Source organism: Cariama cristata, unplaced genomic scaffold (assembly GCF_000690535.1).
Source record: "Cariama cristata isolate BGI_N322 unplaced genomic scaffold, ASM69053v1 scaffold16855, whole genome shotgun sequence".
Taxonomy (NCBI): domain Eukaryota; kingdom Metazoa; phylum Chordata; class Aves; order Cariamiformes; family Cariamidae; genus Cariama; species Cariama cristata.
This window is the reverse complement of record NW_009619383.1, coordinates 4045-57787: the sequence shown is the minus strand read 5'-3', so window position 1 is coordinate 57787 and position 53743 is coordinate 4045. Positions and strand designations below refer to the sequence as shown.

Sequence of the window (53743 nt, the reverse complement as noted above, 5' to 3'; positions counted from 1 at the left end):
TAGATTGGATATTAGGAAATATTTCTTCAAAGAAAGCATTGTTAGGCATTGGAATGGCCTGCCCAGGGAGGTTGGTGGAGTCACCATCCCTGGAAGTGTTTAAGAAAAGACTGGACGTGGCAGTTAGTACCATGGTCTAGTTGACATGGTGGGTTAGGGCAAAGGTTGGACTCAATGATCCCAGAGGTCTCTTCCAACCTAATCGATTCTGTGATTCTTTGATTCTGTTTTCTTCCTGCAAGCCAGTGGATTGTCTCACGCACCCCCAGGGGCTGTATGCACCCCATTCTAGAGACCATTGGCTTAAAGAAGCATATATATATATATTCTGTGAGAAAACCAGTACTAAATAAAACGGTATTTTTTAACTGGAAGATGTTTAGAACTGATTCTGTGTCTTAGCTATTTCTCTAGGAATACAGAGAATACAGCTCTGGATACAGCACTGGAGTAAGATTCTCATGATCAGAGGAAGCTCCTTATGTCTCATCACTGGGGAATTACTAAGAAGGTAAGTTTGTCTCTGCTATAAGAGTTTTCAGTTTTAAGACAGTTGTGGTAATTAATACCATTACCATGTGGTAATTTTCCTGAGATTTAATTCAAAAGATTGTGTTGAAATGTGGAGTAACAAGAGGTCACTGAATGAAGTGCTTGTCAGGAACAGATATGTCAACAACATTAAAAAGAAAAGTCCCCAGATACATGTCTTGTTAGATGATAATACAATCTTCAGACAAGCTGATCAGAAATAGCAATGAATACACACTTTTGTTTAAATGCACTTTCTTGTGTTGAATTAATCACAAAAAAAGAAAAATTTGAATTAAGTTGAATAAAAATAAATATGAGTGTCTGATGTTAAAACATAATTTAATTCATATTGACAAAATATCTCAATGAAAAAATAAAAAATATAGTAAGAGATGCATAAATATCCCAACAATCTATGCATTTAAAAAGTCAAATAAAGATTTTCTTTGTCTTATCTCTAAAAAATACTAGTTTTCTAGTAATTTAGTCAGCAATCAGAAGTTTGCAGACAAGATGCTCAGGTGACTGTTGAAGAGTGGGAGATGGAGCCCCAGGAAACGGGGCTTCTCTTTTAGGGGAGAAGGGCCATGCTACCACTTCCTCAGGGAACACATAGGGTTAGTTTGATATTTGGCTGAAGGATCTGAGGTGCAGATAGCATAATTCCAGCTATGTGTTTTGTACCAGTGAGAATATGTAACCTAGTTCTTTTGGAAGACCTTGAGGTAAAAGTGTATGCTCTGAGCTTCAGGCATTGCTGGATCTTTTGATTCCTCAGTACTTTATCTTTTTTTACTTGACAGTTTAGGCAACTTGACGAAAAACTGCTATTCCAGTAAAAGGAGTCTTTTTCTCATAAATAATGGCCTACATCTTCAGCTGCCATGAGCTGGCATAACTCCTGATTTGATACCAGGATGTAAATCCATGGAGATTTACTTCCATTTCCTGTAGATCTACTTAGATGCGAGACCTTCTCTTCTGTTCTTAACATGGTATCTTAGTGGACCGTTTCTAGCCTGCAGTCCTATCTTTGGTACAAGTAACTGCCACCCATGTTAGGAAGTGGTCAGGGTTATATTAGAAATTTTGGATGTACTAAATTCCTGCTCTTTCTGCTTTGTTTGCTCTTGTTGGTCTCTCTGTTAGCTATCGCTCTCTTGTGAGATGGTCCAGAATCACTGATGGATCCTGTAGATGGTGATACACATAATTGAGTGGAAGCAGGTACATTTGTTGTGCAGTGTGCCAGATCACTTTTTTTAGTGCTATGTTACATGCCCTGTTTGTGTCCAGAAGTGCTCTCTGATGCATGCACTGCATGCCTAACTTAGCAGCACAGTCGTGCTCTGATCTGAACACTGCTTGGCTTAGCATCTCTTGTTTTTGAAGCCTAATGCTTCCCTTCAGCTGCAACCCATCTCTGTTGTGTGTATGTCTACTGCACATTGGGAATGAGGGGAAATAATTCGCAACTTGAGCAAATCCTCATTTACGTGACTCAAGTTCATCACTTACCTCTGTGACAGCAAAGCTTCTTTTCCCACATGGAACAACCTTGTACCATTTGTCATGCAGAACATCCATGAAACCGTGGGACTTGTACTGGCTTATCAGTTCAGAGATGTTTGAGGTGAGTGGAGAGTTGGGGGGAAGACCAATACCATATCCTAGAAGGAAAAACGGTACAATCATCTCTCTCTTACTTGTTTGCTTTTTGCTAAAGTATGTTCACTTCAGCTATCAACTACCAGTGTGGCAAATCAAGTCAGCATTGTGTTTCAGCAAGCCAGTTCAAACCTGGATGCTGGCTTACCGTGGACTGAGAATGCTGAGATGAGAATTTTTGCTGTGCAAAATAAAGTAGCCTGATACAAACAGGATATGCAAATTCAAAATTATGAAGGCCTCAAAAGTAATATGCAAAATTGGAGGCTCAAAAACTTAAGATGGAGGTACAGATAGGCGAATAAATCTGTCTTATCTCTAGAAACACAGCCTTTTGTATGTCCTTGCCATGGGTTCTTCTTTTTTACTTTGTTTTCATCAATGCAAAAGGGCCTTAATATCAAGTAAACATTTCTGTGATCCTTTTACATTGTTAGAGCAGTGGATGTGACTGTGGTATCAGATGTGATGTTTTCTTTTCTTCCTACATATTTACTGATGAGAAGCTGTGTGCATGTAAATTTAGATGAGAGAAGTCTATATTGTTGCCACATAGCAATTTAAAGCCCAAGGGTTACGCTTTCCGTTTGTGCAGTTCTGCTCTGGCAGTGACATGGACCTTCAGACAGTAATAAATCACTTTTTAGCCACTGTGTCATCTTTTACCATGTTAAAGTGCTGGTGAAGGACTTAGTGTAAGTGAAAATTAATTCAGTAACTCTAAATATGGTCTTTCAATTTGCAGAATCTGGGTTTTGACTTTAGAAAAAATAAATACAGTTCATGCTTGGAAGACAAGCAATTGCATGCAGAGAGGCCCTGCCAATTGCCTGCAGAGATTCCTTTCTAGTCCACTGTGGATTTTTGTTTTTCAGTTCAGAATTCAGCATTTCAGACTGTCTCCTTTAAAAAAAAAACACAACACAGGAAGAAAGAAAAAAAACCCCATAAATATACATAAGTGGTAAATTTGCCATCACAGTGTCTTGCTTTTCAATGGTGCAGAGTGATATGGTGATATGCGTACCTACAATGCAACAGTCTCTCTTGCTGCTGGTTTTTGTACATTGTGCCTATATTTCCACCTGAACACATTTGCTAACATTGAAGGAATGATTTCAGAGGCGGCCTAGCTAGGGTTTGTGAATACCACGTTTTCAGCATATTTAAATGTTTTGTAATTGGGTGATATGAAGTCCAGTTATGTCAAAACATATAGTTTTGGGTTTATTTGCTTTTTCTTGTATGACTTGATTCAAAGTTGTGGAAGCTGATGGTCTACTGACTGATGGTCAGTAAAGGTGACCTTTCTGAAATGGAAGATTTATCAGGTTGCACATGCATGGTGAAACATGCAGCTGCACACACACAAATCCTGCTACAGCCTGAAGAGCTCTCTGTGCATCTGTCCTCCCCAATAACAAAAAGAAAAGAAGAAAATTGATTGCTTTCAGGGCTTTGGTGTGAATTCAAATGGGAGACACTGATGAGGTACAGCAAAAAGGAGCATTCTACAAAATGCCTTGTGACTTGTAGCTGAAATTATTAAAATGCTCAGCTTCCTCTGGCCTTCATTTAGCATATTGCCTTCCTCAATCAGGTTTGAACATTTCTGAAAGAGGTTGTTTTAATGTGTGACAGGAGCAGCCAGAGTGATTGCCCTTGGAATGGAGGAAAGAGGGAGCTTCAGTCATCTTCATTGCCCATCTATCAGAAAAGTGATTCTGAAGTCTAATAGCTACTAATGTGCTCACCCGTGCTGGAGGCAGCTTCAGACAAGCCTTGCTTCCAGGCTACCTTCCAATCTGTCCTTGCTAATACACCAGTGCTGCAGGAGTCTACGTACCAGAACAGGCTCCCTTCTTTAGCTTCAATTAGCTACAGAATTGGCAGAAATCTTAAGCTGCCCTTTAAAATGGGAACAGTGTTTATCTGCTTCAGATGACAGTGAAACTGTAGAACAGCATTTTGAACATATTTCACTGAGCTTTGAACATGTGTAATGAAAGTGAGTCTACAAAAAGCAAGTCTCATTTCAGGAGCTATTTTATTTCACTGTGAGCAGTGAAATGGACTGTGCCTCCGACTTGTTTGGAGATGGATTGTCTGAGCACTTTGAGTAATTCCTCTGTAGATCATGGCAACAGATGGTACAAGTGATCTGAAAGCTCAAAAACCACAAAAAAAGGTGGAGGCTTTGTTCTGCTTAACCACTGAAAATTTTATAATAATCTTCAAGGGGTCCACAGTTTCACCTGCATGCTTCCATTGAGAATACCAAATCACAGTAAAACAAATGCAACACATGAGAAATACAGCAATATGCTATAAAACTGATTATTACCTTCAATGGCAAAGGGTTTTCCCACAGTTAGAAGCTTGCAGTCAGCATCTATTGACACTTCATAATCTAAGAGTGCTTTATCCATAATGAAGGCATCAAGTTTCTCTGGATCATGCCTGTATTCAACATCAAAGGCAGAAACAGAATCACTTTACAGTCTAAGACTCAATGATGCTCACTGAGTATTTATTTATGCAGTTCTCTGGAAGATTACTGAATGAAAACAAGAGACTAGGGACTGCTATTTAAAATGTAAAACTGATCTGTATTTTGAAGAAGGGAATTGTGCATGAAATACAAACTTTGTGCATCTAGAGCAGGACAGCGGGCGTAGGACTTATTTTGCTCCCATGAAATACTACTGATCTGAAAGATGGAAAATACTACAATATGTTAGACTTCAACTCATTTGAAAGGTAGCACAAAGCTTTATTGGAAAAGATCAAAAATTGCTAAAATACTAGCGCTGTCTTGGTTTCTTCATGATATTAAAGTCACAATCATTAGAGCAAAAATGCATTTCTCCTTGAATATGAGGTAAATTGATTTCCTTCACCCAGATCAGCTTTCCTCTATGTTCAGTCTTCATGAACACAAAGGACTGGATTTTACTAACATAATCATTTATGAATAGCACGCTTGCATAAAGTGATGATACAAAAGAACAGTTGCAGTGCCTGTTCTCATCTGCTTCACAGACTGGACTGCAGCCTTCACTATGGTCACCTTAAAGGTCTGGATGTTCTCCTGATGTGAAGTTACATTACCTCATTGATTTTGATGGATTGATTCCAGTTTAACCTGAAGGAACTGCCACGTATGTTAATTATTGTTAGGATGGGTCTGGGAAAAATACATAAATAGGAAACAACTTCTGGTGAAACATTCTGAGGCCATCTGTTAAGCAACCTCTATGTGTAAAACGAATGAATTATTTCAGGCTTATTATCACCTCTTCTGTTTCCTGGCAGAGTGAATCAATTATGTGACCCCAGATTGTTAGGCACAAATGTCTCTGAAACACACTGATACCATGATTCCCTAAAGCAAGAAGATTTGCTGTTTATTACTTTCTACCAGCCTAATGCTTCTTTTATTCATTTTACTGATAAATGCTTTAAGGCTTCTCTCTTAGAACCTCTCTCCTCCCAGCATGCTGAAGATGCCGAGGAACCTCATCTCCAGCTTTTGCTTGGACTATGATGTTTTTTCCTGAATGTTTCTCACTGCTGAACAAGGGCTCCCAAGCACAGAAACCTGCCAGGATTTATATGTTCCCCATGCTTGATGGCACGCTATCAGTTAGTGCAAACCACAGGTTTCCCTGGAAACACTCCAGCTGGTGCTACGCTAGCTTGCTCTCCCAGTATCACTCCCTCCAGGTGATTATGTGCTTTCTTCTCTATCTGCCACACTCCCTTCAATGACTGCTTTGTGGGTGACAATGAAAGTGGGAAACCCATCATCATCTCACTGCTGTGCATTCTGGTCAAGGGACCAGATCTGCTGTTGCATGCAGAGGCTCACTTTAGATATGCCACTCCATCCGGGGTTGCAGGGACATTGTACCGTCGCATGTACTCATGCATTTCTGGGAAACTTTGCCTCACATAGTCTTCTGCACTGCTTTCTCGCACGGTTCCAAACCGAAACCCTTGGGATGGGTGGTGGAGCTGAAAAAATGAAATTACAGATTAGCAGAGTCATTTGCCTCCTTCACATCTGGTATCTTGGTCTTAAGTGTGAACAGTTTGTCAGAAATTCTCAGCATTCACAGACCTGCCTCTGATGTTTTCCTGCAGTCAGCTTTCCGTATCACAGAAAACGTATAAAAAGACTTACCAGATGACTAATTAGCCTGTTCATCTACTCTCAGGATTTTCTTCAAATGTGAAAAACACTTCCCTTGAGACACCCTGAACCCCCAAATCCAGGTATTTAGTTGGATTATTTGTCTTTAAACCAGTAAACGTTTCAGGAAGTGTCACGAGAAGCCTCCAGGCTTGTAGGATCCACTTTCTGGGCCTCCGGGTAGCCAGTGAAGGACCCACAGTCTGGATTTATTTTGGCAGAATGTTTTTTATTGACTCCTTAAGGATGACATTTAGTCTTCTGCAGAAAGGTAGCATGACCATTTCATTTCTAGAAGCCTAGACACCATACTGCAGACCACTGCTGTCTTTGCCACCAGTCTCCACAGAGAAACTAAGGACTGAAGTGTTGTGGACACCAAAAGGTCTCCCCTGGCAGTGAGAAGAATACCCCTCAGCATAGCCCAGGCTGTAAGCCTGATTAACGGGCTATACACATACAGACAATTTTTGCAGTTCTGAGTCCTTTCCTTTTCACAACCGGCTCCACCTTCTGTATTAAAGCCCTGAGTAGTTTGGATGTTCACAAGTTTGTTCACAAGTTTGTATGTTCACAACAGACCTCTGTTTCTAAAGTACCCTGTTTGTCTTCGGAGCGTTTAGTGACTCATGGGGAAATTCTCAAATTGCAGTGGAGGTGTCAGGCAGTGTCCTCTACTATGCCAAGCACTTCCTTCAGATGGCTGAGTGTTGCCAAGATCATACAAACTAGGAAGCCTTCAGCAATGTACCAGCCTCTTGAAGGTCAGACTTGCAGAGCACAGCAAGCCAAATAAAGCTAAAGCTGAAGTAGTCATGCTGTATTTGCTTCCCAGGAAGCTCATGGTCTTCACAGCAGCTTGCAAAGATGATCTCCCCATCGCCATGCTCTGTTTTGCAAAGACCAAGCGAAGAGGTGTTCTGGTGGTCCATCTGGCTCTCTGCGTTATCATCTATGTAAAACAGAGTGTAGGGCAATAAAAAGCCATACAAAAGACCCTTCCCGCTCTTCTCTTCAATGATGCCATGGATAAAAGAGTATTCCTAGCTTTTTTAAGAATAACAGAGGTAGGATGTAAACACACAGTCATCTAGTTCAGTCTGAAAAGGAACAGAAAAAGGTCTTTTGCATGGTATTTTGATGTCCTGGAAGCTATGAATATACTGTACTTCTGGTAATTTTTATCTAGAAAGTGGGCAGGTGCTTTCGACATTGTGCTTTGCTGATCTGGTCCCTGTGTTACAACCCAGGAATGAGACCTTCAGGTAAATACATGTGGTCATGGAGGGACTGTTGGCTTGTTTTTTGAGGTGTTCTGGTCTGGATGACCATGGGACAAGCAATGCAGGGCATGCCTGCATCCAGAGCTGGCCATAGTGCATGCTGTGCCAGAAGGACTGCGGGTGCAGAGGGAAATGCTCTTGCCTGGAAGTGTGGGAGCAGCATTCAAGTGCCAGAAGACATAAATAACAGAGAGTTGTGCTGTGACAATACATCACGAAGACTTCCAGCACAATCATCAACCCAAATCTAGGTCTAGTCTCAAGACATTGAAGATGACCTGCTTAAAGAATGAGCTTGGAGTGAGCTCCATGCACTCCATGTCTCAAGAAGCTCGTCGCCACAGTAAGTACTATTTTTTTAGGTTTTATTTCTTGGCAGTTTCAGTGAAGAGACCGAAAAAACCACTGAGTCTCAACATACTCAACCATATTGCCACCTTTCAAGTTAACTTAGGTGTTTGTTGTGATATTTGTGGTCCACCTAGTGATGTCAATTGCAGTAAAACATCTGATCTGCAGATAAAGACCGCTGATGCCTAACTTCACTGGAAAGTATCCCTCACTCAGCCTGTCACCAATGTCTACCTGCAATTGTCTGTCCCAAACACTTTATTGAGGACTGTCCATGCTTTGCTTTGTGTTGGGTACATTGTAAAATTTCACTACAAATGATGACAGTATTGGAATATGTATCAGATCAAAAGTCCATCTGGCTTAATATCCTGTCTCTAGCAACAACATATGTCTGGTGGGAGGTCCTGGAATGTCTATGTAAGGAAGTTATGTAGCGATCCTTTGAATCCCATGCTCTATCTGCTTCTGGTAATCTATGCTTTTCCTTAAGCATAAATATGTGTCTGCAACTTTGTACTTGATGACCCTTGACTCCTTTTATGAAGGATAAATCTTAATAGTGTTTTAATCCTTTATGTCTTTTGGGATGTCTGTTTTCTTCTTACTGCTGCTTATCCACATGAGCTTGCAGCTACATGAATAGTGGATTAACAGCACAGAACGCTGCCAAAGCAGATAATGGACTACCTGCACTACCTTCACTGCTCATCTGCTAAGACTGCTAAGGGTTACTTGCTTCAACAGAAGATAAAAGCTTCCAGATGGAAACAAGATTCATCAGTTGTCACTGCTGCTTTCTTACTTTCTGTAGTCCTCTCCTGGGAAGATTCTTTGAAAAGATGGAAACCACAAATATCTGTGTCCTGACAGGATAGGTAACTGTCAGAGTCTTTCTGTGAGTCTTGCCTTATCAGTTGTCTCTTTTTTTATTTAGTTTTTCTGTTTCTCATGCTCTGTTTTTGTTGTGTTTCTTACATTTTAAGAGTTCTATATGGAAAGATTCTTTTTTCTGTAAACCAATGACAGAATGCTAATGCCTGGGGCCTCAGAGAAATCATGAGCTCTGAAAAATCAGCATTTGGAGAACCACAATTTAAAGAATCAGAATGGATTATATTGTTTTTTAACTGGTGATTTGCGGGATTTACTTGCTTTTTTATCAGTAATAGCAAATATAAAAGATATCTTATTAAGAAGAAATAGCTGTCCAAATTATAGGCATTTCTAGTATGTGGAGACTACACTTCTGTGTAGTCTATGGTATTTTTCTCATTCAAAGCTTAGTCAGTGTGAAAGGTGAATAACAATCACAAAGCAAGTAATGGGCACTAGGAACCGTTGACACTTTTTGTATCGATAGAGTACCTGGCAATTTTCTGGAGATTCAAGTATGATTAAAAATAAACGAATGCAATACCTGCAGATCTATCTCCAGACATGAGTTTTCTTGGCACTCAGCTTAGACAACCTTACAAGGTCCCTCCAAAATCAGACACCTATGGCTGTAAGAAATCAAAAGAACAAGGGTTGTCTTGACCTAGAGAGAGGTTTTCAGGGGACAGCGAAGTCCCAGCCTGACAATTCAGTGAACAAGATGTAAAGATAGCTATAGGTATAGATGAGATATCCCTTTTTATTTGTCTCTTTAACTGTCAGACCTCCCTTTTGAAGACCTGGGAGCAAAGGAAATCACTTGTTTTTTTAAAGAGCTCATTGCTCCTGAATATAATGGCTCCTCAGCCAGCAGGCTAACTCTGTACTCCCAAGCAGCCTGTCCCATGCAGCGCTCGGGAGCTAAGTACTGCTGCCACGTGTGGGACTCGTTAGTGTTAGCAAGTAACCAGCCCTTTGAATGTTAGCTAGCAAGGCCACCACAGCACCACAGCAAACTGCAAACTGTGCTGGCTGAACTGCCGAGTGGGAGAAGTAGGGGAATGCCAACGGCCTGGGCAATGTAACTGTGTATATGAATATATTAATGGAGTATTTAAAAGCCAATGTTTTTCAGGGGTTAAAAAGCTATTTAGTGTTGCAGGTTAGTGGCGCTCTCAAAAAAGGTGAAGGTTGTAGCAGCTAACAGTATCACTTTTGCAGCTCAGATACCGGAGATCAGGGATTTCATACTAGTAAACTGAGTTTTACATATCTGAAGCACTGACGTATACCAAGAATGGCCATACTACTTAGGTGTATCCCCAATTTTTAGAACCGTCTCCCCAGTCTACTGTGGGAAAGCTATTGCATATGAAGTTGTAAGACATATGGTGACCTCCCATTTGGATCTGGCTCAGTACGTGGGGCAAACTCAAGAGATGATCTTGAGAGCCCCCGCAGCAGAGGGATGCAGTGCCAGAGTGGGTTGTGCACTTGTCTTGAATCAGTACTCTGACTTCACAGGTTTAGGGCTGTGGAATGCCATGACCAGAGGATCTTGCTGCATAGGTCAGGGGCAGATGGTTCAGGAAGATGACCCACCTTCTGTCTAGACTGAGCTCTTGGGGGGGAGGACTAAGAAATGCTGCTGGGAAGTGCAGGATGAAGGTGCAGGAAAAAGGCTAAAGAGCTTTGGAAGTGAGTATGTTTTCTGGAACTGGGGTACCAATGCTGTCTCTGTGACCTCTAAGGACAGTATCTACTGTGGGATGCATGGGCTGTGCCAATATTTCTAGGAACAAGTCTCACTGTTTAAGAAAACATACCATGGGTAACAAAACAAACAAGGGCTAATGTTTTCTTACACTCTGTAAGAAAACAAGGGGTAATGTGAACGCCTGCAAGTGCTGCGGAGGTGAAATGGTTGTTGGGTCACTTGAGCACTGAGATAGGGAGGTCATGTAGTGTTAAGGAAACTCAAGAGCTTTACAGAACATCCAGCTTCTCTGACAGCCAGGAAAAGCTTTGGGACTTCTCAGAGTCTTCTGTGCTTTGTATAGCATTGTGCTACTAGACAAATGATGTTTGTGTTGCTTACCGCCTAAAGCAAATACTCCAGCTACCACTTCCCTTGGTTTGGCACCTTACTTCTAGATCTTCTTGGTTCCTGTCTTCTGTTGTTAAAACATCTGCTGAGTGGGAAGTGGAGAATTTGTTTTATTTCGGAAGGTGTTGAGAAGAATTGGGCATCTGCATACATCTCTGGCTTGGGGTGCCAATTATGCATGAAAATACCAATGTGATAAAACCACAGGAGCAGAAACAGAAAAATACAATCCCGAATGCCAGGGACTCTGCATTACTTGGCACATTCCAATTTATGTAATACAGTGCCATTGCATTCAGTGCCATCAGCTAGGCCAAGAACACCTAGACTCAGACTTGAAAGGACTCAGGCATAGAAATCTGCTATGCAGGTTGGCATTTAAAACTGAAAATGCACGAGATGCTGCCAGAAGTTAACCTTGACATACTGCAAAGTTGGGCTGCTGGGTTTTGAAGTCTTTCTAGCAGGTTCTGGCTTCTGTGTGACCTTTCAGTGCTGCAAAGCTAGAAGATTTGGCTCAAAGACTTTTGTCCCTTTGGTGTTCTGGTTGTTATGTCTGCTGTTTTGAGGTCTGCATCACACTTGGTTGTTGTGTATTTTTGTAGTGTGTAAGAACCTTAGGTGTTCAGAATATAAACACAGTGAAAAGATGGTCTCAGCTCTAAAAAAGCAGGCAATACAATATTGCCTTCTGATCCTGTGGAGTTTGAGCTTGCTGGGAGCTGTGAAAAGACAAGGAAGGTCTAAATACAGCAACTGCTATGAAATGAAATTATGGCTATTTTCTGTAAGCAATGAAATGACTGAAATCTAGGAAATGCCTTCCCAGTACTTGATCGATGGGGTGCACTAACTGCCTCACTGAATCTGATGCAGAACTATTCTGTGCATCTTGGTATCTGGCTGGAGGAAAAATGCTTCAGGAACTCAATTTCTAATCAGCATTTCAAATCATTAAAATGATTTCATCATTCATTGTTAGCCTCTGCTTTCTAAAATTTAACTCCATGAATTATTCTTTGAGCGAAATGCGAAAAGGGCAACCTAGTATACAGTGGAGTGCAGTGCCAGTGACTGCACGCTGCAGTGACAGATGCAGAGTTAATATGGATTCAGTTTTTACCACCACCTACAATACTGCTTTTTAATTTTAATAAGGCATAGAAAGGAGGAACACGGCTAAAAATACTTCCCTAACTTTTACAACAATTTCTGAGGAAAAATTAGTATGAAAAGGTTTCAGTAGCTCTGCCCTATAGTAGTGCTGGTTACCTGGACCAGTGTAGTGTTTAATGGACATACATCAGCAGAATTGCTGTTAGTGCCAGCATGATCTCTGCCAGGGAACTGCTGCAGAATCTTGAAAAACTGCAGCTGAAACTGGCTAATTGCTGGAGAGGGGTAGCATCAAGTGGTCTGCTCTGCTGTGAAGAACCGACATGCTTTTAGAGATCTGCTGTTTTGTGATGAGTCTTCTGTCTTTGGCATATGAAGCAATAGCATCTTCTCTTGCCTTATGTAACCAATGTATTTAAGTGGTCATCTAGCTGCTAATAGATTTCTCATGACCCACAGATAGAAGAAATGCAATTCGTAGTGCTAAGCAAAGTTTCAGGGAAAAAAAAACAAAACAAACAAAATTTTAAAAAACGCAACCAATGTAGAACTCTGTTCATGGGCTTTTCCCTACTTATCTGCAAGAGCTTTTGAAAATTAACTAGTGAATATTTATGGAGTGCAGAGGGAGATGAAAGAAAAGAAAATTATTCACAGTGAAGCACATAAATTTGAAATTTTAGCAGATGAAAATTCACAGCTGAACTTCTGGAAGTGGAGACTTTGTTCAGAAACTGTCCCATGTGTTCAGGCTTGGGAAGTGGAGATGTTCCCAGGACCTCCGGAAGACGGTGTATGCAGAAAACATTTGAAAACTCACTTTCCTTTCTGTGTTGCAAGAAGTGTCAATGGAGCTGATTCTTGGCTTGCCAGGATAATGTCAGATTTTGTTAAAATCCTGTCACTTTGATTCCAACTCAGCTAGGTCATTAGTTGGCATAAATCTTTACAGCTGCATTGAAGTAAATAAGCAGTTTCAATCTAGAAACAAATACACAGTCCAGTGCTGACAATTTATTTTCCTGCATTGCAACAAGAGCATACATGAAATGAAATTGTGACTTAGGTCTCTGTTTAAAAATATAAAGCCTCTGTATTGACGGTCCCTGTGTGAGTACTAATAATTAATTACAAGATCTGCTCTGCTCCTCTGTGTGCTGCAGAAGCTGTACAGCTAACGGAAGAGAGCGGGGATTCTAGTCTGTGGTAGGTAGGTAAATTTCTGAAGATTGCCCTACTGATTGAGTTGCTGCACAGTGCTTTAGTGGAAAAGGCTCCATAAAATCAGAACTCCAGTCAATATCAACTTAAAGCTGTGTTTATCTCTGTTTCTTAATAGCACTTAAAGAGTTTTCTGGACAGAGGGATCTTTGAGCTGGGATTTATTCTGGGAGACTTAACTACTATAGCAAGTGTAAATTATTGTAGGAAAAATGGATAGACTGAGGAAAAAACCAGGATGTAATTCCCAACAGGCTATAGATCACTGTTTCCAGTTGTACTTAACCAGCACAAAGCAGCTGTAAAAATGCTCCAGACTGAGTCACTTCATTGACCATGTTCTTCTGCTTCCTACCTGTAAAATAAGGCTAATGTAGCTCTAAGGCAGGTGAAGTCCTTTTCAAATCAGAAGCAAGTGAAGAGATGTTTGCCTGAATATATGCTCAATTTTTTGGTCCAAAAGCATCAAATGAAGGTAAAATCAGGAGTCCTTTGTTACCGACAGATTCAACACTGGAACTAAATGTTACTTTTTTCCTTCTTGGAATCAGTTTGGAACAGTGAGGCATGTGTTAAGCATGAAGTGTAAAAGAAAAATGATGGGCTCATTTGGATGCCTTGACCTCCTGCACAGTGAAATATGGATAACACTATCTGACTTTACCCGGTGTTCAGTCAAAGCTCATTGTACTGAATGAAACTGCTTTCTTTTTTAGAGGGCTTGACCCTTTGGCATCCCTGATATTCAGGGGATCTGTGCAGGAGCTGACTGAGGACTTCTATCATCAGGAACGTGAGCCAGGCTACCTAGGTCTCTGTTTATAGATCACAATGGCTGTGACTTTTGTGAACAATAATAAATATCCTCAGTGCTGCTAAGTCAGCTGTACAACGGTCTTCCATCTGCCAGGTGATAAGATCAAGCTTACGTATCTTCACTGTTCTCTGCTCCTCTTTGTCGATTTCTTCAGTAACATCTTCTCCTCATACTTCTCTGCTTGCAATATTTCTTGCAAAGGTCTGAGCCCCAACTATGATGCAGTTGCTATTTCTGCAGGCATACTGCAGCTTGAGAGTAAGAAACTGACGTGAATACACCTGGGAAAATGCTAAAACATTAATTCCTTCCGGTGCTGAAAGAACAACTTTCATGACCTGCACCACATGGAATGAAGACAGTAGGACTTCCTCCCTTCCACCCCTACCTCTACGTGCTTTGGAAAAAACAATTAGCATAGTGAGGTAAAGAATGGCCAAAACAGTAGGTGACAGTACAAGGCATTCTATGTAGGTGAAGACCTGGAGCAGTAGGGGTTAACATGCAAGGATATCAAAAAGATAATTGTCAGCAAGAAGTCATAAAAAAGCAGGTCTTGATGGGAAAGGAAACTTGATTTGGAGAACACTGCAGTGCATTGTCTGATAAACTGGATATCAAAACGATAAAAATCTGAACTAGACAGATTCTGAGCCTCCAAAGCCATAACATTACAAGAAAGCTTTAATGAGGTGATGGGGAAGCTAAACAAGTCAAGTGTTCACCACCATAAATTGCCTAAGGAAGCTAAAGAAGCCAAGATTTCACCTCCATAAATTGCAGGTGTCTTTCGTTCCTGTATGAGATTGCTCTGCAATGCCTATTCTTTATTCTGACTGGAGTTTGATACTTAATTTCTCCTTTGTCTGAGATTTTTTCACTATGGTCTCTGTGACACTTGAACTCCTCTTGAGTTCAAATCCTTCACTGACTCATTAATACTCAGAAAAGCACAATGTATTAATTAGCAGGTTGTGATGCTGTGAGTCATGACCTTCCTGTGCCCGATGACTTCCTGCACAGAAACATATGCTCTATAGATTTTGCAGCCAACTTCTTTTAATTGTAAAAAGGAAAGAATCCTGAAGTCCTGTACAGATACTAAACCCCATGGGAGCAGCAAGATTTCTGTTAACTCCACTGAGTTTGTTGCTTGGTTTTTTGCTACACAATCTAATGCATTTAATGCATATTTAAATACACGCTATTTCATTATATATTTAATACATAGCAGTGCAAGTGGCGCTTCTTATAATAATTCATCTTAGACTGCTGCAGTCAAAGACCATGGCAGTCTTTAAGAGCATTTTCTTCAGTGTAATTCTTACAAGACTTCCTTTTTTCAGGAAGAAAATTTATGAATAAACACACAACAGTTATGGCCTCACTCTAAAGCTTGCTGAACTTGAAGGAAAATATCATTACATGCAGGAGTATTTGAATCATGCCTCTAATGATGAAAAAGGTCCATGGCTGGACCTTTCCTCTTCTATGGTTTGGTATTGCTAAAGCTCATCTGCAGTTACTTGTCTGTTGGTATTTCTGGACTGTTTTAATACGTGTAACAGGAAGCTTTAAACTGATAATAATAGCCATAAGGCCTCTAAATTAACTGAGATTTTCATAAATCAGAAATGAGAGCTTGCACCCTCACATTTTATATTTTAAATCCTGAAACAAAAATCTGGGTGATTGTATATACTGAATTCCTGAGTAACAAAATCTCAGAGATATCTTCTCTGGATTACTCGAAGTGCTTAGTTTTGTAATAAAGAGATGGATGGCTCGTAAGAGCCATTTTTCAGACACTGCATTGGAAGAGAAACAGAGGTTTCTGAGAACTAATCCCAAAGCACACCTAGGCTACTGAAAGGACTTGCCGGATGGGTCTTGTCAGAGTGATTGTAGGAGTCTGCAGTGTATTCCTTGGGGCATCTACGTTTTTTGTGAGACAACAGTGCTGCCCGAGCTAGTACACCATCATGCATTACAGAGAGAAGTAGGCACTTTCAGGGAATGGTTTAAGTAATCTTGTCCTAAAGTAACTGTCTTCAACAGAAGACCAATATGCCTACCTCTCCCAACTAACCGTAAAAGTACATTACACTGAGCAAATCATACACAATGTCTCCGCTGCAGACATGTAAAGTTAGGTGAATGAAATGAACAATGAAATTGCTGATGGTGGGATTCACAGGTGTAGCCCTTTTTAGTTAAATGAATCTCAATAGGTTCAATATTTTCTGTCAAAATACAATGTGAAAAGGAATGTTGCCATTGTCAAAAGGGGTTTTGAAGGTAAAGTGATCCAGAGAAATAAAAATATAACCATAGTAAATTAACAGGCATAGCTACTCAATTGTATCCTAAAGATGGCAAAGAAATGCTGACAGCTGTCACAGAAGTGACAATGGTCGGCTATCACCTGAAAAGCTGATTATATTGTTGAAAGAATGACACTTTTAGCAGAAAGGTAGGCCAGGCATTGGGCCACCTTATAGAAAATCTGCCCAGCTCCTCGGCGTCTGCTGTTGTATGCTTTCTTGTCGGCATGTGTCTTCTGTCCTCTGGGCTTCCAAAATTATTTTGCCTCAGAAAATCTGAACTACTCAACATGCTCCTGACTTCTTGGTGCATCTCCAACATCCGCTCTTGCATTAGAGGCCTGAAAGTAAAGTCTCCTCTTCAAGTCCCCTTGCTACTAAAAAAAACCACTCCCTAGGGAGATCCTGGTTTTGGATTTGATAGCGAAGCCTTTTACTGGAACCAGGCCTTAGTTGCAGGCTCTCTGGGCAAAGGAAGGCACTGACACTGCTATGTACTTACAGATAACTCCTACTTTTCCCTGTCTGTGGCACTGAGACCCAGATTACTCACATGCATATAGTACTGCTTTACAGAAACCAGAGCGGAAAGTGAAACGTAAAATACCTGGATTTATCACAAGATTGTCTAAAAGAGACAACAGCCATAAAGATACATGCTTCTGAAGGAGGATGGTAACAAAATGTCTTTTTTGTACCCAGAGCCCCTTGCTTATCAATGTGCCTCTTCTCTGCTCAGCCCGTGCTTGCAAGGCTGCGCAGTCAGCTTCCTGGTGTAGACCTGTAATGCAATCACCTCCTGTCAATCAGGAAAAAGACGACAGTGGTCAGCTGTCCCAGACTTATCTGTCCCCATCTGCATACCTACATGGTCCTCTAACACCAGCTTGTGTTCTAAGAGGTTACCTATCGCAACCTAGTCTTGCCACTGTGAAAACGTGCATTGCCTCCAGCGAATGATAAAAACTTTGGGTGGTGGATTTTTTTCAACTATAGATGAGTATGATGTCATCACCAAGGGGTTAAGGAACTATGCAATAAACAAGGTGATAAGTCAGGAATAAAGCCAGCTGTCTCCAGGCCATTACAGTTAAGTAGGACAAATGATCTAGTTGAAGGTGTCCCTGCCCATGGCAGGGAGGTTAGAACTAGATGATCTTTAAGGTCCCTTCCAACCAAATCATTCTATGATTCTATGATACGGTATGATATGATCAGACCGGTCCAAAAGCAGGCTGCTGGTTTGCATGCCTGTAGGCTGAATAACTGACCTTGTAAACAAGTCAACTCATACAACAGTGTACCTGGTCTGCCAAGCACTCTGACAAAGAAGCATGTTGTGATTTTTTGTGCATTTAAAGATATGACATTAGGAGAAAAACTGAAATAAGCCTCTGTGATTCAGATGAGAGAAGGGATAAAAGCAATGTAAAATTATGCAAATACAATGTTTTTCCTCTCTCTCTCTCTCTCTAGCTGCCAACAAGCTTTTAAACTTCTTTGCCATGTACTGTAGAGAGCTTCCTAAGAGGGAATCAGGACACCGCTGCAACTTTCATCTGGGTAACCAGCATGTTCATCCTGTAGCTATCTTCTTGTGCTCAAACAGCAGACCGAACATGTTCAGGTGAGTTTCTTCCCCAAAAACCTGTGTTTGCCAGTTTCCACTGGCAAGAGATGATGGTCTAAAATGTGTAAGATTAGAAAATGGGGTGAGAGGGGGCAGCTGTGGCCCAAAATTGCCCATTCTCCTAGAAGAGTAAGATTTTAAGGTGGCAGGACATTGTTTTAATACTTCTGCAACTTACCGGCTATGTTGTAGCTCCTACTGTAAAAAGTCACCTGAAATGTGACCTAGTAAAGGGAGTAGCTAGCTTTGATGGCTAGTCCAGATGTTTGGTTTTAGTGACCCACCTTTGTTAAGATTCTTAGAGAAAATACACACCAAGTTCCCCATATTCAAGACATATTCCAGGAACTTAATTCTCCTGCCTCCCATGCTTGCCCTTCTGCTCTGGTTTGTCCTGCCTCACTGGCCGCTCCTCCTTTCAGTAGTGTGATGATACTTCTGTATTCCCTTACTTCCACTTCTACATTGTTAGTGCATTTAAAGGTCCAACTGAGATATCTTTAATACTGTATTTCACTTTGTGATTAGTTGTTGTACCACAACACATTTTCTTCTGATTTATGATGAAAATGTTGTACCTTCAAGACTTCAGCAACACAAGAGGACCATGTTTCCTTTGCTGAGCTGCAGTGAGCCACTGCTAAAACTCTGTACTGCTTGGTTAATTAAACATCACTGTTGCAACATGAATTTTTGTAGAAAGGCAGATGCTATTTATTCAGGCAATATCTAACCTTGTCTTTTTTTCACCAGAAGAGAGAGCATAAATATTCCTGCAATATTGACTTTAGATACCAGGTTTCTAATCTTAGAAAAAAACTTTTAATTTTTTCCAACTTGTCTTCCTTCCTGACTCTTTGCAATCTCAGATGAGATTTGCTGTTTGTGGCTGACAGCCTGCAAAAACTATATGTCTTACATCACCTCAAAAAGGTTGCTCCTCTATTTTGGGCTTTGTTTTTTAAAAACATTTCAAAGGACAGTACAAGGGCATACATATGCTGAGAGCAGCAGGAGAATGTTTAAAAGCATATTAAAATTAAAAAGATTATTTCTGCACCCTGCTGCCTTCTTTTTGAAATTAGTCTCCACCACTGAAAAGAAAGAGGTATGCAGATCTGGAAAAAAAAACATAAACTCTTTAAATCACGTAAAAAATGCCTGAAGTAACTAACCAAAAAGTGGTGCATGTACCTCTGCAACTGTTGTGCTCCAAATATTTTCTAAACCTAAGCTTTATGTCTTAGACAGAACTTTGAATGGGCACAGCTCAGGCTCTGTGTGAGAAAAGGTTACACCAGTGAAGTTTCTGTTTTATCTACCCTTATAGACTAAGACTTCAGAGGCAAATGCACAAATTAAATACATGGAACTATTTTGTAGTTCATGTAATGGCAGGCAATCCTCTTCCATAAAATCCACCTTGTCTTACTCCCACATTGGAAACTGGTAACTACTCAGAAGCTTAGATCTAGTCCATGAAGCAGAGAAGTGCCTGTCCAGGAAAGGCCAGTAAGGTCAGTGATTTAATGAGATCACTGAGGTTACTAGCCATGAGTCATTGCTGTTTCTGTTCAGGACTAAGACCTGTGTTTGCAGCACCTGACATGCTTCAATACTCTGCGCTCAATTTTGTAACTCAACAGCCAAGCTTTACAGTGCAGCTTTAGAATAATTTCATTTTCTTGCAGTTGCAGAAATTTCCCAATACTTGTCATAGGAAGTCCATGTGTGGTCACAATAATGGCACAGAAAAATAGTATGTAATCTGATGAGATTTGATTTGATGGATTAGGTGATGCCCATGCAAAGAGTAGAGGACTAACCTAATTTTCAAGTCAGTATGACGGCTCACACACCAACGACTGTAACAGAGATATGCCTGGAGTGGGGGAAATTCAGCCGAAAGCTCTCATTCTCTTATTCAGAATGCTTTGAATGAAACAAATACATGATTCCTGGACTTTTGTGGCTTAAATTGATGAAGTTACTGATGTAGTATTTATGGTATTTTTTCCAGAAGGGGAAGGGCAGATTATTAGTAGCAATTTTCTTTAAGTCATAATTCAATTTTAGAGTGCCTCAGGCCAACCATAAAAAATATTGTTCTTTGTTTAAAATATGTTTGTTAGAAACAATACGGATAACATTGGAGGAAGTGAGTCAGAAGTCGTACTCACAAAGTCAAAACTGTATGGTCATTAGTCTGATGCAAGGCTTTACTAACATAACAGATGGAGCTTGGCCTTTGCTGTCTGGAGGGACATATGTGACTTTTATTTACACAATTTACAAAAGCAAAGTAAGTGTTCAGTTCTTGAGTTCTTGAAATTACTTTTTCCAGTGGCACAATGTTGTATCAATTCAGTCACCTGAGACAAATTAATGGTAGATGGTTTCAAAGCTATGTACCAGCAGTTAGGCCACGAGCATAAAATTGCGGACAATACAATCACATCTTCACTGAAGAAAGTGCCAAACAAACAAGGGAAATTTGCTGTGGCCACTCTGTCCACTAGAGTGACTGTCAGGTGAAGAGGACGCCTGCTTTTGTGTCAGCTGCAGCTACGCATTCTCTCTACAAACCACTCTGCATGCATGTTTTCATGATTATTACTTAGTGGCAAATAAAATGAGTAGTCTTATAAAATGACTGGACTTAAATTCCAACTGAAGATCCCTTCACCCGCCCTTGGGAGTGCAGAAAGAGAGAGTTGAGGCAGTCCCGCTTCTACATTTTTCCTTGCCTTACCAAAAAGTACTAGGAAGTCTGAGCTATTTGCAGATGGGTTGTCTACAACATAATTCATCTCCTCCCATGAAGTTCCCAGCAGAAACAACACTGCAAATCAAATATCTGACTACTTGTAAAGTGAATTCCACTGTTTTGATGCAGAAGGTGGGATTTTTCAAAGGATTCCAGTTCTCCTCCATTTGATTTGGCATTCATGGGGAATTTTGCAAGTTAACACCTTTGTTAAGCACCGTTATGGCCTGTGAAATACTTGCAAAATCCTACCTAGAACATCTGTGGTTTTGCCTTCATGCTGTGTGGTTGTTTTGTTTGAGTAGATCTCAGGATGACCTAAATCGTCCAATTGATCAAAACAACTACAGCCAAAGAGACTCAGAACTGAAATCAAACACTTAATCTGCATGTAGAAGCCACTTTTCTTCTCTGCAGTGGGCAACACCAAAATTCTTCACCTTCCTTCTCACCCTCAATCTTTGAAATCTGCCCCCTACACTTCTGCGGATGTTTGAAGATCCTCTCTCACTGAACTTTCCTACTGAAGTGCCATCAGGTGGTAACTAATTGTAGTGCAACTGCTGTTTTGCACACAGATTGCTTTCTGTATTAGAGACCATAAATTATGCAGCAGTGAAATTTGACAGGGAAGAAGAAAAGACTGAGTTCATAACAACAGACATGCTTTACCTTTGGGTCATGTATTCCTGAGAGCTCTTCATAGATCTTCTCTCCTACCATCACGGCAGCTAGGTTGGCTGTGTACGTGGACAAACAAAAGAGACAGAAAATAGCCCACAGATTCATTAAAAACCTTCCAGTCCAGCACTTGGGAGGTTTGATGGCAGCTGTTCTTCCAAACAAGATCGCATAGCAGACATTCAGGGCAGAGGAGAAAGAGAAGACTTTTTTCCTATTCCTTCCCTTGGGTGTCATCCCAAAAGGGCTTTTCCACTCATACAAGGTGAGGAATATAGCTGTGATGTGGAGAGCAACAAATATCCCCAGCCACATAGTCCAGTGAAGTGGCCACATAAAGGCTCCAATTGGAGCTGCTGTGTCTCTGGTCCTCACCAAGATGCCCAAGCTGGTTGAAAAGAAAGGGCTGGTGAAATCAATCACTTGGCTGCGGGCAGTGTTAATGCTAAATGACGTCACTGCCATGTGAGCTGTGCCAGCAAGAAGGTCTCCCACCAGCCCTGTCCAGTGGCCATTCTTCCAGGCTCCATATTTCCCATCACCAACAATGTACAAGTCAAAATCAAAATTCATATCCTCAGCTAGCTTCTCCAGCAGGTCAATGCAGTAGCCATAGCAGCACTTCTTCAGCACAATGGGAACAGTGTCATTCCCTCCTTGAAGGGTTTCAAACAGGTTATCCAGCACGGCTGAATCGTTGGTCAAAGGATCCAGGCACAGCTGCCCTGCTGGGCAATGACCTTCATCATCTACATCTCTTGTAAAGACAAATGGATGCTCAATGAGAGTTACCACTCTGAGATGCAGCCGGGTGGGGTGTTGCATGTGATTTTTATGTCTCTGGGTCTGTTCTGGCCATATCCCATAGTCCATGATTATCTTTCCTTCTTGCCAGCTCCCCAGACGAGTCCATATTGGGTTCCCAACAGGGTCATGCTGCAAATTCCAGATGAAGAAGTTGTTTTCTGAGCTGACAATGGAGGAACCTTTCACCTTAATGTGGCCACTGAGACCGTGAAAAGTTGTGTTGGCTAAAAACCTGTCGGAGGGAGAAAGCAGAGTAATCAGAAACAGACAACTGAAGTCATCATGCTAAAGCATATGCAGACACCATGAATTTATGTTTAAGAGAATGGACTGAGGACATTGTTGAACACCTGGATCATTAACAGCTTTCCCACAGCACAATGAACAAGCCACCTAGTTTATGACTAAAGCACTTGGGAATAGTCAACTACATATCTTGTCTAATGTAAAAGAAAACTCTTCAGGAAAGATATTCTTTTTACTTACTAGAAAAAGTGAGTGAGAGAACACCAATTTTTTCAGTTACCTTTGCTTCATAAATTAATGAAACATAGTTTAGTTCTAAGCTGAACTCACCAGATCTGCAGTTAGTTTCCTACATAAAAATATGTATGAAAATGGAAGAGTGGAAATTATGTATGAAATGTCCTTCCAAGAAAAATCCAGTAAGATCTACCTTACATAACAGAGGCTACTGAAGTGCTGTCAACAGCTTTCAAGCACTGTGAAGTGAACCAATCTGGATTCAAAAATGCAAATTTGGTATTGGTAAATCACTGTTAGCCACTTCAAAATGAAGAAATGGACTCAGTGAAAGATGGTTGCTCTAGGACAGTGAGGTTTAATTCTTACTGAAAAAAAAAGAAATTTCTCAAAATATGTGCAAAAGTAACGCTCTTAAAAGCACAATTTTGACATTGTAGAAGATCTCATGAAGTGTGCCAGTTTGCACTGCACATTTTGCATAGAGATTTCTGGGCTTTCAGTATTCCAGATATTCACAATAAAGTTAAGTATTTCCTTTGTATTGGGTGGCAATGTTTGCTAGTAGTTATTCTCCCTGTATGTTGAATTCAGCTTCTGGTACGTCATTATCAAAGAGAGTAGGAATGACATGGATAAGGGAGCAGAGAACTGAGCAGGAAATAAGTGTTATAAGGAGGAAATCCTTTTTAGTGTAAACACCATGACCAGGTGAACTGCAGTCTTAATGAGAAAGCTGCTATGCATTTCACAGGGGCTCTGTAAGTCTTAGTACAGTGATTCCATTAAAAACAACTGAGTTAAATTGCTGCTAATGTGATGTAAGGTAAGTCAGGCACGTCTTTTTCAGTAAGAGGCATTCAGAAGTCAGACTATTTAGCTGTCATAGTAGAATGTAACACCTCACATTAGTTCTGGGAATTGGATGAAAGTAAGTATTGAAAGAAGTATAAAGCCTATAGATGTCATTCCAGCCTCAATAAGCAAGACATAAACTTTAAGTAGTGTTAATTGTTTATCAATAGTTAGAGTGGATAAAAAATAACTGTAAATCGATTTGAAATGGATAAATCCGCAGCAAGTGTGTGTGCATGCATACTTCTGCCTGGTCTCTACCCTTTGTTTTGATGACTTTTGATGATTTTTGATGGAGTTTGAGCAGTTAAAACTCTGGACTGTGTATGTCTCAAGATTGTATCAATTTTTGTCCTCAGCAAAGAGCAAATTTCATAGAATTACAGAATGCTTTGGTTGGAAGGGACCTTAAAGATCATCTAGTTCCAACCCCCTGCCATGGACAGGGACATCTTCCACCAGACCAGGTTGCTCAAAGTCCCATCCAACCCGGCCTTCAACACTTCCAAGGATGGGGCATCCACAGCTTCTCTGGGCAACCTCTCCCACTGCCTCACCACCCTCACTGGGAAGAATTTCTTCCCAGTATCTAATCTAACTCTTCCCTCTTCCAGTTTAAAGCCATTACCCCTTGCCCTATCACTCCATGCCCTTGTAAAAAGTCCCTCCCCAGCTTTCCTGTAGGCCCCTTTAGGTACTGGAAGGCTGCTCTAAAGTCTCCCCAGAGCCTTCTCTTCTCCAGGCTGAACAACCCCAACTCTCCCAGTCTTTCTTCATAGGAGAGGTGCTCCAGCCCTTGGATGATCCTCGTGGCCTCCTCTGGACTTGCTCCAACAGGTCCATGCCCTTCTACTGTTGGGGGCCAAAATTAAAAAATACAGTTTTAAGTGTGGTTGGGTATGTGACAGTGTCACCGTTCAAGGCTGGGCCGGCACTTAAAGCGGGTGGCAGATGCTCTCTGTTAACCCCGTCCCTTCCCAGAGGGGGAAGGAGAGGAGAAAAGGGAGAGAGACTGGCGGGGTGGAACTTAAAACAAACTTTAATAAAACAGTAACAGTGAAAAAACAGTATAATAATATTAAAGCTAATATTAATAGTAATATAAATAGAGATATACAAAACCCGATACAGCTCTCCCGATGACGACCGCGGGACCGCGTGCCGCGTCTCGCAGCGCTCACCGGACGGGACAGGCACCCGAACCTCACCGAGTTCGGCTGCACCGCGGGTGGGAAACAGAGTGGGGGGTGCGTGGTCAGGGTCAGAGGCAGGACAGCGAGCAGCGTCCGCCGAGATGTCGGCCACGAGGGAGAGAGAGAAGGAAGGGGGCGAAGAAGGGGCTGACGCTTGTGATGCCTAAGCTTTTATACCCCGAGTAATCACGTGGGTGGGATGGAATACCCCATCGGTCGGTCCGGGGTCACCTGAGCCCCTGCAGTTTCCTGTGGGTGAGACCCCTCCTCCGCCTTCCCCACGAGGAGCCCAGCGGAGACCAGGAGAACAAGCCCAGACATGCAGAAATAGTTCTGTTTCAGCCAAACCAGGACAGACAGTGTTCTCTGAGATGGCTTCAAAATTCTTCTCATGCAGTCTATTTGAGTAGGTTGAATTTGGAGAAAGATGATACAACCAATACTGTCAAAAGCAATTAATCTGTACATGTGTTAACTTGGGCCTGAAAATGATGCCTAAAAATGCACACAGGTGTTTATAAATGGGACAGGCACATAAATGTGGTTCTCATCTTTAAAATTCTTTACCACTTGGTCTAATGTTAGCTACATGATACCGTAACTTCATGAATCAGTGGTGTCTGCCACTCTTTGACTAGTCCTTTCCTCCTAACCTGTTTCATATTTGGTGGTGTACTTGCATGTTTGTGTATGTAAACACTATCAAGACAAAATTTACAGGGGAAGGCAATCTTAAGCACTAAAGAAAGGTTTATGTGCTCATAAACTTATTTGTTTTTTATCTCTCCTCCTCAGCCTTTGCAAAAAATTGTGCAACTTCTTCCTTAGAAGCCTTGCTGGGCTTATATGCTGAAGCCACCACTGTGACAGTAACAGTAAAGCCATTGCATGTGCAGATGGGTCTGTATGTAAAATTTTTAAAAAATTGTTTTAACTGTGAAAAACAGTGTTAACAATTCACAAAATGCCAAAATCAAGGGAGACAGGTTCTCAGGTGGAATAAGCTAGCAAAGTTCTGATGAATTTGGGCCCGTATTGGTACTACAGCACAACTTGGATATCAAAATGCCGCAGACCAGGTGCTTTGGGAGTAGATGGAGCTACGGAATAATGCATTAGATTTATTTTCTGCAGGTAGAATGAGAACAGTGGAATTTATGCACTGTGTTCTCTGACTTTCACTGTAGAAATAAGTGTGCCCATGAGAGTGAACTGAGCCCTCTGTACCTGTCCTGTGGTTGAATTGTGCTAGAAGCAGTTACCCGAGAGATTTAGTAGCATTTAAAAGTACGACTTTGCTACTTTATTGAGTTAGTGGCTTACTTTTGCAGATGATTTGCATGTTTTATGTTTTTGGTAGTGACAGGTCATGAATCAAAATAAATGAAGGGAACCATGTGGGAGACACATTTTAACAACACCTTGTTTTATATGCAAGTGGCTATGGCTGCTAATCATTCACATACACTGTATGCAGCACTAGTGAAACTCATGCCAGGGACTTCATGTAAAAACTCCCTTACTCAATAACTTTAGGAAATAGGTAAGAGGATCTGACTACATTATTTAAACTAGCAATCTCTAGCGTGAATCTTTGGGAATTACAAGTACTGAGTATTACATGGAGACATTGGCAATATCTGAGCAACATCTTTTCAGTAGGGCTACTGACAGATTTGTATGGAAAGACAATGTGTACAAATTTCAGAATGTGAAGGGCCAGATGCTCAAGTCTGACAGCTGAATGAATTTCCCTGATGCTATGTCAATATGTGTGAGCTGATGATCACACCAATAGGCTGTGATAGCTGTATCAAAGCTTTACTAGCATCACTTCAGTTTGACTAATGAGTCCAAAGTGTGTCATTTGCTCATTTCAGCTTGCTTTGTTTTTCATGTGCTTTGTTGTAAGAACTGCTCATTAGATCTTTAGCAATACTACCATACTCCAGCAGCAGTATCTTTGTAGTACCTTTAAGAATGATTTAATTAAATTATTTCATTTTCTTTCAAGCTTGATGGCTTGGTCATTCCACATCTTTCTTGGAAAGTTTACTGGAGGCAAGAATTAGAATGGGCAAGCAAATAGCAGGCTGCTGAAATTACTCAAGAAGCAAAGCTAAATCTGTAAGACTAGTTAAAGCTGTAAGACTAATTAAAGCTATAGAACAAGATAAGGCTTTGAAATTTTAATGCATTGTTCCATCAACAAGGATGCTCCCATAAGCAGGCAGGAATAGATCAGGGAATTGATCTCATCATAAAAGGAACGAAGGATGGAAACTTACAACAGTATCATCTTCATGGGTTTGTACATCTATATCCATATCCATGTAGATGTAAGCATGCTTTGCCATGGACCAGATCTTGGTCTTGTTCACAATCATTATTCTGCTCCTGGGTGGCATTTAAATGTTTGCATAGCCAATGTATGAGTGCAGTGTTGGCAATGAAAGCTCAGGTGTCAGCTGTGCCAGCTTGTTGGACTGCTGTTTAACTATACACTGCAGTTAAGGGAGGAGAAGGTCTCTGCTGTTGTGCCTTCTCCATCCCCGCCCACAGCAGCTCCAAAGCTATGTATCAAGACAGATGGGTTCATTCAGACAGAAGAATGCCCACATTAGTAAACACTCAATTAAGCACCAGATAAAATTTTCATCTTTGGAGGCGTACCACTTGCCTAAAAGCGCACTCATGCAACGGAGAAGGTTGGTCACAGTTAAGCCACTCATTGGTACTTCACACCTGAGAAATTATTGGTACCACTCAGAGTTAAAAGTTACGTGGCTATCTCAAACACATCAGTACTGGCAATCAGATATCTGTCTTACTTATAGACACAAAAACAGCTGCAGTGATTCAGGACAAGGGTTTACCTAACCTGTTATTTTGTCTTTAATAGGCTCCACAAGCAGATGCTTAGGGAAAAAAAGGCTAAGCATGTAATCCTTTTTCTCTTCCACAATACCTTTACTGAGACAAAGGGGCAAGAAATTTCACAGATGTCAAATTCATATTGTCTCCCAAAATATAACAAAGGTTACAGCAGTCACTGTTTATGAGAGAGCTAATAAGTTTCTGTGGAAAGCAATGCTGAAGAAATATTTTTCAGGAACACTTTTAAGAGCTTTAATTTTGCTTTCCTTTTGTTTGTCCCTTCTTTAACCCTCAAAAAGTGTGTTCGTACAACTACTGTCCTCAAATATTTGTTACTTTAAGAAGTCTCTTGCTGAGTTTTACGTTTAAGGGACCTAGGTATGATCTCGTTAAAATAGCCAGCATAATGAGACAAATCTAATATCACAAGTCAGTAGAGATATTGCAAGCCAGTGCAGTATCGCAGTATTTATTTCCAAGCCTTGTTCCACTCTTTGGAAACAGGGGGGTTTTGGCCCCTAAGCTACGGATGAATCCTGACTAAAGACTCAAATAGTTGTGTTTTGAGCACTGCTGTTACCACATTATTGTGAAGACACATCTCGGATATCATTTCAAAAAAAGTTGCAAAGATAGAAAAAGCTTCAAGAACTTTTATCCTAACTCTATCCAACAAAATCTGTAGGCTGAAAACCAGGTGTAATGGGGGGGAAAACATGCAACAGTCACTGGATGTATACTAGCTGATGAATTCAGATACTTACCAAAGACCTTTTTGTTTGTTTTCAAAATGAACCATGCAATTTTTCCTCTCATATGTTAAAATCCAGAATATTTGTAGACATGAATCCCCAAGCGGTTTTGGGAATAACTTCAGTATTGTGACATGCAGTGGTCTACACAAATAGTTTTAGAAGAAGCTGAAAGAGGAGCCTCCAACACCAAGCAACAGAGAGAGCACTTTGTAGTTTTGAGTGCTCTCACCGCAGCAGGGGCCTCTGAGGTGGTCAAGGTGCATCTTTTTTGTTTATTTTCCATGCAAGCATACTAAAAAGGGCTACACATCTTTTATACTCTCCAATTACTTTGGGAGAGCAAATATTCTGTGTTTTGTATTCTCCCAGGTATCTCAAACCTCAGAGACTCTGATACTAGCCCTGACTTTTCCTTCTTACACGCATAAACATAAATACAAGATACTCTTAGAGCACAGTCTGTAACCTAGCCTATGTTTACTATGTGATCTCTACTTCTGTGGAACTTCTGTACAACTGGCTTAATCTCCCTCTGTGGCTAAGTTTAAGTTTCATTATTTGCCCAGAAGTAATGAAGCAGGAGGAAATACTGAAACAAGTATGCGTATGAGGGAGGGTTAACAGCATGATAGCTAAGCCACTGAGAATGGTGGGGAGGAAAATAATTTTTCTTGTATACCACAAATATTAGCTACAAAAAAAGAAAAAAAGGAAAAACTTACTTTGACAAATATTGCCCTGAAGTGATATTCCTTTCATCTGTGTCCATGCAATTCATTGTACTTGGAATAAGAGCTAGTTCAGGTTGAATCATGCTGGCTGCTGCTACAGCTCTTGCTACCAGCTCCATTGCATCCTGTACGTAATGCTCAAAGACTGAGTGTGTTGTCTTGCCATGAGCAATGAGACCGAGAGGCAAACCTTCTGTCCTCAGTTCTTCCACATTCTGTGAATCCCCAATAATCCAGTGAAGTTCTGGAGGCATCACACCAAACTGGGTGGTTATTTCAAAAATCCTCCGTGTTTTTTCCATGTCACATCCAAACATCACCATGGTAGATGTTGTGTCTTTGATGCTCTCCATGTAAAACTGTAAGTAGTTCAGAAGGTCACTGGTTGAAGTGAGGTTTGCTGTGATGTTTATAATGGATCCTAGATGGAACTTGGAGCTCTGTTGTGTGAGGAAGAGAAAATCTGTGATGTTCCACTCCTCCTGGCATAGCATCAGGCTGAAATTGTACCAGTTGTTCATCGCAAGGATCGAGAAAGTGACATCAGCATCAGAACTCAGTGAGTTCTCTAAATTCATCTGTAGGTGAAGGGGATTCTGTAGTTAAAAACATGAAAGACAATTGATCAGAAATACGCTAGACCCAAAGTTAATGAGTTTGCTTAATTTTTATTCACTCATTTAGTTCAAAGTAATCACCTGTCAACCAAAAGAACTGTATGAGAAACAGGGGAACTTACACCCGCCCAGTCTAAATGGACTGTTGATTCTTGGGCTTCCTCGGCTAGCGTTTGAGTCAACCTCAGTAGACTCTATGGAGTATGTTTCCAAGAATCTGTATTTTTTTCAGTCCATTTGGACTTTGGGATTTCTTGGCATTCTCAAGCAAAGATTTCCCTGCTCTCCTGACAGAGGTATGAGAAGGTATGCCCTTACTGTTCAGGTTCCACCCTGGTGTTAACATTCAAATTCAATGGATGCTGACAAGTTCTTTGGTAAATAATAAGAAAAATACAGAAGATCTCTCAGTCGTTTTTATTATCTCTTTTTTTTTTTTTTTTGTAGTTTGGGGCTTTTTTTACACAAACACATGAGTAACCTAATTAAACAGATCACAGGCTACAACCAATGCACATCACGTACTGCCAATAAAACATGAGAAGATTGATTCTTTGGTAAAGGACAAGTTACCGAAGGCACAAATGCTAAGATATGCTGCCTGTGATTTCTGAGCTGGAAAATATTTGATAAATGAGTATTCCGTACTCTTTTTTTCCACATCATTGATGATATAACAGAACTTAACCTGTTACGTTTCTCAACACCGTTGCCCTTGGCTTTATCTTTTCCAGAAAAGGAGGAAGGATGTAAGGCCAATTAATCTGTTCTCTTAACGTAAGTATTTCTTCCTTTCTTATTATTTGATCCATAAACACTTTTCCCTTACTCTTATTCCTCCCTCTTCCCTAGTCCCAAAAATAAAGTTAAATTTTATAGACTTAGTAAGGAAGAAAAAAATTAAAGAATTCAAGCAATTTCTGGCATTTTGCTGTGAAATAATTCTCTGCTCTACCAAAATGTTTCTATCAGGCCTTCAGCTAGCACATTATATACTGTTCCAACTTCTGGTTTCAGCTAAGAACTTGACAGTCTTCAGTGTAGCTTTGCTAAAAAAGTTATTTTTCTTTACACTGGCATTTGATTCCAGCCATGTGAATGTTCAAAATTACTTAGGATGTCTATTTCAGTGCATCTTCTGGTTTGTGAGATCTTTGTTGTGATTTTATGTCAACATTTGTCTATATTCATGCCCCCTCAAATTATATCTTATCCTACAGAGGTACCTGAATTTTATCTTTCTATCCATTAAATTACTAAACACTTAAGGTCTGTTCTTCATTCTCTTACATTTTCAGTAGTTAACGTATTATATGTAAGAGGGGTCAAACCTTTACTGTGTTTAAAGTTCATATAAAATGCTGTCATTTTGATTTTAATAGTATTTTACTGTTCACTATAGGCTCTGGCTGGTATGGATCTTAGAAATGTCATTCTGAATTTGGAATAATATGATAATTGCTCACAATCATTTACCAAAATAAAACTCTGGGCTCCCCAATACAGATGTAAGGGGTGGAATGAGAAAAAAAAAACAACTGAAGAGCTAAACACCATTTATAAGAAGGAAGCTTTCATTGTGTTAATTTTCAGTTACATGAACTCATCATCTGTTTTCCAGATCAGATCATTTAAATTCAGAGGCTGATAAAGAGAATACTGTAACTGAAGATGCTCTCAGCTCTTTTTGTTCTCTCTTAGGTTTGATACCTGTGGCCATTTTTTACACAGACACATGAATAAGCTAATTAAATAGATCACTGTCCACAATCGATGCACATCATGTACTGCCAATAAGACACAAGAGGATTGACTCTTTGATAAAGGACAAGTTCCTGAATGCACAAGAAGCTAAGCTGGGCAGACTCTGCAAGTTCTATGCTGGAAAACGTTGCCTACGAATTAAAATACATGGACTGAGCATAATATCTGGGTTTCGGAAGCTGATTTGAATAAATCAGTCTCTGCAAATTAAATCACAACAGATTTCTTTTCTGAGGTTATGAGATGATCAAGTAACTTAACTCTAGTTTGTCTCTCACTGCAAATAGAAGGGAGTAGAAAGGATTTTCCTTGTGTCCTCTCTGTCCAAGATCAAGTAAAAGTATGAACACTTTTTACATGATGATTTGCCTCCAATCAGCAAAACTTTGCAAGCCTATTGGCTTAGTTAATTTGAGTTAGAGAAGAAATTCAGTATACACAGAACATTTTGCATATATAAATGATAGCAAGCAACCTGGCCATACCTGTACAAGGAACAGCAAATGTTTTCAGTATATTCAGAAGAATAACATCCCAAGCATAGTATTATAGCTATTATGGTATAGGCGAAGGTATAAAAAAGAATCTATTGGATGCAGAACAACAACCATGCGCTGATGAGTGACACAAGTTAGCAATAACAACTCTGTCCATACTGTTAAATAAAGCAGCACCAGGAAACAAATGAGCATTTGTACTGCTTAAGTTTGTCCCTGTTCTGGTTTTGGCACATGCCTATTAGGTTTCTTATACCATGCACTGGCAGTTTGGGTTCTAGCACCTTTCGGAGATCACTCCCAGTAGGGAGTATGGATAAGACTGCATGCGACTGGCTCTCCATCTTAACCCGCAGGTTTAGATCTTTGAAGACCTCTGTGTCCTCATGCTAAACCCAGTGCATATGCACAGTTTCACATACACAAAACTGCTTCTGCTTGTCTACAGCACAGTTCTTCCTGTATTAAAACACTTTGAACTGATAAAGATACACAAAAGGTAAAAATTCCACCTTAGGGTCACTGGGCATTACACTGGGCCCTGAGCAAACGTAGCGCCAAGCACACATAGTCCAGGGAAGGTGAAACTCTGCCTCAGGGCCAGAAAACTGGACGTAATTTTACTCATCAGTGCAGGTGAAGGCAGTTTCCAACTGACTTGGTATTCTCAGGTGCAGGGCTAGACTATCCTATAGCACTGCAGCCATGGGCTTAACTCCTCAGGAGCTCTAGTGTTAGTCCCTGCCTTATGTGCAACATGCTTGGATGTGTCAACGTGGTCCAACAGACTGTTACTGTATTCAGACACTGCTCCTCAGTGAACAGGGATGGATTTGGAATAACCTGGCTTAGACTGAGCCTGCGTTTAAAAGTGCTTCTTGGTGTGAAACCATTTGTGCTTCAGCTGTCACTTTCAAAAGCCCACAGGTGCATCTATGCGAGAACTTATCACCACTGTGATTTATTAACTGCTAAATTCCCTGTTAATGTGCTTGAAAGGTAAACATTCAGCCCTGAAAAAGCAGCAGAGTCTGTTTTCTTTATTCAGTGTACTGGGATTGCAGTCTTCAGAATTTTTCTGATACAATAATATACATAAAATTCAGTCACCAGGCATCTGTCTTCTGCTTGATTTTCAGCTAATTCTCAGCCCACCATGCAAAACCCCTGTAGATGTTGGGGAGGACAGCAATTAATGTTTGCTTTATAGTGGGACTTGCAGGGGGATGCTTGATGGGCCATGTTGTTTCACATCTCAACCACGAAGAACTCTCTCTGGCCTCATCTAGAGAGTGGTTGGTTGACTTCACCAGTTTTATATACAAAAGAAGAACCTTTTAGGAAAGGATGTAGAGATGTTTGGAGATGTTTGGATTTAATACCTTCCTAATTTTATTTTGAAAGGTTTATTTGTCATTTGTAGGATGCAGTTGAACATATAGGCCCTGAAAAAAATTGCACAGAAGTCACATACAGCCTTAGATGCTACAGCGTTCTTAATGCTTTTACATATTTTTATTGATTTGTCTTTCTTTAAAATAGACAATTACTGCTTTTTAATGAGGAACTTCCAAAATTTGTTTATTCAGTAGTAATCACTGAGACAGCATAATTCCATAGTAAAGGCTTTTGACAACTTAAATGATAATTTAGATGTGTATAACTTTGTACTTATCATGGAACAGAAGATTTATGAGATAGTGTATTGAACAGTGCCCATCCATCCTTACTAAAGTTCTTAGGCAAACTCCTTCATTATCTCACTTTGGAAATTAGTAAAATTTGACTATTTCAGTCAAACTGTCAATTAAAGCTCATATGGAAATACAATTGCTTTGTTTATATTTGACTCTAAGCTGTCATTAAAGATGATATGACTTGCATCAGTTTTTCTTCAAATTACACGGACAATTAAACCTCATAATGTTAATTGTGATTATCTTTAATAATGTGTTTGTATTTACATAGTATCACTAGCAAAACCATTTTCTATGTCTATGAGAGCTTAATTTTTTATTGCACATTACTAGCTCCTGTTTTATAAACCAGTCATGATCAACTGACTTCAGTGTTTACTGGGTAAAGAACAGGCCTCGAATCCTTAATTTCTGACTAATCACCTTCGGATCAGATACCAACATTCTTTCCACTGACTTTCAGTGGGCTTTGGACCAAGCCATTCATGGAATATTAAGCTTTACATGGTCTGATGTATTTCACTCCCGTACATCAGCAGAGATTGTAACGACTGACTTGCTTTCTGCATCCCAACCAGAGCAGTTTTACAGTTTCATTGCCTGAGACACCTGAGATAGCAGGTTCATTTAACAACTGAAACACGACTTGCATTTCATTAATGTAGTATTTTTCAAGCCTCCATTTCAGTAGTCTGTAGACCCATCCTTAGCCCTTGTAAATCTTGTGAGCGTGAACACCTGGAGCTGGACTGACTTACACCCTGAAGGATCTGGCCATTTCTCTCTTCAACCAAATTTGTAATGCTAATTAGGCATGGTCACAGGGACATTTTATTTGACATTATGATAGCTTCATTAGTAGAGTTAAAGGCATATATGTGAATATTCTTTTGCTAACTGTGTAAACGTAAATAATATACAGAAAATATTATTCCCCTCTGACTCCTGGGGGAAAAGGCAGTGTTCAAATATATATTTATGATAAGAAACACAAAAGAGAAAACAGGCTGTATAATTACAGCAGAGAAAGCTCCACTGAGGCAAACAAAAAAAGTGCCTTCTGGCTTACAGTGCAACTGTGGGGACTCACAGCTTCACAAACACAGCTAAATAGCAGCTGTGAGCAAGCTGATGCCGCAGCTTCAAAAACTGGGAAGCTCTTCCTTCCATGGTCAAAATTACAAAATTTAGGCTTAAAACCCAGTTCCCTAAAGGCTACGGGCACATCTATTGCTTCTTCCTTTCATGCCATGAAAAAAAGATGCTATGAAATGTTATTTTATTTTCTTAGTATCTGCCTTACTGCTGAAACTGCAATGCTTCAAGAGGGATTCTGTGTTGGCAGCTGAGAGACCCTGTGAAGGACTTTGGATGGAAGGTCCTGCCACCCTTCCTGACCAGCCACTGAGCTGCCTACTGTACTGCATCCCAGTCGCTGAGCGGTCCACCTGGCAGCAACAGAGGAGAGCTGTGCACGTCTACCTCCAAGCTGCAGTGAGAAACCTCCTCTGCCCACGGTGGACACTGTGGTCAAGAGGCTACGCACCCGCAGGTTCCTACAGCACAGGGTGAAGCATCCAGGTTTTCCTCTCAAAATCCATCCTGCATCTTCCACTGAGATACAAGCAGTGCGCAGGGCTGGCATGCATCCCTCCTCTCCCCTGTGAAGAGCACTGAGAGCTGGGCCTGGGTGTTGTGCTGCTCTTGGGCTCTCTCCTGGTCCCAGCTGAACCCCCAGAGCCTTGTCATGGATGTCAGTAAGCGTTAGATTTGGCTCCTAGGTCTTCATCCAGCAAAATGCTTAAGCATCTGTTTAAACAGCAGCATCAGTATGATTAAAAATACCAGAAGTATGTCTCTTCTGCTATTTAGACTTTTGGTTCTCTGAGGAAGAAAATCCCAGACCTGCTTTGGCCCAAAAAGAGGAGGACGATTTCATGAATTCCTCCTTTCCTGTCTTGCGCATCGGTCTCCACATACAGACCTGTCTGACCAAGACTGTAATTTGAAACAGGGTAGATCCCTATACTAAAGGCTATTTTTTGCAGGTGGTTTAAAAGCTTCTGAAAAAGAAAAGCTAGCTTAGACTACCCAGAGCTATTCTGATTCCTGCAGCAAAAGAAGCCTGGCATCCATCCAGACAATGCTTTCAAGCAGATTCTAAAAAGGCACTCACTGTTGCTTTTAAAAACCACAAAACCACAAGAGTTAGATTAATTTAAGTCTTGACTTATCTGTCCTAAGAATGTTTTCTCTCATTAGACCAGACAGTCAAGACTTGCTATTGTTTAGCATCTCTAATACCTAAATACAAAGATCCAAACTGATCTGAATATGTACAGCTCTCTACAAGGTCAAAGAAGCAATATAAAATACGAACTTTCAGCTCTTCTTGGAAAGTAAGACCCATTATTTATCTTGATAGCCATTTATAAATTATCGTAAGTAATACTACTTCAAAAACTTCAAAATGTTCTTTGCTCTGGGAGAAAAAAAAATCCAACATTTAAAGTTTGACAAAGAATATTTCATACAGATGCCAAGAGCCAAAATAGTTTTCCCTTCCTTAAAATTTGTCATTATAATTAAAAAAAGTCAGACGGTTGCTAATACAAATAGATCAGGGAAGCTGCAATATTTTTCTATGATAGGCTTTCCTCCATCATTAAAATGACAACAGAAAACTACAGAGAACCACCTCTGCTCCGTGGTACACTTCAAATGGGAGAGAGATGGCTGGGTCCACGTCTGTGAGTATTGCTCCCAAGTGCTACAGTATTGTAATCAATGTCTGCAAAGGCCTTGCAAATGTTTGGGTAAAAGATGCCAGGAGATACTGAGTGTGAATATTAGCCACAATGGACAATTTGTTAGTGCATGGTATTATTTTCTAGAAGCTCAACACTGTCATGGAATCAGGTTGTCACAAGTAAGTGAGCACTTGCCAACAAGAGCAATGAGATCTTGGCTACCTCTACCCCAGGTTTTCTTTCTAATGCCAAGTAACACATTTCTTTACAGCTGGTCTCATCTACACTGTCATGTTTGTGAGCAGGATTTCTTGTTTGGTGTTCGTGCTGCAGCTACCTCATTACAAACCTTCCCACACTTGTAAAGGATGCAAAATACAGTGGCTGTTCCGCCGAGGCGTATCTTTTGGAGGTTCCTCTGAATGCCACTATAAGCCTGAATGGTTGGAGAATAGCATTTAGCAGAATTTAATTCTTCCTTTAAGGAGATATTGCATTCAACTAACTCAAAGCTCTTCAGCAGACTGTCTAGGGGTGTTTGTGTGCATTTCTGTTGAGAAGCACCTCACAAACATTGCTGCTCTTCACATCTTGGCCATCAGTCAGAAGGGCTCTGTTTTAAAGTGACTGCAAAGGAGGCAGTCTGAGTTTTCCCACGCGTGTTATCCAGGCAATGTACAGGGGAAAGGCTTTTTCCCCCAGTTTTTGGCTCATGGCAGGGCAGGTAGCAATTCAACTTTTGATAGCAGCAGGGCGAAAGCCATGGCAGCAGAGAGTGCATGCACTTCGGGCGTGCTGAGATCTGCCGCCTTGGTCCTGGCACTTCTGATGTCTGAGGTGCAATGCAGGAAGATCCTGTTGTTGTAAAGAAATTCTGATAACACACCGGTGATGCTGTTTTAACTTGAAGAAAATTATGTAAGTAGCTACCGGAGCACTCTGTGTGTGTGTCTGCTAATGGAAGAACTCTTATTAGTCTTTTAAGAGTGATTACTAATGACCCTAGATCAAGGATATAGGTGTGATCGGGCTGCAGTAATAAAGTGCTACTTGCATTACCAAGAAATCACAGTTCAAAGGCTGCTGAAAAAACCAAATGGGGTTGTATCAAAGATCCCCAGAAGTGCTATCGCAAGATGACAGCAGAAGCCTTAACATTGAAAGCACAGCATGGCACCAGAGGTGCCAGAGCTAAAAATCACAACTCCGCCAATGGTCAGCTACTAGGCCCTAGGAGATTGCAACCTTGGGAGCTGAGTAAAACTGGGTTTAGGGAAAGCAAAGAACAAGTATCCAACATGCAGTATGTATCAGATACTGCAAATGTGGATATAAGGCAGAACTGCACACAAATGAGGAACTAGCAAGTAAATACAGCAGACATGCAGACAGCATTAACAAACATATAAAAGTAACAAAAATCAAATGCAGAGGAGGAAAAAACACTGCCATCAACATAATACTCCTCCCTTTAGAAGTCTTGGGGCACAGACAACTTGCAACTAACAAGCCCCACTCCCTCAAAACACACACACACTTGGTCTCTCTCCCTAAAGAAGATTTGTGATGCTGACCTCAGGACCCAGAGGTGCACGGAAGGGTGAGCCCAACATCTGAGAAAAGAGATATGGGAACAGCATGTATGACAATTTGAACTGTATCATTACTGAGAATGGGCTGTGGTACTTGGATAATTTGCCTCCAAGTGTTCGCATCACTGGGACCAATTAACACTACTTTGATAAGGCTGCTAGGACTTTAATTAGACTAACAAAAAATTCTTGGCTTCACATATGGAAAGGGTTTCTCAAGTTCATGTTAATTGCATGTGGTGTTTGCTCTTAGGCCTTGCTCTTGAGGACTACTGATAACACAGTGCAAAAGCCAACAGAGAATTTGGCAACCAAGGCTGTAATTACAATGTACATTGCCAAGCATTGCTCCACACTGGACTTCTTGGCATGTCACCCCGGCCAGGCTCCTCAGTGTAAAGGGCTCTTGCAATGGCATTCCCATCCTTGCCCTGTTAGAGCAGCTTCCACTTCCCCATCAGCAAGATGGACATGTTGCAGTGCAACACTAGAAAATTCTACTCTTTCACAAGCACAACAGGCTATGAGTACACTTTCTGTACTACGTAGTTTTTTAGGCATGAACAAAATTCTGGCTGAACAAAAAGAAATTAATTCTGGAAGAAAATGTAGAATATAAGGAGAGGGTACATGGAGAAGGCTGATTCATGTTATGTAGGTAAAAGAAGCTTGATCCCATTTTACAAAAGCAGCTATTGTCCTCTGATATGCACCCAGTGTAGACAATGGAGCATTTACTCCAATTAGATTTCGCTCACCATTAACACCTTCAGCAGTGAATACAATCTGGAGCACCATCTTCACTCACCAATCCAATTCCAGCATGGCTTGAAAGTGTCTTCAACTCTTCATGAGCATTTGCATTCCCCATACCCTCAGTACCTGTGCCCCTGCGTCTCATTATTTTTACAAATGACTATGTGCCTACCAATAGGCTGTGCAACCCTATCTGGTGTTCGCAGCTCAGCAGAATGAAACTACATCATTTGACCTTGTAGACAAATGGGGTAGGAGGTGGCAAATCAACAAAGAAACCATCCCTGTTAATCCCGAGCCAATGCCTTGAATGACATTCAGGATGTGGAGTGCAGGGCTGTCCTGCTGCAGGCAGCACCTCCAGGCACAGGACAGCCCTGGATGCTGTGGGACCCCCTGCACTCCTTGCAGGTCACTGGGTGCTGTGGACAATGACTAGCAACCAAGTTAGCTTCTTCGTCTCTACAGGTCCCTGCCTGTCAAGAGAAATACCCACAGGTTGTGCTGCATGAAGTTATGCACAGAGCAGTCACTGAAATGATAGCTGTCTATGGCAATATAGAGTGGGAGAAATTAATGCTGATGCATGTCCCGTTCCTCAGAAAGCCAGCACCAGCTCATCACTGCATCCTTTTCTGCTGGGCCTTGCTCTGAGCATGTTCCACAGGATTAATTTTACCTACAGGTGCATTTTGCTCTATATCGATTTTTTGTATGAAAGAAAGCTGAGAATTAAGCTTGCAAGACTGATCTCTTAACTCTATTAAATGAGGCCAGGGTAGATTAAGTTAGTGGTTCAACTTTCTGCGGCTAGATATTTAAATCATGGCTCTAAGGTGAATTCTTGTGTGTACTCTCTTCGCTTAAAATCAGGAACAGAATTTAAATATTTCCACTTGAGGTTTCTTATTTAATACACCAAGGATTTAATTATAAAGAGGGGAAATTAGAAAAAAAGAGGTATAATTGGCTCTCAGGGCAGGGGGTGAGCATGGGAAAAAAAATTTAAAAATCAAACATCTCTTTTAAAAACAAATACAGTCTGCATGCAGTGGGGCAGGGAGCTGACAGAAGAGACTGGCCACCCAGACATGCCATCCCAAGCAGCCATGAAATGCCACTTGCTGCCTGCCCAAAGTCCATGATGCTGCTCCCCGGGGCAGGATGGTCTCATCCTGCATGGGCATCTTTGCCTGGCTGGGCACCTTTTACTAACCGCACCAAGCAGTGAAGCTACTTTCCTCAGCAGGAGGCAGTTTGTTTGCCTAAGTAATAGTTTAAGGATAAGTGCTGCTCAACACTAGCAGTTGTGGCAGAGGGAAAAAACAAATAAACTGGGAGGTGTGATGTTTGTTACCTCCTATCTATTTACTGTGTTTCAACAGAAGACAAGAATCTGACTTTTGAAAATGCAGCAAAGCCTAGTGGCTTATATTCACTGTCATTTTTTTAATCACTGCTCCCCATTTTTCCTTCCCAATCCTGAATTAATACATTGTCATTAAAAAATAAACAAACAAACCAACCCCAAAAGACAACTGTACAATTTAGAAGTTCTGTGGCAGTGTTTGCAAATTGCTTTTCTGGGCATGCAAAACACAAAATAAGGCATGATTCTGTAATCAGGAGGTGCCTACCCTCCGCCCTCAAAGGCAGCAGCAGAGTTTCCAATAAAGCGTATAGCAACTAACCACAAAAGTGTGTGACTGTGCAGAGCCCGTTACCAAGGCATGCAGGGAGCAGAGGAGGAGGAGGAGGAGGAGGAAAGGACTCTGGCCGGCTGTCTAATATAAAAACTGACTGATCCGGTTTGAAAACCCTGCCTCATCTTGTGCTCCTTTTGCCAGCAAACCCCTCTCTGTAAAGTGGGGATAACCCCCTCTGCAGTGCCCTGGGGGGTACAGATCACCACTGTGGCAGGACCAAGCTTCTTGCCGCTTTGTGAAATGGCTCTCTGCCCATCTTAAGGCTTAGAGCAAGATAAATATTTCACACTGTTTTACACAGGGAGGGATCAGAGGGGGGAAAAAAAAAAAAGAGGTTAAGTCACACGCCTTGGAGAATATACCAAGATTTTGCCAGAAGGAGAATCTAGGGCTCAAATCTCCTGTTCCTTCCCATGCTACACTAGAGCTGCCTTAACAGATAAAAGAACGTGGAAAGTAACAAACAGCCATTTATTGTATGGGTTATTGTTAAATAATCAGGACCCCATGTCTGCAAGCATTTGGATACTGTGAGTTCCCCATTAGTTTTAAGTGGATAAACAACTTACTAATTATCCATTGTATTCCAAAAGAATCCTGGGTACACAGTCATGAAATTAGTAGTAGCTTCCTTACTGTAGTAGGTATTTCAGAGCAGAAAGTGGTTTACAGGAAGTACTGTGGAGGGGCTTCAGAGAATGTATCAAAAAACACTGTCTGTGCCTGTTTCATCCTTTGATTTATAATGTGCAAGATCATTAGGTGAACATTTACAGCTCCTAGTTGTGACTCAATCTTCTGCTCTCATCTAAATGCTTGACCAAAAATACACAATATCATCACCTCTCCATTATGCACAAATATTTGCACAGATTACTGCTACCACAGTTTCTTTTACTGTACACATAGCATGGACATTTAGACCAACAATGAAGTGATTGCACAGAGCTTGTAAATCACTATAAAATACGAATGATACTTACTAATCCCTTGCTTGTACTGAGTTTACACTCAGTGGAGCAGTCATAACTGATACTTCATTGGCCTTAAGCAATGGGTCCATCCATATGCATGTAGTATGTGATCGTGGGCACAGACTGAAGATAAAAATGCGACCATGCACACTGGGAAAAACAGCATGCCATGCTTGATGGGACCATCTGGCTGTACTGAAGATTTGAACTGGTGTCTGACACCATCACTCGCCAGAACCTAGCACTAATCCCAAGGCATTGGCACTACCCAATTCTCTTTTCCTTTGGCTCTGCCTGTGGCAAGTGCAGTTGGTCCCAGCATCATGCTGTTAGGTGTAGCTCATCAGCCTTCCCCTGTAGATCCCTTTCCTCCTGCAATAGCATAAAAGCACCATATGGACAAATCACTACTGGTGGCAATGGACCCCGACAACCATCTGGGTGCAGCAGCTCTACCATAAAGAGCGAGTTTTTTGCCTTACAGCCTTCCCTCCTTTTTTGTTGTGCTGCTGGTGCTCCATGTGCAGCCCCAGGGGCAAGCTCTGCAGCAGAGGCCAGCACTGCACCTCTGGTCAGGCTGGAGAGCTACATAAACTGCACAGAGTTGGAAAAAAATCTGGAAATCCATACTGCATCAAACAAATACAAGATTTTCCTCTGTTAATGAGAAACTCAATAGCATACAGACAAAAATAACTCAGCATACTACTCTTAATAGCAAAATCTTTGGTGGCAGGGAAGTTTAATATACTTTTTACCCATTTAGAAAAAACTAGTGAAGAGTAGCTGGACAAACTGTTGTGATGAAATAAAATACCAAATTTACTTCATTGTAAAAAAAAGTTCTTCATCCTACCTATTTATGCAAAATCTTATTTCTACTATTTACGTTTCTTGAGGGAGAAAGGGAAAAATACGTTGTGGCAGGTTAATAGAGGTTGGCTTCATTTATGAGAAAGTAATGAAAGTAACAGCAACACTTTAACAGGCTGGATGTTATTGATGGGAAGAATGCTTTGCAGCATGGAAATGAGGGGAAAGGCCTTTACAAATCTAGTTTTCTTTCCAATACTCTACCTTCTCTGCTGCATTTTCTTTGAATTTCCACTGCCTCCATATCCTCCTCTTATAAAATAATGTATCTCCTCCTTCAAGTTATGTAGGGTTTGCACAACACTGTGACAGCTGAAAACCACTACACTCATTGCAAAACACCAATTACCCAAGTACTTTGTGTATGTATTTTTTAAGAGTTTTGTGCTTTAGGATCTGGTAGGGCTGCACGTTTCTGTGAGTCAAAAGGCTCTCAAATACTCCAAAACAAAGGAATCAATAAACTCTTGTCTGTCCTTGAGCTTCCTACAGACATACGAGGCATTTTCTTCCTCACAGCTCAGCTCTTCCTGCCCTGGCCCATGTGACGACATGTATGGATGCTATGCTCTCCCTAGGTCAGTTCTTTAACCATGACATCAGCAGATGGCTGATGAGTGATCGCAGCTGACGAAGAGGCCCTCAGCTCCTGGTAATGAACTCTACCGGCATTTCGACACACTTGGGCAGCCAGACTAAGCTCTCTGTGGGTAGGCTGGGTGCAGCTGGGGCAAACAGCATCTTTATTTGCATAGCTGCAAATCCAAAAGCATCAGATGTATTAACGGATCTGCCTGCATATGACTGCCCTCCTCTGCACTTCGTGGCTTATAAACTCTCAAAGCACAGCAACTGTAACTTGTTTTGAATGGCACCTCATTCATTGGAGCCACCATTCTTCCTACCGCCTTCACCAGTCCAGTGTTACAAACTAGTATCACAGTTCAGTAAGGCACTACCAGTTCTATGGACTAGAAGAAATAACATTTATGAATTTAACAAACAAGACAGAAGTTATGAATTTAATGATCTGTGAGCCAATCTTGAGTTATGCAAAATACTTTGAGTTAGGTATTCACAAAATTGCTTCAGCATAATTGTCAATGCATGCATTGTTTACAAACAGCTCGCACAAACTACTTAGTGTTAATCATTTGTTCCGTGACATAGTTAGTCATGCACTATTTCTGCTTCTTGAGTGGGTGATTGTATCCTCCTAAAGGAGAGGGTAAGAACCAGCAAAAATGAAGTACGCCCCAGGAGCTTAACATGGATAAGCGCTTCTGATAAAATATGAAAGCGTCATGTCTCACTAATCTCAGCAAGATGTTTGCGTCTATCCATCTCCATGCAAATAATCTGCGATGACGCTGCAGAGTCTAGTGAACCAAGCCTGGGGACGAGGAATTCACACGGACTATTTTTGGTGCTGTGATTCTTTTTAACTCTCTGAACAAGGGGAAGTGTTGCAGGGGAGTATCTAATTCCCCCAGACAACCTGAAAGGAAGGGATGACAGACCACCGCTCCTATGAGTTTGCCAAGAACATATGACCAAAGCTGTTGTCTCTCTGCAGGAAACACTACTGCTTCGGGGAGAGAGAACCTATAACAAAAAAAATCACAAAAAAATGCATATTCCCTGAAGAAATAACAATGCTCAGTTTTCTCTGTTTACATAATGCCAGCACTTGAATGCAAGTCTTGGTCAGTTTTCCAAACGATAAATTACACTTCTACACAGGTCAGTGACCTGGGATGGAACTAAAGACGGTGAAAAACTGTAAGCTCTGAATTTTGTTGTAATAGTGCTTTGAAATTTTTGCATCAACACCAAGGCTGCACTGCCCTTCTGAGCAAGGGAACAGAAGTGCTCTGTAAACTTCCCTGCTTAAAACCCTTTACCAGGTACCACACAGAACACCAGGATGTGGAGTGAAACGGCCAGCCAGTTGTGAGAATTGAAGGGAGAGAGGTTTGCTTTTCTTTTCTGAAAGGTAAGTAATGTTTGGGGACCACTCTTAAAATGACTGAAGATTTCATGCATGCTTGGGCATATTGATTGACGAACATGCGGACGGTTAAACTGGGGACACACACACACCAGGCAAAGAGGTGTGAAAGCTGCTGGAACACCACTGTCCAAGCTCATGATGAAGCCAAGGGGAATCACCCACCAGGAGCAGCATCGGTCTCCTGGCCCACACCGTGGGACTGCAAGCACTGCTCAGGTCAAATAAAGTCCTCTGCAAAAAAAGATTTTGTGCACAGCAGGGAACTTGTTCTCTGGGTTGGCTGTTTCTTCCCCTCACTGCTAATCACTCTTAAAACAGATGGATGCCGCAGCACGACACAACAGCTCCAATGGCAACCCCATCGTCCTCACGTCGAGCAGCGGTTAAACATGCCCACATGCAGCACGTCATTTACAGAGAGCGGATGGCTTGCTGCTGATTTTGACAGCCTTGGACAACTTTTAATCTTCCAGAGGGAACCTCTCACAAAGCAAAGAAATTCAGCTGGACTTCTCTATGCCTGGACTGGTAGATCAGTAACTATTCCAGTACTCAGCCCAATGTATTTTCCCCATACGTTTTTAACTGCGTGGGAGAAGACTGAATTTCCCATTTGAGTCCCCTGTTCAATGGTCAGATTGCATACTCATTTCTCCCCCTATTACTGATGATAATAAGCTATTTTGCTGCTTATTATTCTCTAATAAGATTGTAATAATTTTGTATGACTCTCGGAAGACATGCATTTGCTCTCACAGTGCTGGCATAGTAAGGATCCACAAAAAGATGAATTATCTGAATTATTCTTGATCTTAGTCAGTGAATAGCTTTTTACAGATTTTTAAGTGAAGGGAACTCTCTGGTGAAAATGAGGCAAAGTCAGGTAAAATTAAAGGTTAAAGTTGATAGCAGTGTTAAGTTCGCTTGTGAATAGTTTTAATACCACAGCAACAAGCCACAGATCCTGTGGGCCTAGTTCCCCATCCTAAGCACAGCCATACCACACTTAAATGAACAGGAAGTCTGAATATACTGGTTTGTTTTTTTAATGATGGCAATTGCACCACAAACAACACATAGATACTCACATGAATGAAATTATCTGCTTCAGCTGTTCTTGTCCTCCTCAACATTTGCTTTTCTTGAACATTCCAGTAATCAAATTACACTAGAACAAATACTCATACAAAACGAATAGCAAAACCGAACACTTGCAGTATTCGCAAGTTCCAGCTTCCAGGTATATCTCCAACTCCTCTGTTTATCAGATTGGAAGAGGAAAAAAAAAATCATGTAGTTTAGCCAAGCAACCAAAACTGTATTTCAAGCTGGTCCTTATTCAAAGCCAGTGAAGAAAAAGCAAGCACTTTCATACAGAAGGCTCTGGCATGCAGCTATTCCTAATGCTTATACTGTTCATGCTTGTTCCAGAATTTTCAGGTGGTTTTCAGGCAAAAAATAATGTTTGCGATTATTAGATATATTATTCACTGTGAATTCCCACTTCATTTTCCCCTCAAGGAACAGAAGCACAGTATGATCTGGGCAACAAGCTCCCATTCTCTGTCAAGAAAAGCATCTTTCTTATGCTAATCACGTGGTATGCTGCATCCCACCACAGGTCTCAATTTGCAATTTGTTCTTTTGCTGTAAACCTGTAAGAGTTGTGAATGCCCAAGGAGGACACCGCAGCACAGCTAAATTTCACATAACTACATGTTACATATTTATATGCACTGTCAAAATGGTGGGAAGATATGAAATTGAGTTTCACTGGAATCTAGCAGGCTGAGCTATTTATAAATAAGTGTTTTATTTTTGGTGCTCTTCAGAAAATGTGATGAACAGTGAGTGATGAGCAATTTATGTTGCTGATCATTTGTATCACAATAGAGCCTTGTGGTCTTTTTCTGGAGTAAAGACTCTGTTAATTTAGGATCTGTACTATCCTACAGTGGAAGACAGGACCTCAGAACAAAGACCAATGGGCAAGATTGAGAAAGACGAAATGAGCATGCCACACTGAAAACAGAAGAGGTAGATAATGGTGTAGCTGAAAAAAAATTGAGGGTTCCTAGGGATTCTGGGTATCAATATTCAAAACAGAGTGATCACCCATCTCTCCCTCTCAAAAATAATTCTCAGAGTGAAGGAATTCTTTCGCACAAGTATTCTGCATTGAAGGATTTTTTATTTATAGAATGAAAGATAACGTTGGACAAAATATGGCATAATGAATGTGAAACAAATGCCACTAGCAGGATTACATGTTCTAAAGAGATCTTAGGGGTATAACTAAATGAAAAAAGCAGATTTTAATTAACAAGTGTGTAAGTACCCTGTACTATGTAAATAATTACTGTGTATAGAAAAATGATCATACGGGTGACTGACTAATCATCATTTTGGCTTCCATGTGTCGACTGCTGATGCAAGATTCCTAATCAGAGGCCACAAGAGTATTGTTAACCGTACCAGCCCATCCAGCCTATTTCTATACAGATATATTGTGATACGACATTTTAAAGAGGTAGTTAATAGGTGTTTTTTTTCTCCTCTGAACCTCTGAGGAACAAACACTGATGCCATGTTTTATCATTTCCCCTCCATTAGCTCTGCAGTAGACAATTATACAGATGCCAGTGGGAGTTCGGCATGAGCTGCCTCTCTGTGCGGTGGGAAGGTAGCTGGTAAGCACAGCAGATCATTTGCCTGACACACCAGGTAGTGCAATTGGTTTTGCAGAACTGGCAACAAAAGGCATGTGGGGATCATACAGCACCACTCCTTCTGCGGTCCTGGAGCAAGGAAACACCACTAAATGTCACTGGGGCAGGTTGTGTGCTTGCTGGATGACTGAGGAAAGAGAGATGGCAGAAGAGCAGAGCCTTCCTTCAAAGTATTGCTTGATTTTGTACTCTGGAAATAAGAATAAGCTCCTGGGAACTCCTGTTTGGTAAGTGCAACATGGTGCAATGACAGCTGAAGTTTTCATGTCTCAAAGCTTAAAGCAAAAATAATCAATGCTTTTTGCTTTAACCATTTACCTCCGTGTGCCTCAAGGCTGTTATTGGGTATACGTTTGTCTCCTTGAAGCTCTAAAATTTATCACTGATCACATGCAATCTAAACAGAGGAAACCCAGGCACGCAACTCTTTCCAATGTAGGAGTAAAATCAACTCCATGGTATTAGCGTGGATATTATTCTTACATAAGAAAATGTAAATCACAGCTAAAACAGTTCCAGCACACTCTCGAAACAGGGCAGCTATCAGCTCCACATAAAGGTTAAATCTATTATGCCCATGTTCTGATGTTTATGTTGAGTACAGTAAATTCTTAAAAACAACCGTTCTCCTACACAGAGCTGTTATATATGAGTGAGCCTTACACCCTGAGAAAGTGATATATAATTATGCTTTCATCTAAAATAACACTGGAAAATTATGAAACTGTGAACTCATAACACTGACTTTTCATCTGATTTGCAAAAAAAAGTTCTTTTTAAGCTGGTTTGAGTGAGTACGCTATTAAGACGAGCATAATGTAACTGCTTTATTAGTAGCATCCTTGAGAGAGCCCGGTGCATAATACAGCTGCTCTTTCTGGTTATTAATTGCTATGTCTAATACTTCTTTCCTTGCAACAAATGCAAAACCTAATTTTTAAAATCTCAGTTTATGCTTGAAGATCTACCTCATCTTTTAACTCTGTCGTAATATAAAAAGCCTTGTAAAATGTCTTACGAAGAGCATGGGCAATTATTTCCTTCACAGTCTTAAAGATGCTGGAAGTAGAATAGCATGCCTTTAGGGAAATACTAAGAGTTTAAAATATGCCTGTAGAGCATATTCATAGATTTTTATAATGCATTTCAAATACTTTCCACATTGTAAAACAGGCTTTGGAAACTATCATCACAGATGAAAGCTGGTGAAGAAAAAGTAATAAAAATACTGTAGCAACAAAAGGAAAAAATGGTGTCTGCTTCTGAATTCCCTAACATTTGATTTCTCCTGTATAATAATAACAATCAAACGATCACAGTAATTTCCCCATTTACTGTGCTTTAGTGGCAGCTGAGGGTACTACCTGCGTTTGCCTTCACTCTTCTCCCCCTCCTTCTCCACTTTCCCATCTGCTGCCTGCAGCCATGCAGATTGAAGTGACTGAAACATTTCAGATAAAAGTTAATTAGCCAGCATGCTGCACACCAGATCTTTTCAAACCGGTGCACAGTGGGAACCTTCCAGTCATCTCCTGAGGGTTCTCCCAGCTCACCGCTCCTGCAAGGGTGCAGTCCATTGCGAGGGAGACTCCGTGCAGCAGGGCACATCCGAGAGGTTCAGCATCATCTCTCAACTTGCTGACAAGACACTCACATAGCTCACAGACATAGGGATGGCTGCTTAGCACAGAAGTGGTACACACATGCTTATACCAACAAAGTATATATACACTACAGGGATGCAAGACACTTGTGAATGGCTGTATTGTACTACACTGTGAGGAAATTATACAGTAAGCTCAGGAGTGAGTGGTGAACATCAAGCCTGAACAGAGAGATGTTTTGAAACCCTGTCTACAGTCAAAACCAAGTCCCAAGGCCAGCTGCACATAAACATTTGGTTCCAATGCCCTGCAAAGCTGGCACGTAATAATTATTGTGGTTTATTGTGGTTCGCAGTATGTCATGTCAAGTCCCTCCTCAGTTCTTCATGTAGTTGTTCATGTTTACCAAGAGTAACGCCAGTAGCGTGATCTGACGGCTGTAAAGCACTTGGGGACAGACTGCGAACTTTAGTCACACTGGCAAGGAGTCCCTTGCACAAATGGCTTTGCTTGAGTGTGACTCCCTTAATAAATGAATCATTTATCATTACTGCCTACTCAAGCTTGTATCTTTCTTCCAGTTCTGCTATTATTTCCACCATCTGCACATCCTCTCTCCGTGGTGGTGAGAACCAATTTGGCTGACTGACAAGGTGTTTGGGAAAATGTGGAGACCTTCAGGGCCAGACCAGAAGTAAACAACAGTTGCCGATATCCAGAGCTGCAATCCTGAAGCCACTGTGCCTGAACTTGCTCCCATTTATTAGCAAATCCCCTTTGGGTACCTATTGGTAAGATGCTGCATATATCCAAGCAACCTTGGTCTGTCTCCTGGTGCTCTGAAATACTGACCAGAAGATGTCTGACCCCAGGTGCCGGAGCATCAGGTGGTACTGTGTCCTGAGATGCCCAGGTGCAACTCTCTTCCTAGAATTCTCAGCACCAAGGAGGAAAAAAGGCTTCCACTAATTACACCCACCCACACCAAGGCCTCACACCCTTTTACCAAGAAACCCCTTTGCCAGCAGCAATAAACCACTACCTACCTTTGATCTAATCCCTGTTCCTTTCACTGCTTCCTAGATGTTGGCTTAGCAGTTCCCTGAGAGATCTGCACTAATTTTTTGGGAAATGTGACTCACTGGAAGTAACCATCCTTAGCTAGTGATCAAGACAGCCCTGCTACTTCAGCCCTGACTTGGGCAAGGTGTTTCGCTGTGCTTGGTGATCCTAGCTTTTGGTACAGTGCTTTCATGTAAAATACAGTTCCCTTGTTTTTCTGCTTCTGGAATCACGAAAAGTAAAGAGACAGAGAAGGGCATCTCTGCCTTTTTTTCTCAAGTGAGTTTATTTTCTCCTTTCTGTGTGACTGACATTTATGTTTCTAGTTTCCTTGCATCCTTTTCCTGTTTTCTTCCCTCCCTTTTCTCTGGTTCCTTTCATCTACTCAAAATAAACTCTGCAATGTACAGCTATTGGTATTGCAGTGAGATTTGGTGTACTCTCTTGTTCAATGATCCTTTCCCTCTTCAAAAGCCTTTCAGTGAGACCTACAGAAACATGCCTTTATAGCCCGATTCTTCTTTGAAAGACAAATTTAGATTTTTAAAAGAAACTGTGCCTTTTCCAGTTTTCTGTTAATTACAATAAATACATAAATTCTAGCCATGCTATACCTCGATTTCTTTCACATAAAAAATTTCATGGAAATCCACAGGGGAAAAGAATAGAACACATGAGATAAACATTTTATTTGATGGCTTAAAACTGTAACTAAATCCAACATAGCCTAAAGTTCTAATAGTGTGAGTTTTCAGTATTTCATGGCTTTAAATAGTAAATAACTCATTAAATATACCCTAGATGAGAACATTTGTAAGTAGTCTTTCAGTTTAATGGCAAGCATTGAATTGAGTGACATATAGCATGAAAAGATCCTTGGATGTTTTCTAATTTCCACAGCACTGCTTCCATTTTAGTGGAAAGATCAGGTGCTTTCTCTGACTTTGGTGGACAAATTCTAAGGGGAAGTTATACTGAACACCCCAACTTACATTTCTAGAGTGTTTTCGTTGTTAACAATCTGTTTGGTACCATAATTTTTATATTCATATAGTACCAGCTAGCTAATTGTTTTCAAATTTGTTTTTTTTGACCAAATTTTAACTTAGTAAATAAAGCTAAGTATTCTTTCATGTTTGTTCTGATAATGCACATCATTCAGTAAAGTAATAATCAATGATTTAACCCTGTCATAGTTTAATCACTCATTATCAACATGAGTTTGTGGTTTGTGCAGTGTATTATGAAAGATCTCTTCTAGGTTATGCAGTGAGGAAAACACTGTTTTGTGAATACCCAGAACAGCAAAAAACACAAAAGAAAACATAATGTATGGTACTGAATTCGATGTTAACTCTCCTTTTTCTGCATCACAGAAGCAGCACACTATGAAGAATGAGGAAATCTTGTTACTAGCCAGCTCAGCTATTTTCTCCAGAATCTAGCATGGTAACATGAGTACAGCAAGGAAGGAGACTAATAAACAAATGTACATCAAACTACAAAACAGGTACCTTTGCTTTTGAGCTTTCATATCGATTCAATATAGATACTTGTTTTCCATTTATGTCGGAATTGTCTACTGACATAGGATTCAACTACAAAAATTACCTTCCCTCTACCCCTTTCCCAAATCTTAACTCTTCACCATCCTTTTCAAATGGAATTAATATAGCTGAAAACAAAACAGAATTTATAAAGTTGACTAAGTGATTTTGATAAAACTTGACAGAACTGGATGTACTTCAAGAATAAAGTGATCATTGGCATAATTTTATTTAACGATTCCCAGAGTCAGATACCTTAAATAATTACAGACTCAGTGCACATTCTAAATCTGGGTAATAACCCCTTGGTGTATTTGAGATAGATTGCTCACTGTTGACTTGAAGCCACTCAAATGAAGAACCTCTGGTGTATGCATTTCAAATAAAGCTGCACTATCCAGTTTCAAGGCTATAGTACTTATATCCCTCTAACTTTAAAATAAGCAGACATTCAAACTGCAGCATGCCCAACATTTTCTTAAATAGTAATTGCCAGGAAAAGAAAAATGTACAGAAAATTATGGATGGTGAATAACACTGTGAATGGTGCTTGTGCAAACCAAGCCTCACAACTTATATTACAAATTACAAATACTATAAAATAAGAACACCTTTATGCTATCTAAGCTAAGTGTTGGAGAAACTTAGGAGAGTTGAAGAAAGAAGCCTGCCATAAGATTTCACTGAGACTTGTGTGGTACGGAGTACTAAATAATTTTTTAGTATTACAAACAACTTCCAAGTCTTGAACTAATATGCTTGACAACACTTTTTCACCTCAAAAATTTGCTACTCCATAAGCAACAAAACACCTGGGAAAAATAATACATTCTCATACCTCAAAGTGTCATATACATTTACCATATACCATGCTAAAATATTCTAAAGCTGCAAGATTCCTTAATTTCAAAAGCCAGTGGCAGCATAGCAAATTCAACGGGTTTCTGAGGGGCTCTCTTTCAAAGGAGAGGAGCTGGAGATAGCACTGAAAGGCGCTACTTGGAAAAGCAGAGTTCTGGCTCTTTGTGTCTCAATGGGATGTTAAAATTAAGGACGTGGAGGAGAGAATTGGAAGTAAAAATACTCTCACCACTTTCCTGCATTCTGAAAAAGGATCTTTTGCAGTCACGATGAAGTGTATCCTCCTTAAACACGCCACGCCAACATTACTTTCACAAAACTTGAGGGCTTTCTGACCACAGACAAGAATATAAAGAAAGACTCCTGTCCCTTCAAAACACATCATTTATCAACTTAAAGGTAACAGATTGGCTTCAGCTGACAACACAAGTGAACAAGTAAAACCACAGTACTCTCACAGCTGACAACGTTCAACACTGCACAGCAGCACAAGTAGAACCATCCTCAAAGTAACAACCTAGGGACAACGTGTGGTACTGTGGGAACGCACAAGAGGCAGGAGATTGGATCAGTAGTGAATACTGCGTAATTGCTTTTTAACAGAGGACTGTTACAATGAGGAGACCTCTCGCACGATGCTAGGACCACAATGCTGCCAGTAAAATGCAGTTATGCCTCTGAAATCTGTTTTTATATAAATACATATACTATACTGGTAGACAAAAAAAAGAATTAATGACTTTACAGGATACCTGGCTATGGAGCAAAACTGTTAGTTACACAAAGCTCTCTTACACTAGCTGGCAATGTAAAATGATTCTCACTTTATAGCAGATTAATGGCCTAAATTGTGCAAGTTTGAAAAGCTTGCTACGAGCAAACCTGCACAGAGACCTTTGGCTGAAAGAGAAGCAGCTGAACATTTGTTTGCACATCTTTCCAATTTCCCATCCTTTTTTCCCCTCAGGGCACCTCTCATAAACCATCTTGAGGTGCACAAAAGGTATGTGCCTTACTATTTACGCAGTGTGAGGTGAGGAGGGTTGGTGATCACAGAGAAAGACTGAATACATATTCCTCATCTACACAGTAACTAGTACAAACTTCAACATTTGGACTGAGTCAGATTAGCAAGGGTAGTTTGAATTATGAGAGCCTGCAGCTAAGCACGTGTTTTGCAATCTCTCCTAGAAAATGACATTTTTTAAAACTTTTTTTTTTGGCCAATCAAAAACACCTTTCTGCAAAAAAACACAATTCCGGCTCAAAGCAGGAAAAAAGTGTCTTTGGGCATTTAGTTGGACAGAAGCTTTTCCACATCTCCATTCCCTTGCTGTAATTTCTGCCTATCCTCACTGGTGCTCTGCATAGTCAGCGTCTTGCAGGCCAGGATGATTTCTGGGGATACCCTAAAGACAGTGGCATTCCT

At 40.7% G+C, this 53743-nt stretch overlaps 1 protein-coding gene across 1 annotated transcript; it reads right to left on the bottom strand.

Annotated features, from left to right (window-relative positions):
- Positions 1–2052: 2052 nt before the first annotated feature.
- Positions 2053–29867, bottom strand: GRIN3A (glutamate receptor, ionotropic, N-methyl-D-aspartate 3A; the record flags this gene model as incomplete). Its single annotated transcript, XM_009701246.1, has 5 exons — positions 2053–2204; positions 4547–4662; positions 6074–6219; positions 21562–22609; positions 29263–29867. Coding segments are annotated over 5 exons (2067 nt in total), but the record flags the coding sequence as incomplete, so codon positions are not given.
- Between the last annotated feature and the right edge of the window lie 23876 nt (positions 29868–53743).